The sequence below is a fragment of the Saccopteryx leptura genome, chromosome 6, assembly GCF_036850995.1.
Source record: "Saccopteryx leptura isolate mSacLep1 chromosome 6, mSacLep1_pri_phased_curated, whole genome shotgun sequence".
NCBI lineage: Eukaryota > Metazoa > Chordata > Mammalia > Chiroptera > Emballonuridae > Saccopteryx > Saccopteryx leptura.
Window position 1 is genome coordinate 176,843 of NC_089508.1, and position 72,089 is coordinate 248,931.

The 72,089-nt window shown below is 45.0% G+C and overlaps 2 gene segments (V, D, J or C); both read left to right on the forward strand.

Annotated features, from left to right (window-relative positions):
* The first annotated feature begins 10,712 nt into the window (after positions 1 to 10,712).
* On the forward strand, positions 10,713 to 20,393 carry LOC136376057 (immunoglobulin heavy variable 3-48-like). The segment is given in 4 exon segments: positions 10,713 to 10,758; positions 10,861 to 11,181; positions 18,719 to 19,047; positions 20,385 to 20,393. Coding segments are annotated over 4 exon segments (705 nt in total).
* A 3,058-nt stretch (positions 20,394 to 23,451) lies between these two features.
* LOC136376058 (immunoglobulin heavy variable 3-23-like) lies at positions 23,452 to 27,900 on the forward strand. The segment is given in 4 exon segments: positions 23,452 to 23,497; positions 23,598 to 23,903; positions 24,100 to 24,146; positions 27,793 to 27,900. Coding segments are annotated over 4 exon segments (507 nt in total).
* Positions 27,901 to 72,089: the final 44,189 nt, after the last annotated feature.

The window sequence follows — 72,089 nt, forward strand, 5'->3', positions numbered from 1 at the left end:
GTTCCAATATTGGATCTACACACATCTCTCCTCAAAGTGCTCTCATTGGAAAGTTAACTTTCCCACAGCCTCTCCATCAACTCCATGAATCTCTCAAGTTTCTCAGTGACTGTGATTCCAGTAACAGAAAAGCAATTTCTCAACACTCAGTTTATTATGTTTTTGTTTTGTTTTGTTTTTCTGGTCTTCATGAAGGTCCAGAGCCCAGAGTACTTTAGAGTCAAGGCACCAATATCAACACGTACATAAACTTCACTCTCACAAAATTTTCAGCCTGTGGTCTCTTCCCATGTGTGTACTTGTCTCCAGCCCTGAAGTGCAGATAACGGTAGAATACAGACGTTCATTTCTGCTCTCGTTACACACATTTGTCTCTGCAAACAAACGGGTTGGTTTCATTCTGCTCTTAAGCTGGTTCAGGGGAACAATGGGGACTAGTAGGGGGGAGTGCAGGCCCTGATGTGGGGCTGAGTGTTGCCAGATGTGGTCTCTAGGACATGCCCTAAACCTACATATGATTATTTTTATTCAATGTTTTCATGACAACCACACCCCACAGGATGCTAACACCTGCACTGAGGCACACCCTCTCTGCAGGTCTCCACACTGGAGCTCCTTACATAGTAGGAGGACATGCAAATAGGTCCTCTCTGCTTATAAACACCAGCCCAGCCCAGTTCCTGCAGCTCTGGAACAGGAGCCTAGCCCGGAATTCCTTGGTGTGCCCACTCTCTGGTCAGGACTGAACACAGAGCAGTCACCATGGAGTTTCAGCTCATCTGGGTTTTCCTTGTTGGTCTTTTAAGAGGTAATTTATACAGAACACAACACTGACTATATTTGTGAGTTTGATTGAGAGAATCAATGGACGTGTGACAGGTTAGTGACCAGGACGTCTTTGTGTTTGCAGGTGTCCAGTGTGAGGTGCAGCTGTTGGAGTCTGGGGGAGGCTTGGTGCAGCCTGGGGGTCTCTGAGACTCTCCTGTGCAGCCTCCGGATTCACCTTCAGTGACTACAGCATGCACTGGGTTCGCCAGGCTCCCGAGAAGAGGCTGGAGTGGGTCTCATACATTCGTTATGATGGTACTAGTACAAGCTACGCAGACTCCGTGAAGGGCCGATTCACCATCTCCAGAGACAACGGCAAGAAGACGCTGTATCTGCAAATGAGCAGCCTGAGAGCCGAGGACACGGCCGTGTATTACTGTGCGAGAGACACAGTGAGAGAAATTCAGTGTGAGCCCAGACACAAACCTCCCTGCGGGGACGGGAGGGCCGGGCTGCAGGGGGCGCTCAGGACACCAGGGGGCGCTCCGGACCCACGGAGCCCGAGACCAGCCCCAGGAGCAGGTGCAGAGGGAGGTGGGGAAGGAAGGGGCTTCCTGTGGGAGCAGGGTTTCCTCTCAAAGCTCTCAGCTGCACCCAGGGGCACTACTTCCTTTTTCTCTGTGGCTCTAATTTCTCATATTCTCCCTGCAGACAACAAACAAAGAGGTAACGTCTGTTTGCTGTTGATAGATTCACAGGGACGGGGGACCTCTCTGTCACCAAATCTGCATAAATCCTGTTATTCTTTATTCACAAAGTGAATTATCGTTTTCTTTGAAATTAAATATAGCATGCATCACTGCAATCTCACTAAAGTGTTTGCTCCAGAAGTATAAATCCTTATTTCATACAGAAAAAAAGATCAAATATATTTATAATGTTATTCGTGATAAAAGCTACAAACAGCCAAAAGTCGTCCTCATCTGCAAATAAACAAAGAAATTTTTCAATGCTGTGCTACTCGGAAAACAACAACAATAATCAATAGATAAAGCAACAAGAGAAGTGGATTCCAGTGATTATCAGTGAATGAAGCAGCCTGAAAAATTACTAACTGGATGTCCTGGGTGCTCACACAGCCACCAGAGGACCACAGTGGTGTGGCCAGGCTTCATCTCTTGCTTGCCCAAACCCAGGTGGAAAATGCCACGCCCTGCAGGGGGTGTCTTCCCTCACTTTCAGAAGAACCCTGAGGGATGGACGGCTCTATTCACTGAAGTAAACGCACCCAGGCTCCAGGGATAGACCATGTCCTCAGTCAGGGTCTGACACCTCTCCTGACAGCACCTGTCTCCTCCAGGTGCCTCCATCTTTGGTTCTCTCCTGTGAGCGCCAGGACCCCGGGCAGCCGGCACTCCACTGCTCCACGTCCCCTGCAATCGCCCTTCCCAACGCCCAGGCTCCAGCTGCCCACCCCCTACTGGAAATGACGTCATCTCCATGGACTGGGTCTGGAGCTCTATTTTATAGCTTTTCCAGCTGCTTCCTGAAAAACCGTGTGGCAGGTACTACAAGGATGGCTTGTCCTCCCTCAGTAGAAGCTGAGGCTCAGTGGATGGTGAGTGGAAGCTCCTCATCTTGATGTCCTGCCTGCCCTGGGGGTGAACCCCTGCCACATGTACAGGCTTTGCCATCAAGGACCCAGGATCCCCAAAGAGTTGTGCCCTGGACGCGGCCCCTATCCATGAGTGGGGCTGAGGTGGGAGGGAAGAAATCCTGGTTTGGGGGGACTCCATGAATCTCATTTTCACAGGGATCAGCCTGGAGTTGAAGGAGGGACATTGATGTCCCCCCTGTGGTAAGACAGACCTGTGAGCTGGACCTGGGTCCAGGAAGCCGGAGTCCTGGCTGCACCCGCCTGCAGAATTTTTCTTCTTATCTCCACCGGATACAGTTATCATGGTTTAGACAGGGGTAGTCAATCTTTTTATACATACCACCCACTTTTGGATCTCTGTTAGTAGTAAAATTTTCTAACCGCCCACTGGTTCCACAGTAATGGTGATTTATAAAGTAGGGAAGTAACTTTACTTTATAAAATTTATAACGCAGAGTTATAGCAAGTTAAAGCATATAATAATAATTATTTACCAAGTACTTTATGTCGGATTTTTGTTATGTTTCGCAGAATATATCTTTATAAAACAACTTACTACAATTAAATCTATATTTTTATTTATACTTTGGTTGCTCTGCTACCGCCGACCATGAAAACTGTAACACCCACTAGTGGGCGATAGGGACCAGGTTGACTACCACTGGTTTAGAGGTTCAAGTTTCCAGGGAGAATTGCTCCTCTTTGGGGAGAGTGGGGTGTTCGTGAATCTGGGGCTGTGACTGCTGCCTTATTTGGTGTGGTCCAGCAGGGGGCGCGTAGGACACATCAGGGGACACACACACACACACACACACACACACACACACACACACACGTGTTTCATCCCTAGAACTGGTGCCAATGGAGGTTCATGACTTTTATCCTGTTGTGATCTGGGGCTTCCGGCATCCTTTCCACATCGAGTGTCCCAAGTGAACCTTTGCCTTTTTATTATCTTTGCTTACCAGTGACATCTCGAATGCTATGAAAGAACATCAGAGTCAGGGTGGCTATAAAACTGGCATCTACTTAAGCTGTCCTGGGGGCTGGACTCCCCAATACAGACACCAGCAGACTCAGTGTCTGACGGCCCATTTCCCGGTTTAGAGGCAGCTTTTCATAGGCCTGTGTCCTTGTGCGGGATGGTGACAGAGCTCTCAGGGACCATATATATATATATATATATATATATATATATATATATATATATATTGTATTTTTCTGAAGCTGGAAACAGGAGAGACAGTCAGACAGACTCCCGCATGTGCCCGACCGGGATCCACCCGGCATGCCCACCAGGGGCCACGCTCTGCCCACCAGGGGGCAATGGCTGCCCCTCCGGGACGTCGCTCTGTTGCGACCAGAGCCACTCTAGTGCCTGGGGCAGAGGCCAAGGAGCCATCCCCAGCGCCTGGGCCATCTTTGCTCCAATGGAGCCTTGGCTGCGGGAGGGGAAGAGAGAGACAGAGAGGAAGGAGGGGGGGGTGGAGAAGCAAATGGGTGCCTCTCCTATGTGCCCTGGCCGGTAGTCGAACCCGGGTCCCCCGCATGCCAGGCCGACGCTCTACCGCTGAGTCAACTGGCCAGGGCCTCAGGGACCTTATCTTGATGGCACCAGTCCTGTTCAAAATTCTTCACTTTCATGATATAATCATCACCAAGACCCCAACGCCTTAGGAGAGGGGCACAAACATTACTTGAATTGCGAGGTTGTACCTATTGTTTATTCAAATGCCAAAAATAACAAATAGCAACGCAGGTTCAGGGCACATCTGAAAGCTACTGCAAAATTAACTCCTTAATAATCATTGACCTGGATGGAAAGTATAAGCTTCACTGAACCTTCAGAAGAAACTCAGTGTTCATTCTGTGTGACAGGGGCCTTGCTGGGGTGTTTTTAGATAAAACATGAAGAACAAGACCCATGAAGACACTTTGACAAGTGAGACAGTGGTAAAAACAAAACCTTTTCCCACCAAAGATTCTGCTTATTAAAAGGAAAGACAAGTAGACCCAGCACAGCATGTTTTCAAGTTATATATCTGGTCACATGACGCTTACAGAATAAGAAAGAAGTTTACAGACTCCATGGGTTCTGAGGGCCATGTAAACTCAGGGTGCAGTGCTGAGTCAAGGGGAGTGAGCAGTCAGAGCGGGTTCCTACCAAGGGGACAGTGTCCTTGCCTGAGAGCAAATCTATGCTCAAGTTCCTACTTACATTACTTGGACCTCCTACATCCTTGAGAACACCACACCCTACGAAGACATTCCTCAATTAACTGAATAAGTTCTATATTTGGAAGATGCTGGTTTCTACACATTCTTTTTTTTTTTTTTTTTTTTTTTTCATTTTTCTGAAGCTGGAAACAGGGAGAGACAGTCAGACAGACTCCCGCATGCGCCCGACCGGGATCCACCCGGCACGCCCACCAGGGGCGGTGCTCTGCCCCCCAGGGGGCGATGCTCTGCCCATCCTGGGCGTCGCCATATTGCGACCAGAGCCACTCTAGCGCCTGAGGCAGAGGCCACAGAGCCATGCCCAGCGCCCGGGCCATCTTTGCTCCAATGGAGCCTTGGCTGCGGGAGGGGAAGAGAGAGACAGAGAGGAAAGCGCGGCGGAGGGGTGGAGAAGCAAATGGGCGCTTCTCCTATGTGCATCTTTTTTTTTTTTTTTTTTACAGAGGCAGAGATAGACAGGGACAGACAGACAGGAACGGAAAGAGATGAGAAGCATCAGTCATCAGTTTCTCATTGCGCATTGCGACTTCTTAGTTGTTCATTGATTGCTTTCTCACGTGTGCCTTGACCGTGGGCCTTCAGCAGACCAAGTAACCCCCTGCTGGAGCCAGCGACCTTGGGTCCAAGCTGGTGAACTCTTTTCTCAAGCCAGATGAGCCCGCGCTCAAGCTGGCGACCTCGGGGTCTCGAACCTGGATCCTTCCGCATCCCAGTCCGACGCTCTATGCACTGCGCCACCACCTGGTCAGGCTGGTTTTCTACACATTCTTAATCATTGCTTCAGTTTTTAAATTTTATCAGCAAAATTTACTTGGTGGAATTACTTTGGGTTCTTTACAAGATGCCTTGGAATAGGGAAGGTTTGTTGGCACCAAGACCCATAGACACAATCACAGAAATTCCACATCAGGAACCGGAAGCTTCCCAGCCGGCCTGACCCTGGGTGGGGGTTATTCAGATCAAGGCAGAGTCATTGCAGTTTTTTTTAAAAACAAGGTCTTTCATGTGGAAACAATCAAACTGTCTTTCAATAGAGGATTGGATAAAGAAGTTGTGGTACATCTAGACAATGGAAGATGACTCAGCCATAAAAAATGGTGATATATTATTGTTTACAACAATATGGTTGAACCATGAGAATATTATGCTAAGGGAAATAAGTAAATCAGAAAAAGCTGAGAGTAAAGAACTATGATTCTATACATAATGAAATATAAAACTGAGACTGATGGACATAGAGAGAAGTGAAGTGGTGACCAGAGGGAGGGGTGGCATGGGCAGAGTAAAGGGGGAAAATGCTCTGTGGTGGAAAACGACTTGGATTTGGGTGATGGGCACACAATGCAGTGAACAGTTCAAATGCTATTGAGATGTTTCCATGAAACCTATGTGTTCTTATGAAACAATGTCACACCATTAAATTTAATTGGACATAAATTTTAAAAACAAATCACGTGTCCCCTTCTTAATACTTTAAAGACTAATTTAATGCATTAGCTTTCCAAGTGCATTCACAGCCCCAAGCAAGGGAAGCTCTGCTGCTGGGTCAGAGGTCAGGGATGAAAGTTCAGTGATCTGATGTGGTCCACTCAACACTAGTCCAGTTTCACTCAAGTTTTCCTGGAGAAATCAGATATATAGAGCAGTGGAACCACTGGGCTTGGACTTGCACATGTGTGGATCAGACAATTCTCAGTATTCCTTCAAGAAGACATCACGAGTCCTAACCTAAGTCCATGGTTTAGACACCCTGTCCTCCAGGATGCTCTCCACGTCCCTAACACAGTGCTCCTCACAGTGATGACTTTCTACTTGAAAGATTTCCTGGGAAGGTTGTGCTATTTATCTGTCTGCTTTTCCCATTGTTATTCAATGTTGCAGTTGCAACAGGGACAGTGAGGGGTTGGTCTGACATGAGCACAGTCTATTCATTTTTTGTATTTCATTCAACATGAGAAAGAAAAATTACATCATTCAAACTGCTCTTGATGGGCAGGAGATCAAGGGATATGGTGTGTCTGTGGTCTCTGTCTGGGACTTCCCAATAAACAAGCCACACAGAGAAACCTTGAACCCTTAGTGCAACAATGTGTTACAGTGCTCAGAGTATGCATGGAGGAGATAATGACAGATTCCACATTGGAACACAGTGTCAGATGCATCAATGACAATTAATAGTAATGAACTGACTCTCACATTGTGATGTCTATTGACATCAGGGATGTATATTGTCTCAGGTCCCTGGTAACAGGGTGAACAGAACACAGACTATGTGGATCCACGATAGTGGCCTTGGGCTCAACACAGAACTTAGCAGCAGTGGGATGTGGCAGTCCTGGGTGAATCTTAGTCATTTTTGTGAATCAAGGACCACATTACAGGGGGTGTACAACCTTCTCCATTATACTGACTCTGAGTTCACTGAGGGGTACAGCCCTGAACTGTAAGAAGAGAACACAGACATTCATTTATGCTCTCACAGCATTAAAAGCTTTCTGAGTCCTCAGTGGGCTCGTTCCACTCTGCCCTGGAGTTGGATCAGGAGAGCACTGAGGACTACAGGGGAGGATCACTGGCCCAGATGGTGAGCTCACTGTTATGATATGTGGAAATGTGGACAATCCCACACCTACATACAATTCTGTATTTACTTATTGAAATATTATGACAGACATTCACCTGCACTGTCACTGCCCTCTCTGTAGGTCTCCACCCCAGAGCTCCATATGTAGTAGGATGACATGCAAATAGGGCCCCCTCTGCTCATGAAAACCAGCCCAGCCCAGACCCTGCAGCTCTGGGACAGGAGCCCAACTCGGGATTCCCAGGTGTGACCATTCCCTGGTCAGGACTGAACACAGACCACTCACCATGGAGTTTGGATTCACCTGTGTTTTCTTTCTTGTTATGTTTATAGGTAATTTATGAAAAAAAGACATTAAGTATTTCAATGCATATTACTGAGAGAATCAGTCGATTTTTGACATTTTCCTCACCAGGATGTTCTTGTATTTTCAGGTGTCCGGTGCGAGGTGCAGCTGGTGGAGTCTGGGGGAGCCTTGGTGCAGCTTGGGGGGTCTCTGAGACTCTCCTGTGCAGCCTCCGGATTCACCTTCAGTGGTTCCGACATGAGCTGGGTCCGCCAGGCTCCCGGGAAGGGACTGGAGTGGGTCTTATACATTAGTTATAATGGTGGTAGTACATACTACTCAGACTCCGTGAAGGGCCGATTCACTATCTCCAGTGACAAAGCTAAGAACACGCTGTATCTGCAAATGAACAACCTGAGAGCGGAGGACACGGCCGTGTATTACTGTACGAAAGGCACAGCGAGGGGAAGTCAGTGTGAGCCCAGACACAAACCTCCCTGCGGGGCCGGGAGGGCCGGGCTGCAGGGGGGTTTCAGGACACCAGGGGGCGCTCCGGACCCACGGAGCCCGAGACCAGCCCCAGGAGCAGGTGCAGAGGGAGGTGGGGAAGGAAGGGGCTTCCTGTGGGAGCAGGGTTTCCTCTCAGAGCTCTCAGCTGCATCCAGGGGCACTTCTTCCTTCTCTGTGGCTCTATTTTTTCATATTCTCACTGTAGGCATCAAATGAGCCTGTAAAGTTTTCTGTTTTCAGATGACATGTTAGCAGTTATACAAACCTCTCCTTCATCAATTTACTGTATTTTCTAATTTTTTTTCTCTACAGAGAGACCATTGTCAGTGCTCTAGTCTTCCTTGTGGTTAGAAATATTTCTCAAGCATACACTCCAACACAGTCCAGATACCTGTGTGCTGATTCAGGCTCTCTCTCCTCTCTGTCCACCTGTCCCCACATTGGTCAAGCCACCTGTCAGGCACACCTGGCACCACAATGATTAGAGTCCTCTCCCAGGACCACCAAACACAGGTCTCTGTCCTCCCTGGCACAGGCTGTCTTATTTATCCTCATTCACTAGGGAGAGGTGAAACCCACCCAAATATCTTGTTTTAATAATCATGGTATTTTAATGTGATTTTTGTTAGCTTCCTATTGGAAAACACACTTTTTATTACAGTGATGTCTCAACCAAATAATTTCGGATCATCTCCCATGTCAATATACTGAACTTAATCACCCATAACTTAATCATTTCTGCAAGTCCTTTCACATAAGAGAACACACAGAGGTCCCAACAGTAAGAATCTAGAATTCCTGAGGATCAGTGTCCAGTTATCACAGTACCCTGAGTATCAGGGCCTCACACACCACAGGAATCTGGGGCCAAGTTCCCTTCTGGTGGACTGGCAGCTGTCTGTGAGGGGATGAAGAGGATTCTCAGTTTGGGGAGCCCTATTGGTGAAACCTTCGAATTGGGTAAAAATTTTATTTGATTTTTAGATGTTGCTGTGGACATAGTATTTGTGTTTCTAAAAAGTTCACAAATTAAACCCAATATCAAATGTGATGGGGTTAGGAGGTGGGGCCTTTGGACATGATTAGGTCATGAAGGTGGAGTTCTCATAAACAGGGTGTGTGCTCGTATAAATAAGATAATGTAGTCTCCTCACCTCCATCCACCCTTTGAGATTAGAGGTGACAATCAGCCTACTAAGCCATGGGCTCCACCAGACATGAAATATGCCACAATCTATTAGATTTCCTAGAATTCAGATGAGAGAGAAATGAATTTCTGTTGTGTGTGAACACCCAGGCTCTGGTCTGTTGCTAGAGCAACCAGAGTTGATTAAGATTGTAGTGTCACTGACTTCAGGATTGACTTCCTGGAGTTTAGCTGCAGTAGTTATTCTTAAAACTACATCATGCATTTTCTTCCAGCGATTTTTAAGGAGAGTTTTATCTGCTGTTTTCTTTAACAGACAAAATTTCCTGGTTGAAGATCATAAGTGGCTTAAACAGATGTAGTGGAAAGGCAGCTTCAGAATTGGGGATACATGAACCTTTTAGGATTCACCACATCGGCTCGAAGCGAAGTAGAGGTGTTACTGAAGTAAAACCTATTATTCTCAGTCCCTCCATCACCAGGTCAGGCGACTGAGGTGCTCGTGAAGAAGTGGCCATTCGTGCCACTAGGGAAGATCTTTGGTCATGGAGATTTAAGGTTTCATGGAAGCTTGAACACCTCAATATCAAGTTGTCATTTTTGCAATGTTTCCACAGGTTGTATCTGATCATGTCCGTGTGGTGCCTGAATCTCAGGAGCACCTGACAGAGGGATGACTGATGACTCGTGTACTGTGTGCCCTCAGTCACTTGAGAGGAGGTTGGAAACCACTGGGGGAGGAGGGAGGAGAAGGCTGCCCCCAGAGAGCACTGAGGGCAGTGAAAGTTCTCCAAGTGTGTGTGTGTGTCTTCTTTCCTCTCCTCTCCCTCTGACGGAGTCCCAGGGCACAGAAGGACAACAGGGAGTGATTGTTTCTTGAAAGAATTGTATATTGTCTCAGGCCTCTGATAACAGAGTGAATAGCACAGGAACTGTGTGAATCCTTGATTTTTGTCCTGGACTCAACCCAGAATTTAGGAGCAGTTGTATGTGGCAGTTCTCGGTGAACCTTGCTCGGTTTTGCAGATCGAGGATCACATCACAGAGGATGCACAACCTTCTCCCTTGTAGTGAGGACTCTGAGATCACTGAGAGATACAGCCCTGAAGTGCAGGTACAATAAAAACACAGGCTTTTACTCATGTTCTCACAACATTAAAAGGTTTCTGCAGCCTCACTAGGCTGGTCCCACTCTGCCATAGATCTGGGTCAGGGGAGCAGCAGTGCCAGTAGGAGGAGCACAGGCCCAGATGGTGAGCTCACTGTTACCCTGTGAGGACACTGGGAGAATTCCAAACCTACCTAAGGTTCTTTATTTATTGAAATATTATGGTAACAATTCACCTGCATTTAGACCCTACCGTCTCTGTAGGTCTACACCCCAGAGCTCCATATATAGTAGGAGGACATGCAAATAGGGCCCGCTCAGCTCATGAAAACCAGCCCAGCCCACACCCTGCAGCTCTGGGACAGGAGCCCAGCCTGGGATTCCCTAGTCAGGACTAAACACAGACCACTCACCATGGAGTTAAAGTTCTTTTGGGTGTTCCTTGTGGCTATTTTAAGAGGTAATTTATGGAGAACAAGACTCTGATTATGTGAGTGTGTGTGACTGAGACAAAAAGGTGATGTGTGACAGTTTCTTGACCAGCTTGTCTTTGTGTTTGCAGGTGTTCATTGTGAGGTGCAGCTTTTGGAGTCTGGGGGAGGCTTGGTGCAGCCTGGGGGGTCTCTGAGACTCTCCTGTGCAGCCTCCGGATACACCTTCAGTGACTACAACATGCACTGGGTCCGCCAGGCTCCCGGGCAGGGGCTGGAGTGGGTCTCTTACATTTATCCTGATGGTAGTGGGACATACTACGCAGACTCCGTGAAGGGCAGATTCACCATCTCCAGAAACAACGCCAGAAACACACTTTATCTTCAGATGAAGAGCCTGAGAGTCGAGGACACGGCCGTGTATTACTGTGCGAGAGGCACAGTGAGGGGAAGTCAGTGTGAGCCCAGACACAAACCTCCCTGCGGGGACGGGAGGGCCGGGCTGCAGGGGGCGCTCAGGACACCAGGGGGCGCTCCGGACCCACGGAGCCCGAGACCAGCCCCAGGAGCAGGTGCAGAGGGAGGTGGGGAAGGAAGGGGCTTCCTGTGGGAGCAGGGTTTCCTCTCAGAGCTCCCAGCTGCATCCAGGGGCACTTCTGCCTTCTTCTCTGTGGCTTTAGTTTCTTATATTCTCATTGCAGACAAAAAGAATGTTGTAATGTTGGCTGTTGGCAAATGACACGTCAGCAGTTATCAAGAACCTCTCCTTGGCCTGACCTGTGGTGGCGCAGTGGATAAAGCGTCGACTTGGGAATGCTAAGGTCGCCGGTTTGAAACCCTGGGCTTGCCTGGTCAAGGCACATATGGGAGTTGATGCTTCCAGCTTCTCCCACCTTCTCTCTCTCTGTCTCTCCCTCTCCTCTCTAAAATGAATAAATTAAAAAAAGAACTAAAAAAAAAGTTTTAAAAAAAAGAACCTCTCCTTCACCAATTTCCTCTATTCTCCAATTTTTTTCTACACAAAGAGTCCATACTCAGTACCCTCGTCTTCCCTGTGGTTGGGAAATGTTTCCCTCAAACAGAGACTCCAGCACAGTCCAGAAACCTGTATACTGAGCTCAGGGAGTCTGACCAGAGGTAGGATTCAAGTTATTTAACAACAGGTCTCTTCCCTACTGACCATTTAATCATAATAAAATATATACCGAAATGCAGTTATAATTTTTTGCATTTAGTACTTAAATAAGGACAATAAAAAAGGTACACAAAACGAGATTCTTTTAAGAAACTTTCAAACTATAAATTAAAATATATCAAATAATACCTGAAAAAATCAATAAAACTTTTATTTAAGATATTTCCATCATGCTTATTTATTGGCGACCTCACCTACCATTTTTTTTACCTATGGACAAATTTACATTACTGAAAGTGCTTATATTAGGTTTTATGCAGATGAATATTAAAAAAGAGAATTTCTTACATGTGCTTTGCTGAGCTTTGTGAGTTCTTTACATATTTTGGACATTGGCCCCTCATTGGAACTATTGTTTGAAAATATAATGTCTCATTTAGTTGGTGGCTTATGTGTTTGGTTGTCAGTTTCTTATGCTGTGAAGAAGCTTCAGGACCTGAACAGACACTTCTTCAAAGGAGACATACAAATAGCCTAATAGATATGAAAAATGTGCGTATCCATTAACTATTCAATTAATTCAAATCAAAACTACAATTAGATACCACTTCACATCCATTAGATTTACTATTATCAACAAGACATAATATCAAGTGTTGGAGAGGCTGTGGAGGAAAATAAACCTTCCTTTTTGTTGGTGGGAATGTTAATTACTACAACCATTTGGAAGAAATTATGGTGGTTCCTCAAAAAATTAAGAATAGAATTACCAGATGACCCAACAATTCCTCTACTGGGTATCTACCTGAAAAACTTGAGTACATTGGTACATAAAGACACATGCACCCTCATATTCATCGCAGCATTATTCACAATGGGCAAGACATGGATACTACCAAAGTGTACCTCTATAGAGTACTGGATAAAGAAGATGTGATACATATATACAATGGAAAGCTACTCAACCATACGTAAAGATGAAGTAATGTCATTTTCAGAAACATGGATGGACCTTGAGAACATTATACTGAGTGAAATAAGTGAATCAGAAAAAGGTAAAGAATAGATGACTTCACACATAAGTGGGATATAAAACTGAGACGCATGGACATGGATAAAGGTGCAGTGTGGTTACCAAGGAGGAGGTTGTGGGGGAGGGGGTCGTGTGATGGGTGAAGGTTGTAAAGAGGAATTAATATAGGTGATGGAAAATGATTTCACTTTGTGTGATGGGTATAAAACATAATCAACTTTTCAGTGCTACAGAAATGTTTACCTGAAACATATGCTCTCTTGTTGATCTATGTTACCCTGTTCATCTTAATTTTCTAAATAAAAAATAAAAGAATACAATAAAAAAATAATTCAGTGATTCATTCAATATACAGTAAGTTACAGAGAAATAAAAAAGAGCAAGGAATGTAAATATGTGATTCCCATATTGTGCAACTACCCAGGCTACCAAATTTGAGAGGACTGTGACTACACGTGCCATTTTAGCAATCGGTTTGCCAAACTCAATAAAGAATTAGGTATTGGTTCTGCCAAACTAGTAAGAACAAGGTGAATCCCACCACTGTCTGTCCCCTCCTTGCCCACCTGTCCCTGCACGGGCCCTGCCTTCTCACAGGCACACCTGGCCCCACAGTGATTAGGATCCTCATCCAGGACCTCCACACACAGGTCTCTATCCCCCGCCACTCGCTCTATTCTTGACCCTCATTAACTCAGGTGGAGGAGGAAACCCACACCAACATCTTGTTTCAATGACCACAGTATGTTTAGTGTGATTTCCATTAGATTCCTTTTGAAAATGATACTTGTGAATACAGGGATGTCCTAATCAAATAATTCAGGAAAATCTCCCATGTCAACAGCTTTAACTCAAGTATCCCCTACCTTTTCATCTATGCAAGTCCTATCATATTAGAGAACACACAGAGGTCCCAGCGGGAAGAATCTAGACATTCCTGAAGCCATTCTTCAGCCATTAGAGGACCCTCAGGATCAGGGCCTCCACTACACTGCAGAAACCTGGTGGCAGACTACCTTCCTGCGTACTGGAAGCTCTGTGTGTGAGAGAGTGAGTGTGTGCAAGTGGTGTGCACATGCTAAGTTCTTGGCACATGTGGTTTTGACTGTTTGTGCAATGTGTGTTGTGTGTGCACATATATGTTTTCATCTCTGTGCTGAGTCACTCACAGAACAAGGTTCTTCCCATAGTAAATGAAAACCAGGTTAAAGGGAGAGCCCTGCCCCACAGAAACCCTGGGTGTCAGCCTGAGAAACAGAGCATGTGATGGACACAACACCTCAATTCTTCAAGTACCATCTGGGCCCATTTGCTAAAGATTACTCAGAAGGCATTACTTACCAAACACATGACCTTCCATCCCCATGTGAGTTGCCTTCTTCGTCTACAAAGACCACAACCTACCTCCTCTCCTGGGCTGCATGTGGCTTAGAAGCCTCAGCTGCCCCATCCGTGGGTGTCATATCCTTATGGCACCCCCACCTGTACATATGTAGTTAAATTTAACATGTTAACTTGTGTCCTGTTTTTGATTATTATAAAAACAAGGAGATTGTAGAAAAGTGTGAAAAATCAGTTTGTTTGTTTTTTTATATTCATACCAGGATAAGACTTGGGAAATTATTTCTTAAGACAGTGGCCCTCAACCTTTTTTGGGCCACGGAACAGTTTAATGTCAGAAAATATTTTCACGGACCGGCCTTTAGGGTGGGACGAATAAATGTATCACGTGACCGAAACAAGCGTCAAGAGTGAGTCTTAGACGAATGTAACAAAGGGAATCTGGTCATTTTTAAAAAATAAAATATCATTTAGACTAAAATATAAATAAAACAAAAATAATGTAAGTTATTTATTCTTTCTCTGCGGACCGGTATCAAATGGCCCACGGACCAGTACCAGTCCACGGCCCAGGGGTTGGGAACCACTGCCTTAAAATACATTTGTCTAGAGATCTCATTTGCATAATTTATTGAATGTTTCATGGGTGTAGGTACAGAATGATATAATTTATTTTATATGTTATTAAAATCCAACACTGTTACTAAATTGTAGTTAGAATGGCTGGAAGTTTTCTGTACATTGGAAGCTCTACCTTGAGGACTTTAGGTCCTTTACAAATGACCTGTGTGTTCTCTGTCACCTCCTCACCCTCCCTCAATACAAGATGCTCCAGGACCATCATTATGTTTCCTCCACTCTTTCTAGAATTTTAATAGCTGCAATGTGTACTCAAGTCTTACTTGACAGTTCTATATGGAAGAGCTCTGTTCCAAAAATAAGAAAAAGACTGTATCTTGAGTAACCATCATGGAGATTCAAGGTTGTTCAGTCAATCTCATACCCTGAGCCAGTTCGCAGGAAGGAAGCCCTGGAAAGAAGGGGAGGTCAGGTCCCTTGATAACGATGACACCGCACTACTAAAACAGTGTGACACGTTCTTCTCCTGCCTTCCTCAAAGGACTGTGACTGGTCCAGGGAAGCTGTGCACTGAGAATCAGGAAATAATCAAGTTTCAAACATTTATGAGTGGTTCTGTGATGACTTTCATTGCAGATCTCAGATGTCACTGTGGTCAAATAGGGGCTTAAGAAGGTCAGGTGTTCCATGCACCTCAGTCCTTCTCACACGGACACAGAGAGTCCTTGAACCCATCGAGTGGTTGCTCCCCACATATGGATGTTGTAACTGATTATCATAGGACATACTGCCAACTGAGGACCACTCCTACATGGTTTCCCTGACGAGGAATGAGGTAATATGTTAGAAAAGACAAAGTAAAAATCACTAAAACTGCCTGTATTCATGAAACCAAAACATGGAATTGAGAGACTCCTGCCACAGTCAAGGTCTCCAAAACCCCAGGTGATTCCTACCTCATCCACATCCAGTCACTTATTTGTCTGTGTGGGGGACATGGATACTGGAGAACAATTGTGAATTGTTTTAACTTTACCTGCAGTGACCCCCAAATTAGCTGTGATTAGGTGAGATTTCATTGATGACAAACTAACATAACCTGCTGGTTGGGATGGGGTTATTTTTTTATTTTCATTTTTTTTCTTTTCTGAAGTTGGAAACGGGGAGGCAGTCAGACAGACTCCCGCATGCGCCCAACCGGGATCCACCCGGCACGCCCACCAGGGGCGACGCTCTGCCCATCTGGGGAGTCACTCTGCCGCAATCAGAGCCATTCTAGCGCCTGAGGCAGAGGCCACAGAGCCATCCTCAGCACCCGAGTCAACTTTGCTCCAATGGAGCCTCGGCTTCAGGAGGGGAAGAGAGAGACAGAGAGGAAGGAGAGGGGGAGGGTGGAGAAGCAGATGGGCGCTTCTCCTGTGAGCCCTGGCCGGGAATCAAACCCAGGACTCCTGCACGCCATGCCGACGCTCTACCACTTAGCCAACTGGACAGGGCCAGGATGGGGTTATTGACCAGGGAAATGCTGTTTACTCAATACCTATGACTGGAGCCATAAATATTAGAGGGATAATGGTCAAATTGAGGACAGATGGTCAGAAATTACTGTGTGTTTCAACCTGCATGATGGAAACCATTGGCTGTGGTCCCACCTGCTGTTTTCACCTTATGATGCCCTGTCTAGTTCCAAAGCACAGCATGGATGTAGCACAGGGAAGTGTGACACTTAAGTTATGAAACAACTTGACAACACATGACAACACCTCTCAGGTGATGAGAACCACATCTGGGAAGAGAGGATAGGGAGAGAATGTGGGAAGATCATGGAGCCTGAACTCAGTCCCGCTTAACAGTTATTAGCAGTGTTCTGGCGGAAAAAATTTAACTTCAAATACACATTCCACACATTTTACATTCATATTTTTTTCTACTCAAGTCTCCAAAAAATATTTGACTATATTAAATAGGGTGATAAGGCCTCACAAGACCCTAAACGGCCAAAGGAATGGACCACAGTCCCTCTTCACTTATAAGGAGAAGACAGCCCCACATGGAAATTTCCCCTCAAGCTGCAGGGTAAATCCCCTCTGGGCTGTGAGATCACAGCTCTCTCCTCACACAGGGCTGAGGTCTCTGGGGAAGCAGAGCTGTGGTCTAGAAGAAGATGAGACTGCTGGGTCTTCTCCTGTGCCTGGTGACAGCCCCCCAGGGTGAGTGTCTCAGATGTCAGACACAGGTCTATGGGATAGTGTGACTAAACGTGACTGACAGGACCTGATGCTCCTTGTCCCCAGGTGTCCTGTCCCAGGTGCAGCTGCAAGAGTCAGGCTCAGGACTGGTGAAGCCCTCACAGACCCTGTCCCTCACTGGCACTTTCTCTGGATTCCCTTAACGAAAAATTATGTACAGTGGGTGCACCAGGCTCCAGGAAGGGGGCTGGAGTGGGTCGGTATTATGTGGAGTGATGGAAGCAGAGGTTATAACCCAACGCTGAATTCCCGACTCAGCATCACCAGAGACACATCCAAGAGCCAAGTTTATCTGTCACTGATCACCTGAGAGCCGAGGACACGGCCGTGCATTACTGTGTGAGACACAGCGAGGGGAAGTCAGTGTGAGCCCAGACACAAACCTCCCTGCGGGGATGGCTATGAAACCATCATCTACCTCATCTGTCCTGAGGGCTGGTCTCCCCAATACAGACACCAGCAGACTTGGTGTCTGAGGGCTCACTTCCCGGTTCAGAGGCAGCCTTCATAGCCCTGTGTTCTTGAGGGGAATGGTAACAGGGCTCTCAGGGTCCTTATCTTGATGGCACCAGTCCTGTTACAAATCCCTTCACCTCCATGACATAATCACCTCCAAGACGCCACCACCTTAGAGGAGGGGCACTAACATTACTTCAATTGTGAGGTTGACCTATAGTTTATTCACATGCAAAAAATAAATAACATAAGTGGAAAATCAGCGCACATCTCAAACCTCCCACCCTTACACAAAGAACTAACTTCCTTCCATTCCCTCTGGGGAACACAGGGGGCAGGACGAGTATTGAAGCACAGCCTTTTACAACTTAGTGAGGTGGGGGGCTGGGCAGCAGCCAGTTACCTACACCTCTGTCCCCAAAATCCAAAATGCACAATACCCTGTTGTGATCTTGTTCTTCCTTTCCACATCGAGTCTTCCAATGGAACTTTTACACTTTTATTAATTTCTGCTTACCAGTGACATCTCTGAATGCTATGAAAGAATGCCAGAGTTGAAGTGGCTATGAATCCTGCATCTGCCTCAGCTGTCCGTGGGAGTCAACTCCCCAATACAGACACGAGCAAACTCAGTGTCTAAGAGCCCATTCGTACTCTTATAACCTAATTCTGAACATTCTGATGTGCCGTGGAGAGGCTTCAGGAAAGCTGCACGGGACAGTGAGGAGAATCACAAGCCCAGATGCAGGGCTCAACGCTTCCAGATGTGTATACATAAATATGACCCTCGTATGATTGATTATATAGTTATCAATTTTCTCTCATGGCCACCAAATAGCCCCAAGACTCCAACACCTGCATTAAGGCACTGCCCTCTCTGTAGGTTTTCACCCCAGAGCTCCATATATAGTAGGAGGACATGCAAATAGGGCCGCCTTTGCTCATGAAAACCAGCCCAGCCCTGACCCTGCAGCTCTGGGACAGGAGCCCAACACGGGATTCCCTGACATACTCGTTCCCTGGACCAGAGAGTACAGACACCACTCACCATGGAGTTTAGGGTCTTCTGGGCTTTTCTTGTTGCTATCTTAGAAGGTAATTTATGGAGAACAAGATTCTGACTGTGTGAGTGAGTGTGACTGAGACAATCAATGAACACGTGCAGTTTCCTGACCAGGACATCTTTTTCTTTGCAGGTGTCCAGTGTGAAGTGCAGCTGGTTGAGTCTGGGGGAGGCTTGGTGCAGCCTGAGGGGTCTCTGAGACTCTCCTGTGCGGCCTCCGGATTCACAGTCAGTAACTCCTGGATGCACTGGGTCCGCAAGGCTCCCGGGAACGGACTGGAGTGGGTCTCACGAATTACTAATAGTGGTGGTACAACCTACGCAGACTCCGTGAAGGACCGATTCACCATCTCCAGAGACGACAAGAACACCCTGTATCTGCAAATGAGCAGCGTGAGAGCTGAGGACACGGCCGTGTATTACTGTGCAAGGGAGACAGACACACAGCGAGGGGAAGTCAGTGTGAGCCCAGACACAAACCTCCCTGCGGGGACGGGAGGGCCGGGCTGCAGGGGGCGCTCAGGACACCAGGGGGCGCTCCGGACCCACGGAGCCCGAGACCAGCCCCAGGAGCAGGTGCAGAGGGAGGTGGGGAAGGAAGGGGCTTCCTCTGGGAGCAGGGTTTCCTCTCAAAGCTCTCAGCTGCGTCTAGGGGCACTTCTTCCTTCTTCTCTGTGGCTCTAATGTTTCATATTCTCATTGTGACAACAAACGAGGCTGTAATGTTGCCTGCTTGCCGAGGAAATACCAGAAGTTATATGAAACTTTCCTTCAACAAGTTCCAGTATTTTCTATTTTTCTGTTTTGACAAGTAAACCACACAGAGTGCTCTCATCTCCCCGTGGTTGGGAAACATTGTCCACAAACTGAGATGCCAGCTCAGTTTAAACACCAGTGTGCTGATCCAGGCCTCGTGTTCTACTTGCCAAACTGTGCTCACGTCGGCCCAGCGTTCGGACAGGCACACCTGGCCCCACAGTGATTACGATCCTCACCCAAGACATCCACTCACAGGTTTCTGTCCTTCATACCACACATTGTGAACCTTTGGACTTTAATTTACTCAGGTGGAGGTAGAAACCCACCACTGTGCCTGGTTTCAAGAATCATAAAATTTTTGAAGTGATTTTCATTAGCTTCCTTTTGGAAAGGACACTAGTGATTACAATGATATCCCAACCAGATTCTTCAGGAAGACTTCCTTTGTCAACACCTTTAATTAAACTTTAATTATTAAAGCATCCAAACTTAATCATCTCTGAAAATCCTGTCACTTAATAGATCACCCAGCTGTAAGAATCTAGATATTCCTGGGGTCTGTGTTTAGCCATCACAGTACCATGGGGATCAGGGCCTCATATATTATAGGGACCCAGGACAGGTACCTTCCTGTGTACTAGAGGCTTTGTGTTTGGGAGTGAGTGTGTGCATGTGAGTGTGTACATGCCAATCAGTTTGCACAAGGCACTGTGACTGTGTAGGCAATGTGTGTTGTGTGTGCACATCTATGTTATCAGCTCTGTGACAAGGGTCTTGTCACAAGTAAATTAGAATCAGTCTCCTGGAAAATCACAACCCATAGAAACTCTGCTTCTCTCCCTGTGGGCTGGGTGTCAGTCTCAGGAATAGAGCGTGTTATGGATATGACATCCTATTTGTTCAAGACCTATCTGTGCCCATTTCTTAAAGATTTCCCAGCAGCCATTTATTTCCCAAACTCTTGAATTTCCATCCCCATGTGAGTTGCCTTCCTGCCCTACAAAGTCCACAGCACAACCCACCACCTCTCCTGGCTGCAGGTGGCTTAAAAGCCTCAGTTGCCCCATCCATGGGTCTGACATCCTTAAGGTACCCCAACTTGTACATCTGAAGTTAATTTTTTACACTGTCTCATGTTAATTTTCGTTCTGTCATTTTGATTATTAGCACAGCCAGAATGACCTAGAAATGTGAAAGGAAATTTAACCTTTTGCTGTCATACCATGCTATTATTGAACATTACCCCTTAAGAAAGATTTGTGTATTGACTACTTTTGTATTATTTACTGAAAAATTTAGTTTTATTGGTAAAGGCTCACATATGTTTTTCTAATTCTTATTTATTAATTTTAGTGAGAGAGGAAGGGAGAGAGAAAAGAGCAACATAGAACTTTTCTTGGATGTGCCCAGACTTGAGATGGGACCAGCCACCTCTGTGCCTCAGAAAGATGCTCTAACCTGCTGAGCTATCCAGTCTGGGACACACATTTATTTTATTTGTGTATAAAGTCCAACACTGTTACTAATTTGTAGTTAGAACAGTTGGACGTTTTCTGTGCATTGGCAGCTCTACCTTGAAGGCTCCGGGTTCCTTACAAATGTCCTGTGTGTTCTCTGTCACCTCCTCACCTTTGCTCAGTGTGAGATGCTCCAGGACCATCTCTGTTTCCTCCCAATCCCCATGGGTACCTGGCCTCTGAGGAGTCTTGTCTCATTTCACTTAAGAATAATATTGTAAATCAAAACATTGGTGCTGAAACCCTTGTTTGTTGGGCTGTCACTGCTACAGAACCCACCAACTGACAACTCTTAACACCAAAGACAAGGTGGGCACAGAATACTTGCTAACAGAGTGTCTAGGCAGCAATCAGAACAGTCTGGTCACAGAGATCTGCACATTGTATCTTTGGTCATGATGCTTCTAGAAAATAAATACCTGTACAATCTACTAAGTTCTTACTTGACAGGTCTATATGGAAGTGTTCCTCATAAAAAAAAAATAGAGAGAATACAAATAAAGGACTGTCGCTTGAATAACCATTACAGAGATTCAAAGTCCTTCAATTAATTTTATTCCTTGAGTCAGTTTGCAGGACGGAAGCACCGGAATGAAAGGGAGGGCATGTCGCTTGATGACGATGACACCACACTACTAAAACAGTGTAACATTGATATTCTCCGGCCTTCCTAAAAGACTGACAGTTCCAGAGAGACTGTGCATTGAGGAACTAAGTTTACTAATGGTTATCTCTGAAATGACATTGATTTCAGATCTCAGTCATCACTGTGGTCAAAGTAGTGGCTTTATGAAAATCAGGTGCTTCATGCAGTTTCCTGTCAGTCTCTCTCACAGAGTCACAGAGAGACCTGATTTTATCATGTGGTTACTCCCCACATATGCATGGTGTAACTGATCTGCATAGGACATACTGCACACTGAGGACAGTCCCACATGAATTCTCTTACCTGAGTAGGGATGGTGTTATGTTAGAGAAAGACGTGAAAGACACTAAAACAGCCTGTGATCAGAAATACAAAACAAGGAATTCTGAGACTCATATCACCGTCAATGTCTTCAAATCTCCACGTCATTCCTACTACATCCTATTTGTCTGTGTGTGGGACATGGATACTAAAGAATGTTTGTGAATCATTGTCACTTAACCTGGTGGTGACTCCAAAATCAGTTCTTGTCTCTGGCATGATTTTAGTGCTGAGGAAGCTTACATCACCAGCTGCCTGGTATGGGTCTACTGACCAAGAAAATGCTGTTCCCTGAATAACTTTTAAATCTGTTAAATGAGCCATAAATATTAGAGGATTGATGTTCAAATTGATAGCAGGTACAGAGAAGATTCTGTGTGTTTCAAGGTGAAGGATGGAATGAAACTTCCTGTGGTCTCACCTGTTTTCAAAACACAACATCCGTTCTAATTCCAAAGATTCTGGATGAATACAGCACATCACAGTGTGACACTCAAGTCATGAAACCGTGTGGCAAGCCCTCAGGAGTGATGAGAACTACATCTCTGGAGAGAAGGTAGGGAGGGAAGGTAAAAGGATCAGGGAGTCTGACCTCAGTTTTGCTTAACAGTTAACAGCAAAGACGTGCAGATAGAAAGTTGTTTTCAAATAGAGTCAAAGACCAAAAATTATAAAGTCAAATATCTTTCCACTCAAACTCTGTAAAACTATCGTTTGACTGGTTGAGCTCTTTCAGCCCCAAGTCCTGGGTGTGTAGAGAGAAAGTTGGTTAAGCCACAAGGGTCTTGCAGCCTGCATGGCTCAGAGTGACCACTAGGGGCAGCAAACCCTCCACAATCTTGTTCCCGAATATCCGGAATGGTGATATCAGCAACTGCCTGGGAGAACATGGTTTATACACCACTGCTCATCTGGTGTCAGGATCCATCCCTCTTCCTAGACACACTGGGAGCTCAATCCCCTCTGAGTCTTCACACTTCCAGGTCCATTCTATCGCTCACTTGTTCCAATGTTGTTTCTACACATACAACTTTATAAAGGCTCTACTGGTAAGTTAACTTTCCCACAGCCTCTCCATCAGATCCATTAATCTCCCGAACTACTCTCTGAGCCTGTGATCCCAGTTGGAAAAAGCAGCATCTTCTCAACACTCAGTCTACTTTGTCTCTTCAAAGGTCCCGCAGCCAGAGGTACTTAAAGCCAAGGCACCAACATCACCAGGTACACAAAGATCACTGTCACAAGATCTAAAGTCTGTGGTGTATTTGTTTCCAGCCCTGATGAAGGGACCACTCTGCACTTGATTTGGTTCAGGGGAGCAGTAGTGCCAGTAGGAGGAGTACAGGCCCAGATGGTGAGCTCACTGCTCCCACAGGAGGACACTTAGTCCCAAATCTACGTAATATTTGGTATTTAGTTATTAAAATATTATGATAGACATTCACCTGCACTGAGGCACTGCCCGCTTTGTAGGGCTTCACCCCAGAGCTCCATATATAGTAGGATAACATGCAAATAGAGCCCCCTCTGCTCATGAAAACCAGCCCAGCCCTGATCCTGCAGCTCTGGGACAGGAGCCCAGTCTGAGAATCTGTTGTCAGGATTAAACACAGACCACTCACCATGGAAATCAATTTCTTTTGGGTTTTCCTTGTGGCTATGTTAAGAGGTAATTTATAGAGAAAAGACACTGATTGTGTGAGTGACTGTGATTGAGAGAAACAGTGGATTGTGACAGTTTCTTGACCAGCCTGTCTTTGTGTTTGCAGGTGTCCAGTGTGAGGTGCAGCTGGTGGAGACTGGGGGAGGCTTGGTGCAGCCTGGGGGGTCTCTGAGACTCTCCTGTGCAGCCTCTGGATTCACCTTCAGTGACTACCACATGGACTGGGTCCGCCCGGCTCCCGGGAAGGGACTGGAGTGGGTCTCATACATTAGGTATAATAGTGGTGGTACATACTACGCAGATTCCGTGAAGGGCCGATTCACCATCTCCAGAGACAACGCCAAGAACACGCTGTATCTGCAAATGAACAGCGTGAGAGCCGAGGACACGGCCGTGTATTACTGTGCTAAGGAGCCACACAGCGAGGGGAAGTCAGTGTGAGCCCAGACACAAACCTCCCTGCAGGAGGGGCCGCCACCACCAGGGGGCGCTCCGGGTCTCTGAACACAAGGACCATCAGGAGCAGGTGCGGTTGGAGGGGAAGCGCTGGTTTCTTGTGTGGCTTCCTCCTCATGTCACAGTTCCCCTCAGGGAACCTCTCTGGGTTCCTGATTCTGCACTTCCCTCTGACGTCTCTGGGTTAGGAAAATCTATTGTAAAGACAGACAGCTTTCTCTCGGGGCCAAAGCTGACTGTCTCTTTCAGTCTCTCTTATTCCCAAATTAATTCACCATCAGATCCTCTGACCGACCTGACATCAGTTGAATCTAACCTGAGGCTCTGCTGGACTCACAGTGCAGCTCAGCTCCCCACAGCTCAGTGTCCCAGCCAGTCAGCAGCACGTGTCATTCTCAGGACCCTGGGAACCTGGGAAGAATGAGCCCAAAGCAAGAGAAGAAAGGTCGCTGCTGGTGGTCTTTGATTTGACATCATGCTCATAGCATGGAGATCAGCTGAAACAACGCAGTGGTGGAGGGACCCCCGACAACTTCATATGCGTGTCCAGGCTAACGACTAACAAGCACACAAATGGGACATGAAATGTTTATCACGAATAGAGCTGGAATCTGTGGGAAGAACAGGGAAGGACCATCAGCAGTCAGAGGTGCTCTTATAGAGCCAGAAAAGGAGACTGGCTCGGGGCTTCATTTGTCCAGGTGGAGGGCAGGGGATGAGCACTGTTCTGGGGCTCAAGAGGTTTCACTCTCCCAGTGATGTGTGATGAGGAGACCAGGCTTCCCTGTCAGACTCCAGCGTGGGGCAGATGGAGCAGAGGCAGGAATGAACCTCCATGTGTCAGCAGTCAAATGTAAAATAAAATACAATCTAACTACCTATGCCATAAAATTGAACAAGAATTTGCAAAAAGAATAAACAAATAGAGATTCACTCTGTGTAAACTAGCACAATGTCAATAAAAAATACGAAGAAAAATGATAAGTGAGAAAATGATGTTGAAGATAATGATGATGATGATGATAATTTAGAAACGGAGCTGGTCCAACATTTTATGCAGAATCTGTCCCCTGTGCAAAGGGGTCAGCGCTTTTGGAATGTCTTGGGTCAGCTTTTGCTACTGTGGATGAGAAACTTCTCCAGGATCTATGGCAGATGTCACTTTACTTAGCCCTATTAGAACAGTCTTCTATTAGGATGAAATTTAGTATTCCTTGGTTGTAAACCCAAACCCAAGGATGGAAACCATGGAGTTTCACTGCTGTGTTAATATTCCTCCCAATGAAGCTCTGGCCAGTTTGCTCAGTGGTAGAGCCTCAGCCCACCATGTGGAAGTCCTTGGTTTGATTCCCAGCCAAGGCACACAGGAGAAGTGCCCATCACCTTCTCCACCCTTCACCCTCTACTTTCTCTCTATCTCTCTCCCACAGGCAAGGCTCCACTGGAGCAAAATTGGACCTGGAGCTGAAGAAGGTTCCATGGCCTCCACTTCAGTCACTAGAATGGCTCCGGTTGCAATGGGGCAATGCCCCAGATGGGCAGAGCATCGCCCCCTAGTGGGCATACCGGGTAGATTCCAGTCGGGGGCATGTGGAAATCTCTCTGGCTCCCCACTTCTCACTTCAGAAAAATACAAAAAAAATTGCTTCCAATGAGGTTTCCAGTCAGTTTTCTCTGATGATCATTCTAATGGATAGAAGTCACAGCTGGAAGGTCACACAAATGACATATTATAATGACTGCATTCAATGCCTCTGTAGATTTATCCTCTGAGGATTCAGAGAAGATTACAACCCAGGTTAAGGCTGCCTGTCTAACAGGCATTTTCTTAGCTTCCAGACTTTAGGCATTGTGCTGACCTTTGCCTCACATAATTCAGGATACCAGGATACGGAAGTGCTTCCAGACCTTGGCAGCTGGTTCAGTTCAGGGTGTTTCCTGGAAAGATGAGAACCCACCTGGTTTGCAAGGAATCCCAAAGTCATACACTGCTCCCAAAAGTTGCCGGTTTGCAGATGACATTTCAGAGGTTATTACAGATCGCTACTTCACCAAGTACCTGTATTTTCTGTTTCTTTCCAAACAAATAAACCATCATCAGTGCTCTCGGCTTCCCTGTGGTTGGGAAATGTGTCCCTCAAACAGAGATGACAGCAAAGCCCAGACACCTGTTCCTTAGCTCTTGCTCTCTGTCCCCTCCACGCCCGCCCCTCCAAGCCCATCTCTGTCGTCTTCGGCCCCGCCTCCTGACAGGCACACCTGGTACCACAGTGAATAGAATCCTCACACAGGACATCCACTGACAGGTCTCTGTCCTTCCCTCCACATTGTGTTAACCTCTAGATTTTCATTCACTTGTCGGAGGTGGAGACCTATCCCAAAACTTGGTTTAGATGATCACAATAGTTTAGCTTAATTTTTGTTATCTTGCCTTTGAAAAGGGCACTTGTGATTAAACTGATGTCCCTACCACATAACTTAGGATAAGCTCCCATGTCAACACCAGTAACTTAATCAATCCAAGCTAAATCACATCTTCAGTGCTGTAATATTAGAGAAGAGTCGTAAACCCATCCTTAAGAATCTGGATAATCCTGAGGGTCAGTGTCTAGCGATCACAGTACCATTAGGCTCAGGGCCTCAACTGCACACAATATCTGGGACCAGGTTACCTTCCTGCATATGCCCTGTGACCAGGGACACCTCTTCTTCTACAAACTGGGGTGTCTCATTGCTGTGAAAACAGGCAGATGTCTGAGATGCAGTAGAGGATTTGTGGCTTCATGTCCTTTGACAGTTAGAGGCGGTGAGAAAATGATGGGCTCACAAGAGAATGGGGACAGGAAGGGGAGGTTTTAACAGAGCTTATCCAGTTAAAGACTTTAAACAGTAATTAAGGACCGCGATGAACCAAGTAGACATGGGTTATGTCGACATTACAGTCTCAATGCAGCTATCAGAGTTTGAATGCTCTAATTGGATGTATTTCATTTTCCTCAGCTTTGAAGAAATTCATAAAGAGTTAATGAATGAGACAAGCACGCATTTAGAAAGAAGAGATTGAAGCTTACATTTTGCATTGCTTCCTACATTTCTGATAGACTTGGAGCTCTTATAAATGTCGCTGTCTTCTTTTAAATTAGTTCTTGCTCCTCATATATGAAAAACAACTATGTCCTTTTTGTGCAATTTGCACCCAAATAGCTTACCAAAATGACTTCCTGATTCATGTATAGTGTACATTTGTCTATTTTCTGGAGAGCATACTTATGTCACAGCTCAGCAGTGAGAGGTCTGTGCACTGTGGTAGTTCATCTCAGTTCCTCGCACGTCCCAGTGAGCACGCTGGATGGAGCTGTGCAGGCGGTCATGCGGTCTCACCCTCATCTCTTTGGAGCCGCACGCATTCCAATCACATGGGACATGTTTATGGACTGACAGTCTCTAATGAATAATCCCTTCTTTTATTTGATGATTATAAGAATTTTCTTCTGATTTAATCAAACTGAACTGATCCATTTGGAAATGGATCACTTTACCATTAATTGACTATACAGCATTCAATGGTAGTGTGTTACTGTTTCTTTACAATTGTATTTTATTTAACAACACTCTTTACAATGTCAGCATCTGTGTACACGAAGCACATAGATCTGTAATTTTCCGATCTGCTGACACTTGTCAGTGTTTGGATTCAAAGGCATGTTGAACACATGACTGATTTATTTACCGGCTTCCCATACAGATCTCACTAAAGGTCTGAGCAGATGTGAGGGTCACTCCAGGGGTCCTGTCCCCAGTGTGTCAGGGTTTTCTCTGAGCCTGGGACCTCCTGTCCCTGCAAGAAGACAGACAAAGTGCAGCAGCATGAGGTGCAGGTCACATCTTTGTCACCAGGATACCCCACGTCGTTCCTCACCCAGACTGAATCTGCACCCACTCCCCTGGGATAGTGCAGAGAGCCATTAGGGCGACCTGACCCTAGGTGGTGTGGGACACCGTGTCATCAGCTGAGGTCTATTGGAAATGTGTATTATGGCCTTCAGCATGTACACACCTACATTCCCTTTTATCCAACCAAACTCTGAATTCATGAGAACAGTGGTTTGCAGACATTGTGAGAATGGGCTACTGTCTGATGACCACTTCCTATATATCATATAAGTGTGCACTTAATGTCCTACTGGATTTAATTTGTCCTAAGGTTCCTGACAGTGTTAGGAGGAAAACATGGTGAGGCCATAATACACATGAGCGTCCACACCCAGAATCCTTGTCCACCTGCTCTCCCCAGAAGCCAAGGCAGGGAGATAGAACACCGTGGGGAAGCTCAAAGATATCCCCAGGGAAAGACATGCAAATACGGCCCCTCCCCTGCTCATGAAAACCAGCTCAACTCCTGTCCCCACAGATCCTGGTGAGGAGCCCTCCTGTGTGAGCCTGTCCTCAGGGTCCACACCATGGGGTCTGCACTCATCTGGGCTGCCCTTCTCATCGCTGTCAGAGGTGAGCCCCTTTGCATCAGGCTCAGCGGGGACGGCTTCACTAGGGCTGTTCTCAGTCTATGTCTCTGTTTGCAGGTGTCCTGTGCCAAGTTCAGCTGATGGAGTCCGTGGGAGGCTTGGTGCAGCCCGGGGATCTCTGAGCCTCTCCTGCAAAGCCTCCGGATTCACCTTCAGTGAATATGAGATGAACTGGGAGCGCCAGGCTCCAGGGAAGGGGCTGGAGTGGGTGGCCTTAGTAAATAAACCAACTGGAAATATTCAGTGGTACGCTTCTTCAGTGCAGGGAAGATTCACCATCTCCGGAGACAACCCTACAAACACAGTATCTCTTAAATTGACCAACCTGAAATCTGAGGACACAACCGTCAGTGTGAGCCCAGACACAAACCTCCCTGCGGGAATAGGAGAGCCGGGCTGCAGGGGGCGCTCAGGACACCAGGGGGCGCTCCGGACCCACGGAGCCCGAGACCAGCCCCAGGAGCAGGTGCAGAGGGAGGTGGGGAAGGACGGGGCTTCCTGTGGGAGCGGGGTTTCCTCTCAGAGCTCTCAGCTGCATCCAGGGGCACTTCTTCCTTCTTCTCTGTGGCTCTAGTTTCTCATATTCTCACTGCAGACAACAAACGAGGCTGTAACGTTGGCTGTTTGCAGATGACATGATACTAGTTAGTACAGACTTCTCCTTCACCATATTACATTATTTACTCTCTTTTTTTCTACAAATAAATCATCCAGACTGCTCTCGCTTTCCCTGTGCCTGGGAAACATTTTCCTCAGACAGAGACGCCAGCACAATCTAGTGACTTGTATGTTCAGCTCAGGCTCACTGTCCCCTCCATGCCCACCTGTGAGCAAATCGGCAAAGCCTCTTGACGGGCACAGCTGAAATTTATATCCACCCTCAGGATCCACACAACAGTTCTCTGTCTTTATACCACACGTGTTAACCTCATGATTCTCACTCACCTGGGTGAGGTGGAACCCACACCATCTTTTTTCAACAATCAAAATATTTTTAGTGTGATTTTCATTACGTTACCTGTGAAAAGGACACCTGTGATTACACTTATTTCCCAAAAATATAATTCAAAATATTCTCCCATGTGACCACTTTGAACTCAGTCATCCTAACTTAATCACATCTACAATTGCTGTCCCTTAAGAGAACGCACACAGATCCCACCGTAAAAATCTGCACATTCCTGAAGATCATTGTCCAGCCATCAAAGATCAGGACCTCGCAGCACTGCATAAAACCTGGAGGCAGGTAACGTTCCTGTTCACTAATAGCTGAGTGTGTGTTTGAGAGAGTGAGTGTGTGTATGTGGGTGCACTCATGCTTATTTGCTTGCACATGACGTTGTGACTCTGTGTGGAATGTGTGTTGTGGGTGCACATGTATGTTTTCACCTCTGTGTTGTGTCTCCCACAGTTCTACAAAACAAGAGTCTTCCACAGAGACAGATTTAATGGAAGGTGCACTGGGCATGTACCATGGGCCCTGACTTCTGAAGGACCCTGCAAAATCCCAACTTTATACTTTTTTATATAAATTTTTATTAATGTTAATGGGGTGACATCAATAAATCAGGGTACATATATTCAAAGAAAACATGTCCAGATTATCTTGTCCTTCAATGTTGCATACCCATCACCCAAAGTCAGATTGTCCTCCGTCACCTTCTATCTAGTTTTCTTTGTGAAAAGAAAAGATATGAAGAGATATGAAGCATCTCTTCATATCTCTTCATATCTTCATCTTCTCCCCCATAACCACCACACTCTTCTCCATGTCTCTTAGTCTCGTTTTTATGCCCCACCAATGTATGGAATAATGCAATTCCTGTTTTTTTCTGATTTACTTATTTCACACCGTATAATGTTATCAAGATCCCACCATTTTGCTGTAAATGATCCAATGTCATCATTTCTTATGGCTGAGTAGTATTCCATAGTGTATATGTGCCACATCTTCTTTATCCAGTCTTCTATTGACGGGCTTTTTGGTTGTTTCCATGTCTTGGCCACTGTGAACAATACTGCAATGAACATGGGGCTACATGTGTCTTTACGTATCAATGTTTCTGAGTTTTGGGGCTATATACCCAGTAGAGGGATTGCTGGGTCATAAGGTAGTTCTATTTTCAGTTTTTTGAGGAACCACCATAATTTCTTCCATAATGGTTGCACTACTTTACAGTCCCACCAACAGTGAATGAAGGTTCCTTTTTCTCCACAGCCTCTCCAGCATTTGCTATTACCGGTCTTGCTGATAATAGCTAATCTAACAGGTATGAGGTGGTATCTCATTGTAGTTTTGATTTGCATTTCTCTAATAACTAATGAAGATGAGCATCTCTTCATATATCTGTTGGCCATTTGTATTTCTTCCTGGGAGAAGTGTCTGTTCATGTCCTCTTCCCATTTTTTTTTATTGGTTTGTTTGTTTGTTGAGTTTTATAAGTTCTTTGTAAATTTTGGATATTAGGCCCTTATCTGAGCTGTTGTTTGAAAATATCATTTCCCATTTAGTTGGCTGTCTGTTTATTTTGTTGTCAGTTTCTCTTGCTGAGAAAAAACTTCTTAGACTGATGTAGTCCCATTCATTTATCTTTGCCTTCACTTCTCTTGCCTGTAGAGTCAAATTCATAAAATGCTCTTTAAAACCCAGGTCCATGAGTTTAGTACCTATGTCTTCTTCTATGTACTTTATTGTTTCAGATCTTATATTTAGGTCTTTGATCCATTTTGAATTAATTTTTGTACAAGGGGACAAGCTGTAGTCAAGTTTCATTCTTTTGCATGTGGCTTTCCAGTTTTTCCAGCACCATTTGTTGAAGAGGCTTTCTTTTCTCCATTGTGTGTTGTTGGCCCCTTTATCAAAAATTATTTGACCATATATATGTGGTTTTATTTCTGGACTTTCTATTCTGTTCCATTGGTCTGAGTGTCTATTTTTCTGACAATACCATGCTGATATGATTGTCGTGGCCCTATAATATAGTTTGAAGTCAGGTATTGTAATGCCCCCAGCTTCATTCTTTTTCCTTAGGATTACTTTGGCTAATTGGGGTTTTTTATACTTCCATATAAATCTGATGATTTTTGTTCCTTTTCTTTAAAGAATGTCTTAGAAATTTTGATGGGAATTGCATTAAATTTATATATTCCTTTGGGTAATATGGCCATTTTGATTATATTTATTCTTCTTATCCACAAACAAGGAATATTTTTCCATGTCATTGTATCTTTTTCGATTTCCCTTAACAATGCGTTGTAGTTATCGTTGTATAGGTCCTTTACATTCTTTATTATGTTTATTCCTAGGTATTTTATTTTTTTGTTGCAATCCTGAAGGTGATTATTTTTTTGAATTCATTTTCTAATATTTCATTTTTGGCATATAGAAAGGCTATGGACCTTTGTATGTTAATTTTGTATCCTGCAACCTTACTGTATTGGTTTATTGTTTCTAGTAATCTTTTTGTGGAGTCTTTGGGGTTTTTGATGTATAGGATCGTATCATCTGCAAAAAGTGATACCTTTACTTCTTCTTTTCTGATATGGATGCCTTTTATTTCTTTCTCTTGTCTGATTGCTCTGGACAGAGCTTCTAGCACCACGTTAAACAAGAGTGGAGAGAGTGAACAACCCTGTCTTGTTCCTGATTTAAGGTGGAAAGTCCTCAGTTTTATACCATTTAATATGATGTTGGCTGATGGTTTATCATATATGGCCTTTATCATGTTGAGATATTTTCCTTCTATACCCATTTTGTTGAGTGTCTTAAACATAAAGTTGTGTTGTATTTTATCAAATGCCTTTTCTGCATATATTGATAAGATCATGTGGTTTTTGTTCTTTGTTTTGTTGATATGGTGTATTATGTTAACCATTTTACGTATGTTGAACCATCCTTGAGATTCTGGAATGAATCTCATTGATGGTTCAACATACGTAAAACATCTCCCAGAATACATCATTGATCATGATGTATTATTTTTTTAATATGTTGTTGTATTCGATTTGCCAGTATTTTGTTTAGTATTTTAGCATCTGTATTCATTAGAGATACTGGTCTGTAGTTTTCTTTTTTTGTGCCGTCCTCGCCAGGTTTCAGTATGAGGGTTATGTTGGCCTCATAAAATGTGTTTGGAAGTATTGCTTCTTCTTCAATTTTTTGGAAGACTTTGAGTAGAATAGGAACCAAGTCTTCTTTGAATGTTTGATAGAATTCGCTAGTATAGCCGTCTGGGCCTGAACTTTTATTTTTTAGGGAGGTTTTTAATGTTTTTTTCTATTTCTTCTCTACTAATAGGTTTGTTTAGGCTTTCTGTTTCTTCTTGACTCAGTCTAGTAAGGTTGTATTGTTCTAGGAATTTATCCATTTCTTCTAGGTTGTTGAATTTAGTGGCATAAAGTTTTTCATAGTAATCTACAATAATTCTTTGTATATCTAAAATGTCCGTGGTGATTTCTCCTCTTTCATTTTGGATTTCGTTTATATGAGTTCTTTCTCTTTTTTCCTTGGTAAGTCTTGCCAGGGGTTTGTCAATTTTGTTGATCTTTTCAAAGAAACAGTTCCTTGTTCTATTAATTTTTTTATAGTTTTTCTGTTCTCTATTTCATTTATTTCTGCTCTTATTTTTTATTATCTCCCTTCTTTGGCTGGTTTTGGGTTGTTTTTGTTCTTCTTTTTCCAGTTCCTTAAGGTGTGAAGTTAAGTGGTTCACTTGGGCTCTCTCTTGTTTGTTCATATAGGCCTGAAGTGATATGAACTTCCCTCTTATCACTGCTTTTGCTGCATCCCAGAGATTCTGATATGTCATATTGTCATTTTCATTTGTCTGTATATATCTTTTTATCTCTGCGCTTATTTCTTCTTTGACCCATTCATTTTTTAAAAGTATGTTGTTTAGTTTCCACATTTTTCTGGGCTTTTTTTTCTCTTTTTTGCAGTTGAATTCTAGTTTCAAGGCTTTATGATCAGAAAATATGCTTGGTACAATTTCAGTTTTTCTGAATTTCCTGATGTTATTTTTATGGCCCAACATATGGTCAATTCTTGAGAGTGTTCCATGTACACTAGAGAAAAATGTACACTCTGTCGCTTTGGGATGAAGTGTCCTGTAGATGTCTATCATATCCGGGTTCTCTAATGTTCATTTAAGGCCACTATATCTTTACTGATTTTCTGTTTGGATGAGTGATCTAGAGCCGTCAGCGGTGTATTGAAGTCTCCAAGTATGATCGCATTTTTGTCAGTTTTTGTTTTTATGTCAATAAGTAGCTGTCTTATATATTTTGGTGCTCCTTGGTTTGGTGCATATATATTAAGAACTTATGTCTTCTTGATTCAGCATCCCCTTAATCATTATGAAATGACCATTTTTGTCTCTGAGTACTTTTGCTGTCTTGTAGTCAGCATTATTAGATATGAGTATTGCTATGCCTGCTTTTTTTTGGATGTTATTTGCTTGGAGTATTGTTTTCCAGCCTTTCACTTTGAATTTGTTTTTATCCTTGTTGCTTAGATGTGTTTCTTGTAGGCAGCATACAGTTGGATTTTCTTTTTTAATCCATTCTGCTACTCTGTGTCTTTTTATTGGTGAGTTTAATCCACTTACGTTTAGTGTAATTATTGACACTTGTGGATTCCCTATTGCCATTTTATAAGTTGCTTTCTGTTAGTTTTGTATCTTCTTTGATTCTTCTCTTTTGTTTTTCTATCATTTGTTTTTGTTTGTTTGTATTCCATACTTCTTTCCTCTGTTGCTACCTTTTTTAAGTCATGTGGTTTTGTGGTGGTTTTTTCAAGGGTGGTTACCATTAAGTAATGAAAACGGTACCTACCATATTCATTGTAGTACCCTATCTTGTGAGTGTTTCTGCACTTCATCGTCTTTTGCTACTGTTAATCTCTGTCTTCTCCCCCTCCTTTTTTCTTTTCTTTCTTTTTTTTTTTTTTTTTTTGCTTTTGTTGTCACAGTTTAAATTTGGTTTTATTGTGTTCTTGGTGGAGCTTTTACTTGTGGTTTTGTTTTGTTTTGTTCTTTGGATCTGGTTGGAAAACCCCCTTTAGTATTTCCTGGAGTGGGGGTTTTCTGGTGATAAATTCCCTCATCTTTTCTGTATTTGTGAATGTTTTTATTTCTCCTTCGTACTTGAAAGATAACTTTGATTGGTATAGTATTCTTGACTGAAAGTTCCTCTCTTTCAGAACTTTAAATATTGGGGTCCACTCTTCTAGCTTGTAGAGTTTCTGCTGAAAAATTTGATGATAATCTAATAGGCCTTCCTTTATATGTTTTCCCTGGCTGCCTTGAGAATTTTTTCTTTGTCATTGGTTTGTGCCATTTTCATTAGGATGTGCCTTGGAGTAGGTTTGTTGTGGTTAAGAAAATTCGGTGTTCTGTTTGCTTCTTGAATTTGAGGCTTTAGTTCTTTCCACAGGCTTGGGAAGTTCTCGTCTATTATTTGTTTGAATAACTTCTCTATTCCATTTTCTCTCTCTTCTCCCTCTGATATACCTATTATTCTTATGTTATTCTTTTTGATGGAGTCAGACAATTCCTGTAGGGCTTTCTCATTTTTTTAAATTTTTGAGTCTCTCTCTTCTTCTCTCCATTATACCTCAAGTTGCTTATCTTCTATGTCACTAATCCTACCTTCTATCTGGCCTGTTCTATTAGCTAAGCTTGTTCCCTCATTTTTCAGTTCATGAATTGAGTTTTTCATCTCTGCTTGATTTGTTTTTATAGTTTCAATTTCCTTGGTAATATAGTCTTTGTGTTCATTGAGTTGTTTTCTGAGCTCCCTGAATTGCCTTTCTTTGTTTTCTTGTATATCTCTGTGTATTTTTAGGATTTCTCTTTTAAATTCTCTGTCATTTAGCTCCAAGGTTTCCAATATATTAAATTTTTTCTCCATAGATTTTTCCACATCTATCTGTGTTACTTCTCTGTCTTTTGTATCCATGATATTTGATTTCCTTTTTCTTAATGGCTTCTGAGAGTGGTCTTGTTGATAGCACTAATGATAATTAGTAAAGAATAAAAAGTAGAAAAAAATAAAATAAAAAATAAAAAAGTTGGAAAAAAAAACAATTATAATTTATTATTTTCCTCCCCTTTTCTTTCTTCTCTTCCCCTCCTCTTCCCTCCTCCTTAGGAAAATATTGTGATAAACTGTGAATTATATTATGCTAAATGGAACAAAAACTGCCTATAACGGAGGGCCTGAGTTGGGGGGAACTGTTCAAGGGGCAAAAAAGGAAGTAGGGACACACAAAATGAAAAAAGGAAAAAATTTGGGTCAAGTATAAAACAATTTTCTTGTAAGTGATGGTCGACTAAGAGATATAATGAGAGGGATAAGAAAGAAACCAGAAAAAGGGGAAAAATACCCAAACTATTGTATTAAGTGGAGCAAAGACTGAATAGAATGGAGATCCTGGGTTGGGAGGAATTCTAATGAGTTAAAAAGTGAAGTAAAAAGCACCCAAATGCTACAAAAAAAAAACAAAAAAAAAACCTTGAGTTCCAAATTAAATAATTTGTTCGTGATTGAGGATTGAATGAGAGGAAAATTAAAAGGAGAAAAGAAGAAACTAATAGAAAGGAAGAAACAAGAAAAAGGGGAAAAGGAAAGGAAGAAAAAAGAAAACAAAAAGACACAGAGAGAGTTAAGGGTTTTGGAGTGCAACCCTCATGGAGAGTAAGGAAGAAGAAAAGAAATAAAATGAAACACTTATGGGTAGTATAGTTCAAGAAAAGGAAAAAGTAAGATGGGCAGAGAATAAAAGGACCAAGGTGGATGAAATAAAAGTAATAATAATAAAGGCAAGAGGATGAAAAAAACAAACAAAAAAAATAGTGGAACAAATTAGAAAGTCTGTGGATTTTTCTTGAATTTCAGAGGTTAACTTCTTCTTTCTTTTTCTTTCCTCTCCCTCTTCCTGGTCGGTGACTCTGTACCCCAGGCTCTGCCCCTGTGGCATGCTTAGGTAGGGATTTACAGTTGATGAGACTCTATGGCAATGTCATATATTTGGCTTCAGTCTCGTTTCTAGTCAAGGCTTGTTAGCGTTTGCAGACTCCGACAATGAGAGTGTTCGTTTTTCTGGAGCCTCTCTCCTAGTCTCTCCTTCCTGGATTAGCAGCCTGATGATCCAGCTATGAGGCTGCCGCTGCCTCTGCCTGGGGAGTAAGGGTTTAGAGAGCTGGCAAATCCCTACTCTATCCCCACTTAATGCAGGGCTCTGGGTAAGGCTCTAGCAGTCAGAGCAGCCAGCGTAATTAGGTGGGGCTGGGAGCCAAGCGCTCTCAAGGTGACTTTCTCTGAGCTTCCAGGGCTGTTCAGCACACCTAGCACTCTGTGGGACCACTGTCCCCAGGTTTTCCGCACTTTGTAGCCTGTTTTGGCTGGGAAGAAGATGCACTAGTCACTGCCTGCAGTACAGGAGGTCTTAACACTGCCAAGTCCCTCTTTTTAGCTTATGTCCTGAGTATGAAAGCTCTGCCAATCAGAAGTTGCCCCCACCCCTTTAGCAAGAGGCACTAAAAAATATCACGCCTCTTGTCTTGGATAGCTGGGCTGAGAGAGATCTTGTCAATTATAGCCGGGTAAGTCAGTTGGGAGGTGAGCAGCCTGTGGGTTAGGCTAATTTCAGTGATTGGATCCACGGAATTTCTCCAGAATGAACTGCAAGCTGCACATGTACCCCTCCCCCAACACTTGATTGTTAGCTTGAATGGCTGGGTGAGGCGCCCCTCCCGCCTAGAGAAGCTTGGGTGTAGGAAGTTTGCTTTGGCGCACTCCCTGTGTGTGCCGCTAGCAGCTGCTGCTCATGGCGCGGGCAATTACTCGCACGCGGGTGGTTTCTCTCGGCATGTGCGGGCTGTTGGGCTTTTTGCGGCATGGGAGGCTGGGCTGCTCACACCCTGGTGCATGTGGGAGCTAGGCTGCTCCTGGCCCAGTGCAGGAGGCTGGGCTGCCCGTGGCGCGGGGCTTGGGCAGTCACTTGCGGCACGGGCCAGAGGCTGGGATGCTCGGGGAGTGGCGCACAGGCATCTGCTAGTGTGGGCTGATTCACCACAGGCACACTCTTTCCTCGGCTTGAATGAACATCGGCCGCAGCCTAGCCACCTCCACACCCCTAGCTCCTCCCGACTCTCAGTTCCAAGTGAAAGCAGCCTTTGTTCAGGTTAATGAGGAAAGCAGAGAGTTTCTTTGTCTGACTTATTTCCCTCAGGGTTGATCATATATTTAGCCAATTTTTCGCTCGATCCTACCTTCGCCTTCAGGGTGTGAAACTCTCAGATGCTCCAAGGATAGATTTTTCTGTCTCTGGTTGTTGAACTTGTTGAAATTTTGGGGAGATTTTTCCGTCCGTGTCCTCACGGCACCATTTCTATGACGTCACTTCCAACTTTATACTTTTATCTAATGACAGGGGCCTCAATATTTTCATTTGAACCAAGAGCCTCAACTGATCTTAATCCACCTCTAGCCTTCCCACAGGTGAATGAGAATCAGACACAAGGGAAATCCCAGCCCCACAGAAACTCTGCTCTTCTTTGTGTGCTGGTTGTCAGCCTGAGGACAGGAGCATGTCACAGACACGACATCCCACTTGTTCTAGTCTTCTCTGCCTATTTGTTCAAGATTTCCCAGCAGACATTTATTTACCAAACACTTGAAGTTCCATCCCCATGTGAATTGCCTCCCTGTCCTACAAAGTCCACACCACAACCCACCTCCTCTCCTGGCTTCAGGTGGCTGAGAAGCCTCAGCTGCCCCATCCTTGGGTCTCACATCCAGTTCCCAGGAAGAATTTCTCCTCTTTGGGGTGAGTGGGGCTGTTCTTGAGTCTGGGGCTGTGACTGCTTCCTTATTTGGTGTGGTTCAGCAGAGGGCACTGAGGACACATCAGGGAGCATGAGCACACACACACACACACACACGTGTTTCATCCCTAGAACTGGTGCAGATGGAGGTTCATGGCTTTTATCCTGTTGTGATCTGGGCTTCCTTTCTACATCGAGTGTCCCAAGGGAACCTTTGCCTTTTATTATCCTCTGCTTACCAGTGACATCTCAGAATGCTATGAAAGAACACCAGAGTCAGGGTGGCTATAAAACTGGCATCTACCTCAGCTGTCCTGGGGGCTGGACTCACCAATACAGACACCAGCAGACTCAGTGTCTGAGGGCCCGCTTCCCGGTTCAGAGGCAGCTTTTCATAGCCCTATGTCTTTGTGGGAGAATGGTGACAGAGTTCTCAGGGACCTTATCTTGATGGCACCTGTCCTGTTCAAAATCCTTCGCCTTTATGACATAATCAACACCAAGACCCCACCGCCTTAGGGGAGGGGCACAAACATTACTTGAATTGCGAAGTTGTACCTATTGTTTATTCACATGCAAAAATAACAAATATCAATGCACGTTCAGGGCACATCTGAAAGCTACTGGAAAATTATCTCCTTAATAATCATTGACCTGGATGGAAAGTATAAACATCACTGAACCTTCAGAAGAAACTCAGTGTTCATTCTGTGTGACAGGGGTCTTGCCAGTGTGTTTTTAAATAAAACATGAAGAACAAGACCCAGGAAGACACTTTGACAAGTGAGACTGTGGTAAAAACAAAACCTTTTCCCACCAAAGATTCTGTTTATTAAAAGGAAAGACAAGTAGACCCAGCACAGCATGTTTTCAAGTTATATATCTGGTCACATGACGTTTCCCAAATAAGAAAGAACTTTGCAGACTCTGTGGGATCTGGGGGCCATGTAAACTCAGGGTGCAGTGCTGAGTCAAGGGGAGTGAGCAGTCAGAGCGGGTTCCTACCAAGGGGACACTGTCCTTGCCTGAGAGAAACTCTATGCTCAAGTTCCTACTTACATTACTCAGACTTCCTACAGCCTTGAGAACACCACACCCTGAGAAGACATTCCTCATTTAACTGAATAAGTTCTCTATTTGGAAGATGCTGTTCTCTACACATTCATAATCATTGCTTCTGTTTTTAAATTTATCAGCAAAATTTACTTGGTGGAATTACTTTGCATTCTTTTCAAAATTCCTTGGGATGAGGAAGGTGTGTTGGCACCAAGAGCTGTAGACACAATCACAGAAGTTCTACATCAGGAACCAGAAGCTTCCCAGCCGGCCTGTTCCCTGGGTGGGGGTTATTCAGATCAAAGTAGAGTCAGAGCAGCTTAAATTAAAATAAACAAGGTCTTTGACATGGAAACCCTCAAAAATGTCCTTCGATAGAGGATTGGATAAAGAAGTTGTGCTACCTCTAGACAATAGAACATGACTCAGCCATAAAAAATGGTGACATATTATTATGTACAGTAATATGGTTAAACCATGAGAATATTATGCTAATTTAAATACCTAAATAGAAAATAGCTAAGAGCTATGACTTTACATGTATATTAAATATAAAACTGAGACTCGTGGACAAACAGAAAAGTAAAGTGGTTACCAGAGGGAGGGGGGTGGGTACAAGCAGAGTAGAGTGGAAAATACATGGTGGTTGAAAACGGTTTGAATTTGGGTGAAGGACACACAACACAATCAACAGTTCAAATGCTATTGACATGTTTACAGAAAACCTAATTGTTCTAATGGAACATTGTAACTCCATTAAATTTAATTTGAAATAAATTTTAAAAACGAATGATGCGTCCCCTCCTAAATACTTTAAAAACAAATGTAAAGCATTTGTTTTCCAAGTGAGCCTGGAGACCAAGCAAGGGAGACTGTGCTGCTGGGTCAGAGGTCAGGGATCAAAGTTCAGTGATCTGAAGTTGTCCATCCAACACTGGTCCAGTGTCATTCAGACTTCCCAGGAGCACACAGCCTAGCAGAGTAATGGAACCCCTGGAAATGGACTTGCACGTATGTGGACCAGACAATTCGTGGCATTACCTTCCAGAAGACAGCATTAGTCCTAACCAAAGTCCATAATTTAAACACCCTGTCCTCCAGGACACTCTCCACATCCCTAACACAGTGCTCCCCACAGTGATCACTTTCTACATGAGAGACTTTCTGTGCAGGTTGTGATATTAGTCTGCTGTTTCCATTGGAATTCAAGGTTGCAGTCCCAGCAGGGACAGCAAGGGGTCAGTCTGGCCTGAGCAGAGTCTATTCATTTGTCGTATCACATTCAACATGAGAAAGAAAAATTGCATCACTCAAATTGCTGCTGGTGGCCGAGAGATAAGGGGTCATGGTGCCTCTGAGGTCTCGGTCTGGGGCTTCCCAACCACCAAGCCACACAGAGCAACCTTATTCCCTGAGTGTTCAAAGTCTTAAAGGGTTCAGAGTGTGCATGGAGGGGACAATGACAGATGCCACGATGGACCACAGGCCCAGCTGCAGCAGTAACAGTTAAACCTGACCTACTGACTCTCACATTGTGATTTCCATCTGCATTAGAATTAGATATTGTCTCAGGCCCCTGGTGAAAGAGTGGACAGAACAGGGACTGTGTGAATTCTTGATTTTGATCTTAGGCTCAACCCAGAATTTAGAGCAGTTGTATGTGGCAGTCCTTGGTTAACCTGACTCAGGTTTGCAATTTGAGGACCATATCCCAGACGATATACAACCTTCTCCATTGTAGTGAGGACTCTTAGATCACTGAGGGATACAGCCCTGAGCTGTAGGTACAACTAGACCAGAAGCATTCAGCCATGCCCTCAGAACACAAAAAAGTTTCTGCAACCTCATTGGGCTGGTCCCACTCTGCCCTGGAATTGGTTCAGTGGAGCAGTGGAGACTTCTGAGGAGGGGAATATGGCCGGATGGTGAGCTCACTAATACCATATGAGGACACGTGGGCAGGCACAATCCTACATATGATTCTCTATTTATTTATTGAAATATTATGACAGACATTCACCTGCACTGAAACACTAACCTCTCTGTCAGTCTCCACACTAGAGCTCCATATATAGTAAGAAAACATGCAAATAGAGCCCCCTCTGCTCATGAAAACCAGCCCAGCCCTGACCCTGCAGCTCTGGGACAGGAGCCCAACTTGGGATTCCTTGGTGTGTTCATTCCCTGGACAGGACAAATCAGAGACCATTAAACATGGAGTTTGGAATTTTCTGGGTTTTTCTTGTTGCTTTTTCAAGATGTAATTTATGGAAAACAAGAGACACTGAGTATGTGAGTGAGTGTGACTGAAAGGATTGATGAACATATGACAACTTCCTGACGAGGATGTATTTTTGTTTGCAGGTGTCCAGTGTGAGGTGCAGCTGGTGGAGTCTGGTGGAGGCTTCGTGCAGCCTGGGGGGTCTCTGAGACTCTCCTGTGCAGCCTCTGGATTCACCTTCAGTGACAACTGGATGGCCTGCTCCGTCAGGCTCCCGGGAAGGGGCTGGAGTGGGTTGGTGAAATTAAGAAGGATGGAAGTATTATAAACTACGCAGATTCTGTAAAGGGCAGGTTCACCATCTCCAGAGACAATGGCAAGAACACGCTGTATCTGCAAATGAGCAGCCTGAGAGCCGAGGACACGGCCGTGTATTACTGTGCAAGACACAGTGAGGGGAAGTCAGTGTGAGCCCAGACACAAACCTCCCTGCGGGTACGGGAGGGCCGGGCTGCAGGGGGCGCTCAGGACACCAGGGGGCGCTCCGGACCCACGGAGCCGGAGACCAGCCCCAGGAGCAGGTGCAGAGGGGGGTGGGGAAGGAAGGGGCTTCCTGTGGGAGCAGGGTTTCCTCTCAAAGCTCGCAGCTGCATCCAGGGGCACAATTTCCTTCTTTTCTGTGGGTTTAATTTCTCATATTCACACTGCAGACAACAAATGAAGAGGTAAAGTCTATTTTCAGCTGACAGATCAGCGGGGACCGGGGACCTCTCTGTCAGCAAGTCTCTATATATCTTGTTATTCTTTCTTCACAAAGTGAATCACTGTTTTCTTGGAAATTAAATAAACATGTATATCTGTGGTCTCACTAGGAGTGTTTACCTCAGAAGAATGAAGCCTTATTTTCATTCAGAAATAGAAACAAATATTTATAAAACGTTATTTGTGATTAAAAAAGAACTACAAACAGCCAAAAGCCCTTCTCATTTGTAAATAAGCTAATAGGAAAAATTCATCAATGCCATACTACTTATAAAATAAATAAAAACAACAATAAATTTTCTTTGTCTTTAGTCCTTTTCTTTGCCTTTCCAATAGCATGGTTTTGTTCCCCAAATACAGGATCTGTATTCTGTAGTCTAACTTTCATGGCTCTAGGACTTTACCTGAAGATCAGGTGTGTGACCTACCGGCCTTGGGAAAGGCCAGAGGGACTTCCCCCTCACTGCTGCACGGCTGTCCCCTGCTGTCCTCATGAGGACACATTAAGAAATGCAAATGACTATTAGTATCAAAGGGGATGATCTTGTTTGGTGAAAATGAAAACTGTACTAGGGAAACCTTGTGCTGCTCAAACTGTCCCTGAGTCACCTCCTTCCCCTGCATTTCTGAGGAACCCTCCAGATGAAACCTATGTGTATGGTTTAAGGCTTAAACCAAGGCTCAAAGAGACTAGTGGTCACCATCGCCTCCCAAATCCTGTTTCTGGGTGTCTGCAGAGCCTTTATATGAGTAACTGCACTGGCGAATATGGTCTAACCCCACCACCTGTCCAGGTAAAAGGATACAATCCTCTTCCTAGAAATCTGAGAATTCAGTCCCTTTTGAGTCCTGGTACTTTCTAGATCCATTTCCTCGCTGGCTAATACACTGATCTCTCTAGTAAGTATCACTAAAGAGAAACTGTATCCTAAGACACCCTCTGTGCAGTAGTCACCTGCTCTGAGCCATAAATCTTTGCAGATTAACAACTGTTTATTGTAGAACAAAGAACTTCTCTTCACCCACTCTGGGCCATGCTCCATCTCAGCGACCCCAGCCCCACCTTCTGCAGAGACCACACACAGCTTGCTGTTATCAGCTTGATGGCACCATCATCTGGGAGCCAAATGCAAACCAGGACTCTCTCCTCTCTACTGTGGGACTCACTTTATTCGTGATAGAATCTACAAACAGCCAAGAATCTTCACATTTGCAAATAAACAAAATAAGAAAAATTCAGCAATGCCATATTATTTAGAAAACAACAACAATCGACATGGCAACAACAGAGGTCGATATCATTGATTATCAGTAAATGAAACAAGTCTCAGAGATGACAACTGGATGTCCTGGGTGCTCACGCAGCCACCAGAGGACCACAGTGGTGTGGCTGGGCTTCCTCCCTTGCTTGCCCACTCCCAGGTGGAAAACCCCACGCCCTGCAGGGGGCGCCTCCCCTCACTTTCAGCAGGACCCTGAGGGATGGATGGCTCCACACACTGAAGTAAACGCACCCAGGCTCCAGGGATGGGCCGTGTCCTCAGTCAGGGTCTGACACCTCTCCTGACAGCACCTGTCCCCTCCAGGTGCCTCCATCTTTGGTTCTCTCCTGTGAGCGCGCAGGACCCCGGGCAGCCGGCACTCCACTGCTCCATGTCCCCTGCAATCTCCCTTCCCCACGTCCAGGCTCCAGCTGCCCACCCCCTACTGGAAATGACATCATCTCCATGGACTGAGTCTGGAGCTCTATTTGATGGCTTATCCAGATGCTCCCCTGACAAAACCGTGAGGCAGGTGCTGCAGCTGCCGCTGGTGACAAGGATGGTTCATCATCTCTCAGTAGGAGCTGAGGCTCAGTGGAGGTGAGTGGCAGCTCCCTATCTCATTGTTTTGATTTCCCTGAGGGTGAACAGCTGCTGCACATGTATGGGCTGTGCCGTCAGGGACCCAGGATCCCCAGGAGAGCTGTGCCCTGGACGCGGCCTCCATCCAGGAGAAGGGCTCAGGAGATACGGAAGAAGTCCTGGCGTTTGGAGACTCCATGGATCTCATTCTCAGCTGGATCAGGCTGGGGCTGATCGAGGATCCTGGATGTCCCCCCTCTGGCAAGAGAGCCCTGTGAGCTGCAGCTGGGTTCAGGAAGTCCGTGTCCCGCTTACACCCACCTGCAGAATTTTTCCTCTTTTCTCCACTGGATACAGTTTTGATGGGTTAGAGGTTCCAGTTCCCAGGGAAAATTGTTCCTTTTTGGGGAGAGTGGGGTGTTCCTGAATCTGGGGCTGTGACTGCTGCGTTATTTGGTGTGGTCCAGCAGGGGGCGCTCATGACACATCGGTACACACACACACACACACACACACACACACACAAAACACACACACACACACTGTGTCACTCTGTTTCATGCCAAGGAACAGGTGCACATGGAGAATCAGGGTTATTTTCCTGTTGTTACCCGGGGCTTCCTGTCTTCATCGAGTTTTCCAAGGGAACCTTGATGATTTTATAATTTTCCGCTTAGCAATGACATCTCGGAATGCTATGAAAGACCAACAGTGTCCCAACCTGGAACACTGAGGTCGCTGGTTTGAAACCCTGGGCTTGCCTGGCCAAGGCACATATGGGCGTTGATGCTTCCTGCTCCTCCCCTCTTCTCTCTCTCTCTCTCTCTCCTCTGTAAAATGAATAAATAAAAAAAATTTAAAAAAAGAACAACCTCTCAAATCAAGTAATGTTTGTGCCCCTCCCCCAAACTGGCGGGGTCATGTTGGTGCTTATGTCATGAAGGTGACCCAGAGTATGGGTATTTATGAAACTAGCATCTACCTCAGCTGTCCTGGGGGCTGGACTCCCCAATACAGACACCTGAAGACTTGGTGTCTGAGGGCTCACTTCCCGGTTCAGAGGCAATCTTCATAGCCCTGTTTCCTTGTGGGGGAACAGTGACAGAGTTCTCAGGGTCCTTATCTTGATGTCACCAGTACAATTCAAAGTCCCTTCACCTTCATGACATAAGCACCAACATGACCCCACCAGCTTGGGGGAGGGGCACAAACATTACTTGATTTGAGAGGTTGTTCTTTTTTAAAATTTTTTTTATTTATTCATTTTACAGAGGAGAGAGAGAGAGAGAGAAGAGGGGAGGAGCAGGAAGCATCAACGCCCATATGTGCCTTGACCAGGCAAGCCCAGGGTTTCAAATCAGCGACCTCAGTGTTCCAGGTCTGTGCCACCACAGGTTAGGCACGAGGTTGTTTTTATTGTTAATTCACATGCAAATTTGATCCATCAGTTCTATAATAGGAGCTTATTTGTATGATTTATTCATTCTGTGATTAATAAACAAAGAAAATAACGCTCTTCATATCAGTGTTATTTATATCTTTAACTCCATATTAGTAATTTCTACCTAAGTTTTCCACAGACAATTTTCTATAACTTAGATGTAATTATTCCAAAATCTTTACCAACATCTTCACCTGAACATACTTGCCATAATTGAGTTTCTTGTATGTCTTCAAGTTTTTTAAATGACCTTCAACTGAGTCTAGAGAATAAAAACAGAAGTGGGGGCAGTGCAGCTGGAGAATAGTGTTATTTCATGGAGTCTCAGGAAAGCATGACCAGAGGCAGATGTATGGGAGGTTACACTTGGGCAGTAAGATGAATGGAGTTGAAATGAAATCTGCCTCTGCAGTTCCCAAGGTCTCATCTTGGGGCTCAAGGACCTGGGAGGAGATACACATTTTCCAACAAACATTAAGAATTGAAATCTGGGACTCCCAGAAAAGCCACTATCTTCTCTCCGATGAGGTCAACTCTTCAGTTATGAGATAGTCAGGCTCATAAATATGCAAATGAGGTGAGGTAGAGTAGTTAAATATGGATGTGTCTGTGTCCTGAGAGCATCCCCCACAGCCACACCCTCACCTCCACAGGCCCTGACAGCTCAGCCCCTCACCATGGACTGGAGCTGGAGAGCCTTCCTCCTGGTGGCAGTGGCTGCAGGTAAGGGGCTCTACAGTCCCTGGGTTGATGGGGGACCAAGGACTAGTCAGTGGGGAATTCCACACACTCCTGTCTCCTCTCCACAGGTGTCCACTCCGAGGTGCAGCTGGTGCAGTCTGGGGCTGAGCTGAGGAAGCCTGGGTCCTCGGTGAAGGTCTCCTGCAAGACTTCTGGATACAACTTTATCAACAAGTATATCCACTGGGTGCAACAGACCCCCAGACAAGGACTGCAGTGGATGGGGAGAATAGACCCTGAAGATAGTAGCACAATATACGCACAAAAATTCAAGGACAGAGTCACCTTTACCGCTGAAACATCCACGAACACAGCCTTCATGGAGTTCCACAGTCTGAGAGCCGAGGACACGGCCGTTTATTACTGTGCAACAGACACAGTGAGGGGAAGTCAGTGTGAGCCCAGACACAAACCTCCCTGCAGGGACTGGAGGGCCGGGCTGCAGGGGGCGCTCAGGACACTAGGGGTCGCTCCGGACCCACAGAGCCCAAGACCAGCCCCAGGAGCAGGTGTAGAGGGAGGTGGGGAAGGAAGGGGCATTCTGTGGGAGCAGGGCGTAACAAAATTATACCAAAATATAGTTGTGATTTTATGCATTTAATACTTAAATAAGATCAATAAAAGAGTTACACAATATGAGATTCTGATAAAAAAGTTTCAAAATATAAACAAAAATATTAAATAATTCCTGAAAAATCAATAAAACTGTTATTTAAGATATTTTCATATTGCTTTCATTTTGCTTCTTCATGGGCGACCTCACTTGCCATATTTTCACCTATGGAGACATTAACTTTACTATGGGCACTTAGATTGGGTTTTGTGCAGATGAACATTAAAAAAGAGGATTCCTTGCTTGTGTTTTGTTGAGTTTGTGAGTTTTTAAAATATTTAGGACATTTACCTTTTATTGGAGCTGTTGTTTGAAAATACGTTCTCACATGTCATTGTTTTGTTGTCCATTGGCTGTAAAGAAGGTTTAGGACATGAACAAATGCTTCTTCCATGGAGACATACAAATAGCCAACAGATATATAAAAAGATGCTTATATTCATTAACTATTCAATAAATGCAAATCAAAACTATAATGAGATACCACCTCACACCTGTTAGATGGACTATTATCAACAAAAAGAGGTAATAACAAGTGTTGGAGAGGCTGTGGAGAAAGGGAACCCTCATTCACTACTGGTGGGAAGGTAAATTACTACAACCATTCTGGAAGAAAGTATGCTGGTTCCTAAAAAAAATTGAGGGTAGAACTACCAGATGTCCCAGCAATCCCTCTACTGAGTATCTACCCCGGAAATCTGAATACATTAGTACATAAAGACACATGCACCCTCATATCCCTCACTGCATTATTCACAATAGCCAAGACATGGAAACTACCAAAGTGTCCATCTATAGAGAGCTGGATAAAGAAGATGTGATGCATATATACAATGGAAAGGTACGCAGCCATATGTAATGATAACATAGTGTTATTTTCGGAAACATGGGTGGACCTTGAAAACATTATGCTCAGTGAAATAAGGAATTCAGAAAATCTAAAAACTATATGATTTGACACATCAGAGGGATATAAAACGGAGGCTCATGAACTTGATAAAAGTGCAGTGGTTACCGGGAAAGGGAATGTGGGGAAGTGGGAGACGAAGGAGTGAAGGCTGTAAAGAGGAATTAATATAAGGTGACAGAAAACGATTTGACTTTGGGTGATGGGTATACAACATAATCAACTGTTCAAATGCTATACAAATACCTACCTGAAACCTATGCACTCTTATTGATCTACTAGAACGCCCGGTGGTCATACGAAATGACTGCTGTTCTAGATATTATAAATTGTAATTAAAATGATTTGTGCAAAGGTGTCTGCTAATTCAAACTGAATTACCCAGAGCAAGCAGCGAGGACGCCCCTTTGCTTACTGCCCCACGGGGTTTCCCCCTTCTACTTGCTTAATTGCTTAAAGTAGAGTGCAATGAAGGAAACCACTGGTGGTACATTTCTTAAGAGCCACCGCTAGCTCAATAAATAAAGGTGATTTAAATAATTAAATGTTAATTCACATGTCAAAGATCTCTTTGTACACAACATTTCTTGTGTAGATCTTTCCATCCTTTTTAAGCTCGCCTTGCAGAGGACCATCAATTATTTTTAATTTTACGTCCGTTCTTTCACGAACTCTTGAACAGGCAACATAAAGTTGACCGTGTCCAAATGCAGGCTCAGGTAAAAAAAATACCAACACGCTTAAGCGTTTGGCCCTGAGACTTATTGATGGTCATAGCAAAGGCAAGTTTTACAGGAAATTGTCTACGTCTCAGTTGAAACGGCAACCCTGTTTGAGATGGAGCCAAATCAATTCTTGGAATGACATGTATTTCACCTTTAGAGGAGCCAGTCAAAGACTTAGCTATTATGACATTATTTTTCAATTGGAGAACCTCTAGTCTTGTACCATTGCAAAGACCCCTTCTGGTGTTAAGATTTCTTAACAGCATAATAATTGCTCCAATCTTTAACCTCAATTTGTGAGGTGGCATGCCAGAAGGCGGGACTATTTGAATGCTGTGGCAACTTCACCCCATTGGCTGGTACAGTTATGCAAGCAACCAATAAGCTATCGGCAACAAACAGACACTTAAGCCGCATATAATAAAGATGGCACCCTGTTAAACTTAATTTTCTAAATAAAAAAATAAAATAAATAAATAAACCAATTCACTGATTAATTTAATAAACAGTAAGTTATGAATAAATAAAAAAGAGTAAGGAATGAAATTATTCTGTGATTTTCATATTGTCCGACTGCACCGGAACCCAACTTAGAGGGGACCCTGATTACAAGTGCCATTTTAGCAAATGGTTGGCCGACCTCAACAAGAAAGTAGGTACTGATGCTGAAAAATTGTTGAGAACCAGCCTCATCCCAGCACTGTCTGTCCCCTTTATGCTCACCTGTCCCCACATGGGCCCAGCAATCTCACAGGGACACCTGGCCCTACAGTGATTAGGATCCCCATCCAGTACCTCTATTCCACAGGTCTCTATCCCCCCACCACTTGCTCAATTCTTGACCCTCATTAACTCAGGTGAAGGTGAAAACCCACAGCAACATCTTGTTTTAATCATCATAATATTTTTACTGTGATTTTTGTTAGCTTTACTTTGAAAAAGACACTTGTAGTTACAGTGATATGCCAACCAGATAATTCGAGATAATATCCCATTTCAACACCTCGAACACAACTATCCCTAACTTAATCATCTTTGTAAATCCTATCATATTGGAGAACACACACAGGTTCCAGAAGAAATTATCTAGACATTCCTGAGGGTCCATGTCCAGCATCACAGTAGCCCCAGGACTATGGAATCATCTGCTCTTCAGCATCTTGGGGGTAGGTGATGTTCCTGCATGCTGGAGCTGTGTGTGTGTGAGAGAGTCTGGGGTTTTGTAGCTCAGGGAAGAGATATGGGTGGTACAAACACAAGGGTCCTGTGCTGAGTCTCTAGCACCACAGTTACCACCATTCTTTTGTGGAGCACTGACCTCGGTGTGGCATCAAGTCTGGGGAGACAATGGCCTTATCCTCTCGACTCCTGCTAACCCAGCCTGCAGATATTGGGCCCTGCTGAAGACTCAGTGGCATTGGCTCTGGCTCAACAGTCACAATATTCTTAGTGTGATTTTTATTAGCTTATATTTGAAAAGGTCACTTGTGATTACACTGATGTCACAACAAGTTAATTCAAGATGATCTTATAGGTCAACTCCTTGAACTCTGTCAATGTAACTTAATCATCTCTATAAGAGCTGCTATATTAGAGAATTCACACAGGACCCAGCAGTATGAATCTAACATTCCTGAGGGTCATTGTCCAGCCATCACAGCACGCTGAGGAACAGGGCCTCAACAGCACCTCAAGAACCTGGGGGCCAGTTAACTTCCTACATAGTGGAAGCTGTGTGTGAGAGAGGAAGAGTGTGTGCATGGGGGTGTGCACATGCTAATTCATTTGCACATGGTGTTATGACAGTGTGTGCAATGTGTGTTGTGTCTACACATGGATGTTTGTTATCTCTGTGCTGAGTCGCACATGGCTCACAGAACAAGGGCCTTCCCACAGTAAGTGAGAACCAGGACAAAGGGAAAGCCCAGCCCCATAGAAACCCTGTTTCCCTCCCTGTGGGCTGGGTGTCAGCCTGAGGATAGAGCGTGTCATGAATACAACATCCCATTTGTTCAGTGTCCCTTCTGTGCCCATTTGTTAACAATTTCCCAGCAGACCTTGTTTACCAAACACTTGAACTTCCATCCTCATGTGAGTTGTCTTCCTGCCCTACAGAGTCCACACCACACCCCACCTCCTCTCCTGGGCTGCAGGTGGCTTAGAAGCCTCACTTGCCCCAATCTTGTGTCTCATAAACTTATAGTAATGTGCATACATGTACATCAGAAGTCAATAATTACAGTTGTTCAAGTTAATTACTGTCATATTAATTTGATTATGAATCCAGCCAGAAATACTTAGAAAAGTGAGGAAAAATAATCCTTTTTTTGCTCTCACACTAGGGTAAATTCTGGGATATTATCGCTTAAGATAGATTAGTGTAGTAACCTCATCACATTATGTATTGAACAACTTGTTGTTATAGGTAAGGACTAATATAATTTATTCTATATGTGATTAATATCTAACACTGTTATTAACTTTGAAGTTAGAAGTGCTGGAGTTTTCTGTGCATTGGCAGCTCTACCCTGAGGGCTCTGGGTTTGTTAGAAGTGCCCTGTGTGTTCTCTGTCACCTCCTCACCTTCCCTCAGTGTGAGATGCTCCAGGACCATCTTTATGTTTCCTCTTCAGCCCTAATGGTGCCTGCACTCTGAGAAGTCCTGTATTTTACTTAAGAATAATATTGTAAACCAAGATCTTGAAGATGAGACTCATTTTGGGTGGGTGTCACTGCTGTGGAACCTCCCAAATGACAGTTCTTAACACCAAAAACAAGGTGGGCACAGTTATCATGGTGGCAAAGAATCAAGGCAGCAATCAAAACAGCAGGTCACAGAGACCTGGACATCGACAATTTGATCACGGTGTTTCCAGAATTTTAATAGCTGTAATGTCTATTCAAGTCTCACTTGATGGTTCTACATGGAAGAGCTCAATTCAAAAAAAAATATGATACTGTATTTTGAATAACCATAATGGAGATTCACGCTCTTTAATCAATCTCATGCCCTGAGCCAGTTTTCAGGAAGGAAGCACCAGAAGGAAGGGGAGTCAGGTCCCTCGGTGACGACGACAGCACACTACTGAAAGCAGTGTGATAGGGTTCCTCTCCTGCCCTCTTCAAAGGACTGTGATGGTTACAGAGACTGTGCACTGAGGATCAGGAATTAATGAGACAAAGTTGATGAGTGATTCTCTGAATCATTCATTACATAACTGAAATGTCACTGTGGTCATCACATTTGCCAGGTTCACTGTTTTTCTCACTTGTTCCAAAGTTGGTTCTCCACACACAGCTCTATAAAGTGCTCTCAGTGGTCAGTTCATGTTTCCACAACCTCTCCATCAGCTCCATGAATGTCTTAATTCTCAGGGCCTCTGATCCCAGTGACAGAGAAACATCTTCATAACTCTCAGTCTTATTTGTGTCTGAAGGTTAAGAACTCAGAGGTACTTAGGGCCAAGGCACCAACATCAACATGTACACAATGTTCACTCACATGATCTACAGCCTGTGATCTCTTCCCAGGTGTGTACTTGTCTCCATCCCTGAAGTGAAGGTAACACTAGAATACAGATGTTCATTGACGATCTCATTACATACAGGGGTATCTGGAACCTCATGGGACAGGACTCACTCTGGCCTTGAGTTGATTCAGGAGAGCTCTGGGGCAGTGAGGAGGAGCACAGGCCCAGATGCTGACCTCACTATTACTGTATGAGGACACGTGGACAGTCCCAAACATACATATGATTTTGTATTTATTTACTGAAATATTACGAGAGACATTCACCTGCACTGACACACTGCCTTCTCTGTAGGTCTCCACCCCAGAGCTCCCTATATAGCAAAGGGACATGCAAATAGGGCGCCCTCTGCTCATAAAAAACAGTCCAGCCCTGACCCTGCAGCTCTCGGAGACAAACCCGCCCTGGGGTTCCATGGTGTGTCCATTTCAGATAAGGACAGGACGCGGACCCCAGACCATGGAGTTTGGACTCTTCTGGGTTTTCTTTGTTGCTATTGTAAGAGGTAATTTTTAGAAAACAAGAAACTGGGTATGTGAGTGTGACTCAGAGAATCAATGAACATGTGACATTTTCCTAACCAGGACGTCTTTGTGTTTGCAGGTGTCCAGTGTGAGGTGCAGCTGCTGGAGTCTGGGGGAGGCTTGGTTCAACCTGGGGGGTCTCTGAGACTCTCCTGTGCAGCCTCAGGATTCACCATCTTAGGTTACTGGATGGGCTGGGTCCGCCAGGTTCCAGGGAAGAGGCTTCAGTGGGTTTGTGAAATTAATCCCGATGGAGATACTGCAATCTACGAAGACTCTGTGAAGGGCCGATTCACCATCTCCAGAGACGATGTCAAGAACATGGTGCATCTGCAAATGAACAGCCTGAGAGCTGAGGACACGGCCGTGTATTACTGTGCGAGACACAGCGAGGGGAAGTCAGTGTGAGCCCAGACACAAACCTCCCTGCAGGAGGGGCCGCCACCACCAGGGGGCGCTCCGGGTCTCTGAACACAAGGACCATCAGGAGCAGGTGCCGTTGGAGGGGAAGCGCTGGTTTCCTGTGTGGTTTCCTCCTCATGTCACAGTTCCCCTCAGGGAACCTCTCTGGGTTCCTGTCTGCACTTTCCTCTGATGTCTCTGGGTTAGAAAAGTCTGTTGTAAAGACAGTCAGAATTCTGTCATGGACAGAGGCAGAGAGTCTTATTCAGCCTCTCTTGTGCCCCAAAAGCAATTAATAGTCAAATCCTCTGACCTACATCAGCTTAATCCAACCAGACTCTCTGCTGGACTCACAGTGCAGCTCAGCTCCCCACAGCCCAGTGTCCCATCCAGCCAGCTGGCGGCAGGACACGTGCTGCTGGACAGCGGAGACCTGGGACGAATGAACCCAGAGCTCGAGGAGACCCACGGTGCTGAAGGCCATTGAGTTGACATCATGCTCATAGCACGAAGAGTAGCTGACACCACAGAGGCAGAGGGACCCCGACACCTTGTTATGTGTGTCCTGGCCGATGGAAAACACACACACCACAGGGACAGGGAGTGCTTATTATATAAAACTTGAGATCGCTGGGAAGCACAGAGAAGTCCATCAGCAAGTCAGACGTGCTTTGATGAAGCCGGGACTGGAGACTGGCTCTGGGCTTCTGTTCTGTCCAGGTCGTGGTGGAGGGAGGGAGGGATTCTGTGTACTGAGGCTTGTGTGGGTTCAGTCTCCCAGTTACACCTGAAGGGGAGACCACGTCCTTACCAGAGAAGATCAGAATGATAGAGAAGAGACAAAAATGAGCCATCAGTTGTCAGCAGTCAAACATAAAATAGAGTCTGACTACCTATTCTACAGAAAATTAGAAGAGGAATAATTATAAGTAATCAAATGATGACAATGATGATGATAAGGACTGAGTCAGGGTTCCTCCAATAAACTTATGGCCCCATCACCATGGCTCCTCCAGATAGGGGTGTCCCCTCCCCTCTGTAAGCCAAGAGATTTCAAAGACAGAGTTCCAAATATTATGCAGCTGTGCTGATCCATGATGTGACCAGATCAACAATGACCCAAAACTGTCCAAGCTCTAATCCCATGGGCCTGTGAGGTTGTGACGTTACACAACAGAGACACCGTACACTGTGCATGTGGGAAACAGGAGTCCCCTTCCCACGAGATTGCAACGACATGTCCCTTATATCTTTTGATCCTCTCCTGCAGAAGCTTTAACATTTCTATTTCTGAAAAATTTCATTTTATGATTATTTAGGTATTTTCTAAGATAACAGGAGTTATCTCTCTAATGTCTTGTCCTTTCTTTTGGGCATTTGTAAGAAGAATCTATTTCTTTAAGTGAGAGGACAGCAATAGAGAGGCAGACTCCTCCATGTGACCTGAATGGGATTCACCCAGCAACCCCCATCTGGGGACAATGATGGACCAACCAAGCCAACCAGAACCCCTGGGGCCAACGGTTGAACTGACTGAGCCCCTGACTGAGAGAGCAGAAGAGAGAGAGAAGAGAGAGAGGGAGGGAAAGAAGAGCAGATGGTTGTCATGTGTGCCCTGACCGGGGAGCAAACCTGAATGTCTGCACATTAGTCTCATGCTCTATCCACTGAGCAAACCAGACAGGGATACAAGCAGAGTCTTTAAATATGTATTTCTAGTAAAACTCTGTTTGTTAGAATCAGACATATTTCTTTCACGTGCCTCAAAATAAATACAGCATCCCCTCCTCACCAAGCTCCAAAGTCACTTCCCTATTTATGGGTGATTTTTACAGCAGATTCTATTCCTGGTACCAGAACCTGTTCCAGCCCCTGTGGCTGCTGCTACAAGTCATCCTGGATGATGGAGGCTCACCACTATTTAGGGTGCTTCCTGTAAATCTCTCAAAGCAGTACCTAGAAAATGAAATAGCAATGAACTAACTTAATTAAATTTAAAACTTTTTTCCCACCAAACCACAAAAATTCTGGTAAAGAGATCAAGAGATAATCCTAAACAGAGAGTATACATTTCTAAATTCATATGTTGCAGAAGGAGATGTGAGCACGACACATGAAGAGCACTGTGTGTCATGTGGAGAGCCCAGAACGTGAGACCACAGTGACGTTCTAAGAGGCTCTATTGCAGCAAAGCTGGCCTGGATGCTGATGACGGCTCCATGGCCTCTACTTCAGGCGCTATAATAGCTCCGGCTGCAGAAGAGCAACGGCTCAGATGGGACACAGCGAGGGGAAGTCAGTGTGAGCCCAGACACAAACCTCCCTGCGGGGACGGGAGGGCCGGGATGCAGGGGGCGCTCAGGACACCAGGGGGCGCTCCGGACCCACGGAGCCCGAGACCAGCCCCAGGAGCAGGTGCAGAGGGAGGTGGGGAAGGAAGGGGCTTCCTGTGGGAGCAGGGTTTCCTCTCAAAGCTCTCAGCTGCATCCAGGGGCACTTCTTCCTTCTTCTCTGTGGCTCTAATTTCTCATATCCTCACTGCAACAAAGGAGGAAATAGCATTGTTTCTTTGCCGATGACAAATCTTCAGTGACTGGGGACCTCTCTGTCACCAAGACTCTACACGTTCTGTTATTTTTTCCTCACAAAGTGAATCGCAACTTTCTTGGAAATTAAATAAAACAGTGAACTCTGCGGTCCTACTTGAAGTGTTTGTTTCAGAAGAACGAATCCTTTTTGTCATACACATATAAATACAAATATATATGAATCATTATTTGTGTGTGATAGAAGCTACAAAGGGACAAGAATCGTCTCATTTGCAAGTAAACAATATAGGTAAAATTCAGCAATGGCGTGTTATTTAGAAAAAAACCTCAATTGATAATGAAACAACATGGGTCGATATCAGTGATTATCAGTGAATGAAGCAGTCTCAGAAATTACAAACTGGATGTCCTAGGTGCTCACGCAGCCACCAGAGGACCACCGTGGTGTGGCTGGGCTTCCTCCCTTGCTTGCCCACTCCCAGGTGGAAAACCCCACGCCCTGCAGGGGGCGCCTTCCCTCACTTTCAGCAGGACTCTGAGGGACGGATGGCTCCACACACTGAAGTAAATGCATGCAGGATCCAGGGATGGACAGTGTCCTCAGTCAGGGTCTGACACCTCTCCTGACAGCACCTGTCTCCTCCAGGTGCCTCCATCTTTGGTTCTCTCCTGTGAGCGCGCAGGACCCCGGGCAGCCGGCACTCCACTGCTCCACGTCCCCTGCAATCGCCCTTCCCACGTCCAGGTCCAGCTGCCCACAACCTACTGATAATGACGTCATCTCCATGGACTGGGTCTGGAGCTCCATTTGATGGCTTATCCAGCTGAGCCCTGACAAAACCGTGAGGCAGGTACTGCAACAGCTGCTAGGGACAAGGATGGCTTGTCCTTCTTCAGTAGGAGCTGAGGCTCAGTGTAGGGTGACTGACAGCTCCCCATCTCGATGTCCTGCCTGCCCAGAAGGTGAACCTCTGGCAAACATGTACGGGTGATGCCGTCAGGAATCCAGCATCCTCAGGAGAGCTGTGCCCTGGATGCAGCCTCCATCCAAGAGTGCAGCTGAAGAGGGAGGGAAGAAATCCTGATTTTTGGAGACTGCATGGATCTCAGTCTTAGAGGGATCAACCTGGGGCTGACCGAGGGACATGGATGTCCCCTCTGGTAAGAGAGCCCTGTGAGCTGAAGCTGGGTCCAAGAAGCCCGTGTCCTGGCTGCATCTGCCTGCAGAGTTTTACTTCTTATCTCCACAGGATACAGTTGTGATGGGTTAGAGGTTCCAGTTTCCAGGAAGAATTGTTTCTCTTTGGGGAGAGTGAGGGTGTTCTTGAGTCTGGGGCTGTGACTGCTTCCTTATTTGGTGTGGTTCAGTAGGGGACGTTCAGGACACAACAGGGGGCATGAGCACACACTCACACACATACACAACACACATCCACACACACACACACACACACAATACACACACGTGTCTCATCCTTTGAACAGGTGCCGATGGAGTTTCAGGGCTTTTATCCTGTTGTGATCTAGGGCTTGCTTTCCACATTGAGTGTCCCAAGGGAACCTTTGCCTTTAATTATTCTCTGTTTACCAGTGACATCTTGAATGCTATGAAAGGACACCAGAGTCAGGGTGGCTATAAAACTGGCATCTACCTCAGCTGTCCTGGGGGCTGGACTCCCCAATACAGACACCAGCAGACTCAGTGTCTGAGGACCCACTTTCTGGTTCAGAGGGAGCCTTTCATAGTCCTGTGTCTTTGTGGGGGAATGGTGACAGAGTTCATAGGGACTTTATCTTGATGGCACCAGTCCTGTTCAAAATCCTTCACCTTCATGACATAATCACCACCAAACTCCACCGCCTTAGGGGAAGGGCACAAACCTTACTTCAATTGGGAGGTTATACCTGTTGTTCATTCACAAGCCAAAAATAACAAATATCAATGCAGGTTCAGGGCACATCTGAAAGCTTACTGCAAAATTAACTCCTTAATAATCATTGATCTGGATGGAAAGTATAAGCTTCACTGAACCTTCAGAAGAAACTCAGTGTTCATTCTGTGTGACGGGGTCTTGCCGGTGTGTTTTTAGATAAAACTTGAAGAACAAGAACCAGGAAGACACTTTGACAAGTGAGACTGTGGTAAAAACAGAACCTTTTCCCACCAAAGATTCTGTTTATTAAAAGGAAACACAAGTAGATCCAGCACAGCATGATTTCAAGTTATATATCTGGTCACATGATGTTTCCAGAATAAGAAAGAACTTTGCAGACTCCGTGGGATCTGGGGGCCATGTAAACTCAGGGCGCAGTGCTGAGTCACAGGGAGTGTGCAGTCAGAGAGGGCTCCTACCAAGGTGACAGTGTCCTTGCCTGAGAGCAACTCTATGCTCAAGTTCCTATTACATTACTCAGACCTCCTACATCCCTGTGGACACCACACCCTGAGAAGGCATTCCTCATTTAACTGAATAAGTTCTATATTTGGAAGATGCTGGTTTCTACACATTCATAATCATTGCTTCAGTTTTTAAATTTTATCAGCAAAATTTACTTGGTGGAATTACTTTGCGTTCTTTTTAAAATGCCATAGGATGAGGAAGGTGTGTTGACACCAAGAGCCACAGACACTATCACAGAAATTCCACATCAGGAATCAGAAGCTTCCCAGCTGTCCTGTTCCCTGGGTGGGGGTTATTCAGATCAGAGTAGACTCAGTGCAGCTTAAATTAAAATAAACAAGGTCTTTGACATGGAAACCCTCAAAATGTCCTTCGATAGACGATTGGATAAAGAAGTTGTGGTACATCTACAATGGAACATGACTCAACCATAAAAAATGGTGACATATTGTTTACAGCAATATGGTTAAACCATGAGAATATTATGCTAATTTAAAGACATAAATAGAAAAAAGCTAAGAGCCATGACTTTACATGTATATTAAATATAAATGTGAGACTCATGGACAAACAGAAAAGGGAGTGGTCACCAGAGGGAGGGGGATGGGTTCAAGCAGAGTAGAGTGGAAAATACATGGTGGTTGAAAACGATTTGAATTTGGGTGAAGGACACACAACACAATCATCAGTTCAAATGCTATTGAGATGCTTACAGAAAAACTAATTGTTCTTATGAATCATTGTAACTCCATTAAATTTAATTTGAAATAAATTTTAAAAACGAATTACTTGTCCCCTCCTTAATACTTTAAACTTTAAAGAATAATTTAAAACATAGTTTTCCAAATGAGCCTGGAGACCAAGCAAAGGAGGCTGTGCTGCTGGGTCAGAGGTCAGGGATCAGAGTTCATTGATCTGAAGTTGTCCATCCAACACTGGTCCAGTGTCATTCAGATTTCCAGGGAGCACACAGGCTAGTAGAGTCATAGAACCCCTGGACATGGACTTGCACGTATGTGGATCAGACAATTCATAGCATTACCTTCCAAGAGACAACATGAGTCCTAACCAAAGTCCATAATTTAGACACCCTGTCCTCCAGGACACTCTCCACGTCCCTAACACAGTGCTCCTCACAGTGATGACTTTCTACATGAGAGACTTTCTGTGCAGGTTGTGATATTAGTCTGCTGTTTCCATTGAAATTCAAGGTTGCATTTCCAACAGGGACAGCGAGGGGTCAGTCTGACCTGAGCAGAGTCTATTCATTTGTCCTATCACATTCAACATGAGAAATAAAAATTGCATCATTCAAATTGCTGCTGATGGCGGGGAGATCAGGGGTCATGGTGCCTCTGTGGTCTCGGTCTGGGACTTCCCAACCACCAAGGCACACAGAGCAACCTTGTCCTCTGAGTGTTTCAAAGTCTTAAAGGATTCAGAGTGTGCATGGAGGGGACAATGACAGATGCCACGATGGACCACAGGCCCAGCTGCAGCAGTAACAATTACACCTGACCTACTGACTCTCTCATTGTAATTTCCATCTGCATTAAAATGAGATAATCAATGGTCAAAATAATCTGGAAATGTTTTCTCAGAACATATGTATCCTGATTTATCAATGTCACTGCATTAAAATTACTAAAAATAAGCTTAAAAGTTAAAAAATTTAGATATTGTCTCAAGCCCCAGGTGAAAGAGTGGAGAGAACAGGGACTGTGTGAATCCTTGATTTTGGTCTTGGGCTCAACCCAGAACCTAGGAGCAGTGTATGTGGCAGTCCTCGGTGAACCTGACTCAGGTTTGCAATTTGAGGACCACATCCCAGGTGATATACAACCCTCTCCATTGTAGTGAGGACCCTTAGATCACTGAGGGATACAGCCTTGAGCTGTAGGCAAGACTAGAACAGAAGCTTTCACTCATGCCCTCACAACATAGAAAAGTTTCTGCAACCTCATTGGGCTGGTCCCACTCTGCCCTGGAATTGGTTCAGGGGAGCAGTGAAGACTTCTGAGGAGGGGAATAAGCCCAGATGGTGAGCTCACTGATGCTATATGAAGACACGTGGACAGTCTCAATCCTACATATGATTCTGTATTTATTTATTGAAACATTATGACAGACATTCACCTGCACTGAGGCACAAACCTCTCTGTCAGTCTCCACACTAGAGCTCCTTATATAGTAGGAGGACATGCAAATACTGCCCCCTCTGCTCATGAAAACCAGCCCAGCCCAGACCCTGCAGCTCTGGGACAGAAGCCCAACTTGGGATTCCTTGTTGTGCACATTCCCTGGAGAGGACACATCAGAGACCACTCAACATGGAGTATGGACTTTTCTGGGTTTTCCTTGTTGCGTTTTCAAGAGGTAATTTATGAAAAACTAAAGACACTGAGTATGTGAGTGAGTGTGACTGAAAGAATCAATGAATATATGACAGCTTCCTGACGAGGATGTATTTTTGTTTGCAGGTGTCCAGTGTGAGGTGCAGCTGGTGGAGTCTGGGGGAGGCTTGGTGCAGCCTGGGGGGTCTCTGAGACTCTCCTGTGCAGCCTCCGGATTCACCTTCAGTGACGACTGGATGGACTGGGTCCGCCAGGCTCCAGGGAAGGGGCTGGAGTGGGTTGGTGATATTAACAAGGATGGAAGTATTATAAACTACGCAGATTCTGTAAAGGGCAGGTTCACCATCTCCAGAGACAATGGCAAGAACACGCTGTATCTGCAAATGAACAGCCTGAGAGCCGAGGACACGGCCGTGTATTACTGTACTACACACAGCGAGGGGAAGTCAGTGTGAGCCCAGACACAAACCTCCCTGCGGGGACGGGAGGGCCGGGCTGCAGGGGGCGCTCAGGACACCAGGGGGCGCTCCGGACCCACGGAGCCGGAGACCAGCCCCAGGAGCAGGTGCAGAGGGAGGTGGGGAAGGAAGGGGCTTCCTGTGGGAGCAGGGTTTCCTCTCAAAGCTCCCAGCTGCATCCAGGGGCTCTTCTTCCTTCATCTCTGTGGCACTACTTTCTTGTAATCTCACTGCACTACTGACCATTTTAAATATAAAGAAAAGATGTATTAAAAGGTACATAATTATTTCATACATTTAGTACTTAAATGAGAAAAATAACAAAGGAATAAAAAGTAGATTATTCTGTGAAAGAATTTTAAAAATTAATTGAAAATATTAAATAATGTCTGACAAAAAAACTATAAAACTCTTAAGGATATTTCAATATTGCTTCTTCAATGATGTTCTCACTAGCAATTGTATTTAACTATGGAAGGAATCTAGGGGTCTACGGACACATAGAACAACTATTGCCCTGACGAACATTAAAAAAAAACAGGGTTGCTTTCTTTTTGGTTTCTGAGCTTTGTGAATTATTTTTATACTTTGAATATTAACCCATTATCAAAGGTGTTGTTTGCAAATATAATGTCTCATTTAGCTGGCTGCCTATTTGTTTTGTTGTCAGATTCTTTGGCTGTGCAGAAGCTTGAGAACCTGAACAGACACTTCTCCCCAGGAGACATAAAAATACCAACAGATATATGAAAAGATGCTAATATTCATTAGCTATTTGAGAAATGCAGTTCAAAACCACAATGAGATACCACCACACACTTGTTAGATTGGATTATTATCAACAAGACAGGTAATAACAAATTTTGGAGGGGCTGTGGAGAAAGGGAACCCTCATTTACTGCTGGAGGGAAGGTAAATTACTATAACCATTCTGGAAGAAATTATGGTAGTTCCTCAAAAAATTAAGAGTACAACCACCATATGACCCATCAATCTTTCTACTCAGTATCTATCCCAAAATCTGGAAAAAATTGGTATGTAAAGACACATGTGCCCCCCATGTTCATTGAAGCATTATTCACAGTGGGCAAGGCATGGAAATTACCAAAGTGTCCCTTGATAGAGGATTGGATAAAGAAGATGTGGTACATGTATACAGTGGAATACTACTCAGCCATAGAAATGATGACATAGTGTAATTTAAGGAAACATGGGTGGCCCTTGAGAACATTATTCTGAGTGAAATAAGTAAATCAGAAAAAGCTAAAGACTGTACGATTTCACACATGGGTGGGTTATAAAACTGAAACACATGAACATGGATAAAATCGCTGTGGTTACCAGAAGGAGAGGGTGCAGTGAGTGAGGGTGTAGGGGAGAAAGCTGTAAAGATAAAGTGACAGATAAGGATTTGACTTTGGTGATTGGCAGATAACATAATCAACTGTTCAAATGCTGTAGAAATGCTTACCTGAAACCTATGCACTCTTATTGATCTATGTCATCTTGCTAAATTTATAATTTTGTATATAATAATAAATAAAATTTCACTGATTTATTCAATGAACAACAAGTTATGAGAAGTACTAAAACTTATATGGAATGTAAATATGTGATTTCCATATTGGGAAACTGCCCAGGCACCCACCATAGAGAGAACCCTGATGACAAGGGACATTTAACAGGTGGTCGCTGAACTCCAAGAAATTTACATATTGTTTCTGCTGAACAAGTGTGAGCCGGCAGAATCCTACCATTGTCTCTCCCCTCCATGCCCACCTGTCCCCACATGGGCCCTGCATTCTCACAGGCACACCTGGCCCCACAGTGATTAAGATCCTCCACCAGCACCTCCACCCACAGGTCTCTATCCTCCCCACCACACACATTCCTCGTGATCCTCATTCACTCAGGTGTAGGTGGAAATCCACTCCAACATTTTGTTTTAATAGTCAAAGTGTTTGTACTGTGATTTTTAAAAATATCTCTTTTTTAAAAAAACTTGTGATTACAGTAATATTTCAACCAGAAAAATCAGGATAATCCCCCCGGTCATCCCTTTAATCATCACAAGTGAATCACGACTGCTAACCATGTCCTATTAGAGAACACACACAGGTCCTAGCAGTAAAAATCTAGATATTCCTGAGGGTCAGTGTCGAGCCACTGTAGTAGCTTCAGGATCATGACATCAACTGCTATACAGTATCTCAGGGTAGGTGAAGTTCCTGCACACTGGAAGCTGTGTGTGTGAGAGTCTGGGGTTTATCGGGTCTGGGTTGAGACATGGGTGGTACAGACACAAGGGTCCCTGTGCTGAGTCATTCTCCAGCACCACAGTCACCAGCATTCTTTGTGGAGCATGGCCCTTGGTGTGGCATCAGGTGTGGGAAGACAATGGTCCCACCCTCTGGACTCCTGCTCACCCCAATCCTGCAGAGATTAGGCCCTGCTGAATATTCAGTGGCCTTGGCCAGGGGTACAGGCCTGCACAAACGCAGGTGGTGACAGTGACTCAGTTGACTGACATTGAGTTGGGGGCCATTCATTCACCTTCTTTTCAGAGCATCTGGCAGCTCTAGGAAAGGGGCCTTCAGGTGGCTTCATAAAGCCCTTAATTTGGGTCTCTCTGAAGACACATTGGGGTTTATTAAAACCAATTGATTATGTCCATACATATTAAACCCTACAATGTCCCTGAGGTAGCATTCTGAAGTCAGGGCACAGCCTTCACACTGTAATAGAGATTATAGAGGTCACTGATAGGTGAATCCAGTCAGGACTCTCCCTTCCTGGTCAGAATCTGGGCAGCAGAGGCTCTCAGGACCCACAAGCACAAGGCTGCTGCCCCAGGACCAGGTGCAGAGGGAGCTGGGGAGGGGTTTCCTCTGAGGAAAAGCCTTTACAATGTGTTACTCAAATCCATGCTTCATTACATGCCTGTGACATCTCATCAAATTCCCAGGCACTTGGGGCCTCTATCTACCCACATGCACTCCAGCAGTCTGGAGGTCACAGCATGAAATCCCTTCACTGGACTGAGATCATGTGGTGGCAGGACCACCCTTTCTCCAGAGGCTCTCGGGGCATTCGGTAGTGTGAATACACGTGTTCCCCCAATTTCAAATCTTCAAATACTCTTCACCAAACAGGATTGATCGGGACGTGGATCTTTGAGAGGGATTTTAGTCATAAAATGCCCGCATGAGGGATTTGTGACTTTCTAAATGACTCTCAGAGAGCTTAGTGGTCCTTTCCAACTTGTGAGGACCCAGCAAGAAGCTGTCTGACATGAACCGGGAAGAGGATCCTCATGGGAATGCACCATGTGGCCCCCTGATCACGGACTTTCAGTCTCAAGAACTGTGGGTCATAAATGCTTGTTGTTTATCATTTCCCAAATCCATGGCATTTGCTATAGCAGCCTGGACTCTCTGACACAGGGTGTCTATCTCTGGCTTTTCCAGATTCTAGAACTGCATTCCTTTTCCCATGGCCTCTTCCCCCTTCTCCCTGGACTGAAATGGTAATTTGACATCAGTGGTCTCATTGGTCTTTCCTTCTCTGAGAGGATAATTTCATCCTTCCTCCCTCTAATATAAACACTTATCATATTATGACCCACTCAATTTTTACTGGGAAATTTTTGGATCCCATAATCTCTACATTAATCAAATATGGCAACATCTCTTTGCTGATACTATTCACAGGTTCCAAGCAGATTAAGACAACCACAGCCACCCTTACTGACCATAGGGATCATAATTTGCCTTTATTTCACTAATTATTCTGTGATATCACTTGTTCAATGTTTTTATGGCTGTCTATGCAGATACACCCTCTGTAAATAGCACATATTTTTGGAAATGCAGAGACTCTATTTCATATCCATGAATCTCTCTAACTTTTCAGGGTCTCTGATCCCATTGATAGAAAAGCATCTTTTCATTACTCAGTCTTCTTCCTCTATTTAAAATTCAGGAACCAAAGGTATTCAGCATCAAGGGCACCAACATTACCGTGTACACAGGGTCCACTCTCACAAAGTCTGCAGCCTGTGGTCTGTTCCCCCTGGTGTAACTGTCTCCAGCCCTCAAGTGCAGGTAACACTACAATACAGACATTAATTCATGCTCTCATAACCTCATGCTGCAGGTCCCAAAATGCCTCGGGGATGCTTCAGAAAAGCTGCAGGGGCCAGTGAAGAGGACCATAAGCCCGGAGGCTGCGTTCAATGTGTTCAGATGTGGATACATGAACGTGAAAAGCCTATGATTCTTTATATAGTTATAGATGTGCTCTCATGGCCAACAAATAGCCCCAACACTTGAACACCTGAATTGAGGCACTACCGTCTCTGTAGGACTCCAAGCCGGAGCTCCATATATAGTAGCCATTTATGCAAATAAGTAACCTAGGCTCAAGAAAACCAGCCCAGTCCCAACACTCTACATCAGGAGACCAGCACAGGATTCCAGGTGTGCCCATTCCCTGGTCAGGAGTAAACACAAACCAGTCTCCATGGAGTTTGGGCTTATCTGGGTTTTCCTTGTCGCTCTTTTAAGAGGTAATGTATGGAGAACACCACACTGAATATGCGAATAATTGTGACTGACAGAAACCGTGGATGTGTGAGTTTTCTGACCGGTATGTCTTTGTGTTTGCAGGTGTCCAGTGTGAGGAGCAGCTGGTGGAGTCTGGGGGTGGCTTGGTGCAGCCTGGGGGGTCTCTGAGACTCTCCTGTGCAGCCTCCGGATATACCTTCAGTAGTTACTGGATGGACTGGGTCCGCCAGGCCCCCGGGAAGGGTCTGGAGTGGGTCTCACGAATTAATACTAGTGGTGGTACATACTATGCAGACTCTGTAAAGGGCCGATTCACCATCTCCAGAGACAACAGCAAGAACACGCTGTATCTGCAAATGAGCAGCCTGAGAGCCGAGGACACGGCCGTGTATTACTGTGTGCGAGAGACACAGCGAGGGGAAGTCAGTGTGAGCCCAGACACAAACCTCCCTGCGGGGACGAAGGGCCGGGGTGCAGGGGGTGCTCAGTACACCAGGGGGCGCTCCGGACCCACGGAGCCCGAGACCAGCCCCAGGAGCAGGTGCAGAGGGAGGTGGGGAAGGAAGGGGCTTCCTGTGGGAGCAGGGTTTCCTCTCAAAGCTCTCAACTGCATCCAGGGGCACTTCTTCCTTCTTTTCTGTGGCTGTAGTTTCTCATAAAGTCACTGCAAACAACAAAGAAGGAGGTGGCATTTGGTCTTTGCAGAGGACAAATCTGTAGTGACTGTGGCCCTCTCTGTCACCAAGTCTCTACATGTTCTTTTATTTTTTCCTCACAAAGTGGTTTCTTGGAAATTAAATATAACAGATATCTCTGCAGTCTCACTTAAAGTTTTTGTTTCAGAAGAACGAATCCTTGTCATACAGAAATAACTAAAAATATATATAAAATGGTATTTATGTGTGATAGAAGCTACAAACAGCCAAGAATCTTCTCATTTGAAAGTAAACAATATAGGTCAAATTCAGTAATGGCATGTTATTTTTATTAAAAAAAAACCCGCTCAATTGATAAGGAAACAACAGAGTTGATATCAATGATTATAAGTGAATGAACCAGTCTCAGAGATGACAAACTGGATGTCCTGGGTGCTCACGCAGCCACCAGAGGACCACAGTGGTGTGGCTGGGCTTCCTCCCTTGCTTGCCCACTCCCAGGTGGAAAACCCCACGCCCTGCAGGGGGCGCCTTCCCTCACTTTCAGCAGGACCCTGAGGGATGGACGGCTCCACACACTGAAGTAAACGCACCCAGGCTCCAGGGATGGACCGTGTGCTCAGTCAGGGTCTGACACCTCTCCTGACAGCACCTGTCTCCTCCAGGTGCCTCCATGTTTGGTTCTCTCCTGTGAGTGCGCAGGACCCCGGGCATCCCTCACTCCACTGCTTCACGTCCCCTGCAATTTCCCTTCCCCAGGTCCAGGTCCAGCTGATCACCCCCTACTGGAAATGACGTCATCTCCATGGACTGGGTCTGGAGCTCTATTTGATGGCTTATCCTGTTGAGCCCTGACAAAACCGTGAGGCAGGTACTGCAGCTGCTGCTGAGGACAAGGATGGCTTTTCCTTCCTCAGTAGGAGCTGAGGCTCAGTGGATGGTGAGTGGCATCTCCCCATCTTGATGTCCTGCTGTCCTGGGATGAACCCTTGCCACACATATGCAGGCGATACCATCAGAGAACCAGAATCCCCAGGAAAGCTGTGCCCTGGACGCGGCCTTCGTCCAGGAGTGGGGCTGAGGTGGGAGGGAAGAAGTCCTCATTTTTGGAGACTCCATGGATCTCAGTTTCACAGGATCAACCTGGGTCAGAAGGAAGGACATGGATGTCCCCCCTCTGGCAAGAGACCCCAGTGAGCTGGAGCTGGGTCCAGGAAGCCCATGTCCTGGCTGCACCCACCTGCAGAATGTTTCTTCTTCTCACCACGGGATACAGTTGTGATGGGTTAGAGGTTCCAGTTCCCAGGGAGAATTGCTCCTCTTTGGAGAGAGAGGGGTGTTCCTGAATCTGGGGCTGTGACTGCTGCCTTATTTGGTGTGGTCCAGCAGGGGGCACTCAGGACACATCGGGGGCACTCACACGTGCGAACACACACACACACACACACACACACACACGTGTTTCATCCCTAGAACAGGTGCAGATGGAGGTTCATGGCTTTTACAATGTTGTGATCTGGGGCTTCCTTTCCACATCGAGTGACCCAAGGGAACCTTTGACTTTTGTTATCTTTGCTTAGCAGTGACATCTTGGAATGCTATGAAAGAACAGAAGAGTCAGGGTGGCTCTGAAACTGGCATCTACTTCAGCTGCCCTGGGGGCTGGACTCCCCAATACAGACACCTGCAGACTCACTGTCTGAGGCCCGCTTTCCAGTTCAGAGGCAGCCTTCATAGCCCTGTGTCCTTGTGGGGGAATGGTGACAGAGTTCATGGGGAATTTATCTTGATGGCACTAGTCCTGTTCAAAATCTTTCACATTCAGGACATAATCATCCCCAAGACCCCAGTGCCTTAGGGGAGGGGCACAAACATTACTTGAATTGCGAGGTTGTACCTATTGTTCATTCACAAGCCAAAAATAACAAATATCAATGCAAGTTCAGAGCTCCTCTGAAAGCTTACTGCGAAATTACCTCATTAATAATCATTGACCTGGATGGAAAGTATAAGAATCTCTAAACCTTCAGAAGAAACTCAGTGTTCATTCTGTGTGACATGGGTCTTGCTGGTGTGTTTTTATATAAAACATGAAGAACAAGACCCAAGAAGACACTTTGACAAGTGAGACTGTGGTAAAAACAAAACCTTTTCCCACCAAAGTTTCTGTTTATTAAAAGGAAACACAAGTAGACCCAGCACAGCATGTTTTCAAGTTATATATATATCTGGTAACATGATGTTTTCAGTATAAGAAAGAACTTTACACACTCCATGGGTTTTGAGGTCATCTAAACTCAGGGTGCAGTGCTGAGTCAAGGGGACTGAGCAGTCAGAGCGGGTTCCTATCAAGGTGACAGTGTCCTTGCCTAAGAGCAAATCTATGCTCAAGTTCCTACTTACATTACTCAGACCTCCTACATCCCCGCGGACACCACACCCTGAGAAGACATTCCTCAATTAACTGAATAAGGTCTATATTTGGAAGACGCTGGTTTCTACACATTCCTAATCATTGCTTCATTTTTTAAATTTTATCAGCAAAATTTACTTGGTGGAATTACTTTGGGTTCTTTACAAGATGCCTTGGAATGGGGAAGGTGTGTTGGCACCAAGACCCATAGATACAATCACAGAAATTCCACATCAGGAACCGGAAGCTTCCCAGCCGGCCTGATCTTGGGTGGAGGTTATTCAGATCAAGGCAGATTCAGTGCAGTTTATTTAAAAAAAAAACAAGGTCTTTCACGTGTAAACAATCAAACTGTCTTTGAATAGATGATTGGATAAAGAAGTTGTGGTACATCTAGACAATGGAAGATGACTCAGCCATAAAAAATGGTGATATATTACTCTTTACAACAATATGGTTGAATCATGAGAATATTATGCTAAGGGAAATAAGTAAATCAGAAAAATCTAAGAGTAAAGAACTATGATACTATACATAATGAAATATAAAACTGAGACTGATGGACATAGAGAGAAGTGAAGTGATAGCAGAGGGAGGGGTGGCATGGGCAGAGTAAAGGGGGAAAATACTCTGTGGTGGAAAACAACTTGGATTTGGGTGATGGGCACACAAAGCAGTGAACAGTTCAAATGCTATTGAGATGTTTCCATGAAACCTATGTGTTCTTATGGAACAATGTCACACCATTAAATTTAATTGGACATAAATTTTGAAAACAAATCACGTGTCCGCTTTTTAATACTTTAAAGACTAATTTAATGCATTAGCTTTCCAAGTGCATTCACAACCCCAAGCAAGGGAAGCTCTGCTGCTGAGTCAGAGGTCAGGGATGAAAGTTCAGTGATCTGATGTGGTCCACTCAACACTAGTCCAGGTTCACTCAAGTTTTCCTGGAGAAATCAGATATATAGAGCAATGGAACCACTGGGCTTGGACTTGCACACGTGTGGACCAGACAACTCTCAGTATTCCCTTCAAGAAGACACCACGAGTCCTAACCTAAGTCCATGTTTAGACACCCTGTCCTCCCGGACGCTTTCCACGTCCCTATGCCGTGCTCCTAACAGTAATGACTTTCTACTTGAAAGATTTCCTGGGAAGGTTGTGCTATTTATCTGTCTGCTGTTTCCATTGTTATTCAACGTTGCAGTTGCAACAGGGACAGTGAGGGGTTGGTCTGGCATGAGCACAGTCTATTCATTTGTTGTATTTCATTCAACATGAGAAAGAAAAATTACATCATTCAAACTGCTCTTGAGGGGCAGGAGATCAAGGGATATGGTGCCTCTGTGGTCTCTGTCTGGGAGTTCTCAATAAACAAGCCACACAGAGAAACCTTGTCCCCTTACAAAGTGTTACAGTGCTCAGAGTATGCATGGTGGGGATAATGACAGATTCCACGTTGGAACACAGTGTCAGATGCATCAATGACAATTAATCGTAATGGACTGACTCTCACATTGTGATGTCTATTGACATTAGGGATGGATATTGTCTCAGGTCCCTGATGACAGGGTGGACAGAACAGAGACTATTTGGATCCACGATAGTGTCCTTGGGCTCAACCCAGAACTTAGCAGCAGCGGGATGTGGCAGTCCTGGGTGAATCTTAGTCATTTTTGTGAATCAAGGACCACATTACAGGGCATGCACAACCTTCTCCATTGTATTGACTCTGAGTTCACTGAGGGATACAGCCCTGAAGTGTAAGTAAGAAGAGAACACAGACATTCATTCATGCTCTCACAGCATTAAAAGCTTTCTGAGTCCTCAGTGGGCTCGTTCCACTCTGTCCTGGAGTTGGTTCAGGAGAGCACTGAGGACTATGGGGGAGGAGCACTCGCCCAGATGGTGAATTTACTGTTATGATATGCGGAAACAAGCACAGCCCCAAACCTACATATAATTCTGTATTTACTTATTGAAATATTATGACAGACATTCACCAGCACTGTCACTGCCCTCTCTGTAGGTCTCCACCCCTAAGCTCCATATATAGTAGGAGGACATGCAAATAGGGCCCCCTCAGCTCATGAAAACCAGCCCAGCCCGGACCCTGCAGCTCTGGGACAGGAGCCCAACACGGGATTCCCAGGTGTGCCCATTCCCTGGTCAGGACTGAACACAGACCACTCACCATGGAGTTTGGATTCACCTGTGTTTTCTTTCTTGTTATGTTTATAGGTAATTTATGGGAAAAAGACACTGAGTATGTCAATGAATATTACTGAGAGAATCAGTGGATATTTGACATTTTCCTCACCAGGATGTTCTTGTATTTTCAGGTGTCCAGTGTGAGGTGCAGCTGGTGGAGTCTGGAGGAGGCTTGGTGCAGCCTGGGGGGTCTCTGAGACTCTCCTGTGCAGCCTCCGGATTCACCTTATTCACCTTCAGTGACTACTGGATGTACTGGGTCCGCCAGGCTCCAGGGAAGGGGCTGGAATGGGTCTCATCCATTAGTGGTAGTGGACGTACTACATACTACGCAGACTCCGTGAAGGGCCGATTCACCATCTCCAGAGACAACGGCAAGAACACGCTGTATCTGCAAATGAACAGCCTGAGAGCCGAGGAAATGGCCGTTTATTACTGTGCGAGAGACACAGCGAGGGGAAGTCAGTGTGAGACCAGACACAAACCTCCATGCGGGGTCAGGAGAGCTGGGCTGCAGGGGGCGCTCAGGACACCAGGGGGCGCTCCGGACCCACGGACCCCGAGACCAGCCCCAGGCGCAGGTGCAGAGGGAGGTGGGGAAGGGAGGGGCTTCCTGTGGGAGCAGGGTTTCCTCTCAAAGCTCTCAGCTGCATCCGGGTGCCCTTCTTCCTATTTTGTTGTGGCTGCAGTTTCTCACATTCCCACTGAAGTCATCAAATGAGCCAGTAACATTTTCTGTTCTCAGATTACATGTTAGCAGTTATACAAACCTCTCCTTCACTAATTTACTGTATTTTCTAAACTTCTTTCTATACAGAGAGACCACCGTCAGTGCTCTCATCTTCCTTGTGGTTGAAAATATTTCCCTCAAGCAGACACACTAGCACACTCCAGACACCTGTGTGCTGACTCAGGCGCTCTCTCTCCTCTCTGTCCCCCTGTCCCCACATTGGCCAAGCTGTCAGGCACAGCTGCCACCACAATGATTAGAATCCTCTCCCAGGACCACCAACCACAGGTCTGCATCCTCCCTGGCACACGCTCTGTTATTCATCTCATTCACTAGGGAAAGGTGAACCCCCACCCAATATTTTGTTTCAATGATCACAGTATTTTAATGTGATTCTTGTTAGCTTCCTATTGGAAAGGAAACTGTTGATAACAGTGATGTTCCAACCACATAATTTCAGATTATCCCCAATGTCAACATCCTGAATTCAATCATCCTTAACATAATTATTTCTGCAAGTCCTGTCGCATAAGAGAACACACACAGGTCCCAACAGTAAGAATCTAGACATTCCTGAGGGTCAGTGTCCACTCATCACAGGACCCTGAGCCTCAGGGCCTCATGCACTACAGGAATCTGGGGCCAAGTTACCTTTCTGTGGACTGGCAGCTGTCTGTGAGGAGAT